The 72089-nt window shown below is 48.2% G+C and overlaps 1 protein-coding gene across 1 annotated transcript; it reads right to left on the reverse strand.

Annotated features, from left to right (window-relative positions):
* Positions 1–2044: 2044 nt before the first annotated feature.
* DKK3 (dickkopf WNT signaling pathway inhibitor 3) lies at positions 2045–52102 on the reverse strand. The gene is made up of 8 exons (XM_070383931.1): positions 51958–52102; positions 51104–51328; positions 44416–44553; positions 41531–41614; positions 7202–7294; positions 5732–5876; positions 4442–4598; positions 2045–3630 (listed from the first exon to the last, which is right to left on the reverse strand). Exons 2-8 carry the CDS (start codon positions 51314–51316, stop codon positions 3411–3413), a joined length of 1050 nt encoding a protein of 349 aa, XP_070240032.1. The 5' UTR covers positions 51317–51328; positions 51958–52102; the 3' UTR covers positions 2045–3410.
* Positions 52103–72089: the final 19987 nt, after the last annotated feature.

Here is a 72089-nt window from a genome sequence, read left to right on the forward strand (position 1 = left end):
TAAGACTGGGTGGGTGGACAAGCCAGCCACTCACCTGTGCAGAAGGTGGGGCTCAGACTCAGAGCTTGTACCAAACACCCAAACCCTTCATTTTCTAAACTTGCTTTCCCATTGCAGGTTGGAAAGCAGGTGGGTTGGGATTCATAAAGCTATATTTTGTTCGCCTTTTGCTTGTTGTTTTTTATTTCAAACAACATAGACTAACAGCAGTTTATCTGTCTTGTTTGTGGTTGACTTTAGGAGGAGTCCAGAAATAGCTGACGGCAGGACTGCATTCCTTCTCAACAAATTCAAGGACCCAGACATTTTTCATTCTGTGGTAAGCAGAATAACAGCCCCCCAGAGATACCCGTTTCCTAAACCCCAGACCCTGTGAATATTTAGATCTTCCTGCCTAACCTTTCCTGTTCCTTCTGCCCTCCTGAGAAACTGTCATCTTCGAAAGTCAGTTCCCATGCTGCTTCCCTTCCTGGGAAGGGGAGGCAGGGCGATGCCAGTACCAAACTCCACCTACCCTTTATACATTCCATTAGAATCGTGAGTAGAGATACACCAGCTACTTGAGTCAAGCCTCTCATGTTACATTTTTGTGGCTATGATGACATATATACCTGCATATAAGCTCCAGGAGACAGGAGCCTGGTTTTATCTCATGTACCACCGTCTCCCTGACACCTTACATAGGGCCTGACATTTAATAGGTACTCAGTAAGTTTTTGGATGAAGTAATTTTCAGCCTCTTCTCTAAATGATAAGTTTACCTCACCTCCCAGCCACTGTGCATTACTTGCAGTTACCCTTCTATACCATCCCTCCTCTTTGCCTCCCTCCATCTGTGGCCCAAAATGCCCTTTCCTATTACTTCTGCCCTCCTGAGCAACTATCATCTTCGAAAGCCAGTTCCTACCCTGGTTCTCCCAAGCCGTGTGCTCCTTCAGGCTCCTGTAACACTGCGGATGTCAGGTTTCAGGCCTTTCTGTCAATGCTACATTCAGTGTATCTCCCTCACTAGGCTGGGATACCTTCAGGGAAGGGACCCTGTCTGGATCAACTTGGTACCCCTGGGGCATATCACAGCACCTGGGCCTGAGTATCTGGTGACTAATAAGGATGCAGAGTGGTCCTGATGATTGTTGACACTAAAGAGAGAACAGCCGTATATCACATCTTTAAATTATCAGTATATCCTGGGCATACTGTACTAGATAATTGTTCTTGTTTGATGTCTCTTTCACTTCAGCTTTTTGAGTCTCCATTTCATCTGCTAAATGAAGAAAATACTCATGGGTTTAATGAAGATTGAGTTAATATGAGTATACTGTCTAATCTGGTGTCTATCACACATACATCACCCTGGCCTTCATATATAGTAGCTTTATTACTATGAATTATGGGCCCTGAAGAAGATCTGTGTTCGGTCCAGAATTGCAATTAAAGCAGCCTCCCCTCAAAAGAAGCATGTGCTGTGTTCTGTGCTTAGTCGTCCAGTCTTGTCTGACTCTGCGACCCAATGGAGAGAGGAGCCTGGCAGGCTGCAGTCCATGGGATTCTCCAGGCAAGAATACTGGAGTGGTTGGTGTTCCCTCCTCCAGGGGGTCTTCCCAACCCAGAGATTGAACCCAGGTCTCCCGCATTGCAGGTGGATTCTTTACCGTCTGAGTCACTAGGGAAGCCCAAGAATACTGGAGTGGGTAGCCTATCCCTTCTCCAGGGGATCTTCCCGACCTAGGAATTGAACCAAGGTCTCCTGAATTGCAGGCGGATTCTTTACCAGCTGAGCTACCAGGGAAGCCCCAAAAGGGGCTTACACATTCCATTTACTCTTCCAGAGACAGTGAAGCACTGATACTCTTGAGGACTAATTCCCATCCAAAAATGGTTAACATTTCTAAAATATTTTGATGCTTCAATTGCCAGGAAATTTTGCATTATGGAGGAGTTTTTTTTTTCCTTTTTGGACAATGCAGTTCATTTTTATTTTTTCTGGCTGAAAGGGTTTTCTATTTATGTAAAGTCAAAAAAAGAAGTCCAAGAGTTACAAAAGAGTAGTTTAAGTGATTTATGCTTGGTTTCTAAATGCAACATATGTGTTTATACATAATTTAAAACTCAAAGAAAGCATGCTTATACAATTGTGACTTTAACATTTAATAACTCTGGATGCATACATGATGGAAACAGTCCATGACACCTGAAAATATCATTTATGGAACAGCGTACAACTCAGTGCTCTCAGCTTGGATATTACAACCATATTTCATAGAGCCTTGCTTGGTTTGATTTTCTCCATGTGGCTGATAATGGTCTTCGGTTGTTGGTAAGTGATTTTACAAATTTCATTTATAATCCTGGCCCTACGATTACCTAAGTACTGTTTCTGGCAAGTTAACATATATTATGCTCCAGTCATGTGTACCTTCAAAGCTACTGATGTGACTGACTGCCACAGGGGACAGTGTTAGTACTTTCTGTCTCCACTAGAATGACAGCCACCCCCACAGCAAGGGGCATGCTGTATTTCTAACAGTAGAAGTTTAACCTTACGGGGATGTGTGAACTAGTTTGACTTTCGTTCCAGATATGCCTCAAAAAAAAGAAAAATCTTGTCCTCCTCATAAGGGGACTTTTGGCACATGGAGGCTGATGGGGAGCAGTAGGGAGAGCACTGGGCATGAGTCACACCTGGGCAATCTGCTCTGGTCTTCACTAGCTGTGTGACTCAGGCAAGCAAGATGACATGTCTGAGCCTCCGAGATCCTGACCAACAAGGAGACCAATACCCTCCTTCAGCAGGCTGTGGTGAAAGGACGTGGACTGCTGCCCTGGCACAGAGGTAGGAGCTGAGTAACACTGCCGAGAGGACAAATGCAGGCAACGCGGAAGACATCTCACCTGCAGCAGCTCAGGGCAGCGTGTGCCTGTGCCCACAGCGGGAACAGCATGACAGATTCACTGGTTGCATTTTCACAGGTTCACGTTTGCAAAGCAGGGCATCCTTCTCCACGTGTCTGAGAGTCAACATTCCCCTAAAACCCATCATGGGGAAATTCTGCATCCTCTTCCGTCCCCTCCCCGCCCCCAACAACACTCAAGGCAATGTCATACAAAACGAAACGTGCCATCTGCCAACCAGCAGAGGCGGAGCCGCCAATACTTTGGACCAGTTTAGCAGCCCTGTTCTGCTTCAGCCTCCCACACCCGTCTTCCCCAGGCACCAGAGCTGTGATTGATGCACAATGGGGCGGGGCGTGCTGGACAACGGTGCAGCCCCTCATGTTGTTTCAAGCCAGAAGGAAAATGTACTGGGAAGAGGCCACAGAAAAAGCCTGGTGAGCCCACACCTAGGGACACAGCTGGGGAAATAAATTAGCTACTTCTATTGCACATCTACCCACACAACAGGCCCGGGTCTAAATCTCCTCTCCCTCCAGCAGCTCAGAGGCGGCCCCGGGCTCCCCGAGAGCCATCTCCACTGACAGGCTCCTCTCCAGGTTCTCCAGCTCCCGGCGCACCTCCTCCATGAAGCCGCCATCTTCATACTCATCGGGGGCCTCTCTGGGCACCAGGCTCTCCCCGTCCTCATCACGGCCCCCGACGAAGGTGGGCTTGCACACATACACCAGGCTGTGGCTGTGGAGGGAGAAATGGGGAGCCCTCAAACTAAGGCCCCGCCCTCTGTGTGACCCCAGCCCAACTTCCCCTAACCCCTTGCCTTCGAACACGCTGATGGAGCGACACCTGTGAGCAGGTGTCCTCAAAGGGCAGCTCTCCCGTGTCTAGCGCAGGTCTGTCCTCCTGTGACTGACCCGCTGGGGCAACCCCAAGGACTCCAAGGTCTGACAGCTTACAGCCCGCTGCCCGCCCAGGCCCCCAGGCAGAAGCAGCCCCTGAGAGCTCACCCGCTGTGCCCGTGGGGAGCCCTGGGCCTCGTGGGCTGGGCCCAGAGTTCTATCTACCTGCCCAGCCACCCTGGATTCTGCTGGGAAAGAAGGCAGAGCAGTGGCCGCTGAGTGAGACGCACACTGAGAAACCAGCTTCCAGCAGGCCTGATGCCTCGCATCCCTCCGCGGCCTCTAACTGCTGGCCGCTCTCCTGGGCCCCCTCCTGCCTCTCTGGCTGCACCTTCTGTCTCCTCTGCCCTCTTCTTCTCTCGTCGTCGTCATGATGGGCCTGGGAGCCCTCCCCACCCAGTCTTTTTTTAAGGGCATCTACCCAGGAGGCTTCAGCTCCCCACCTGGATGAATCCAAATCTGTACCCTGGCCATACTCCTGAGCCCTCATTCTAGAGGTCGCCATTGGGCCCTCCATCTGGAAAACCCAAGGACACTTCAAACTAAACCTGTCTTAAATCCACATCTCCCCAACTTCTGCTCCTGGGTCCCCACTGGGTGGTACCTCCTCTGCTCTCAGCCCTTGACAGGAAGGACAGGTGGGACCTCACCTATGGGGCTGGCAGAGAAGGCCACTGGCACATGGGCACCGGTCCAAAGCTCCATCGGGCTCCAGCTCCCAGGTGATGAGGTCCAGAAGCCGGCTGGCAGGGTCGTGGCAGAGTTCACCCTCCACGGGCAGGGGTGTGCACACAGGGAACAACAGACCTAGAACCGGTGGAGAGTCACCTCTGCGTGCCCGGCACCAGGCAGGCACCAAGAGAAGGTCAGAGAAACGCGGTGCGGCCCCCCACCTTCCACTTCCTAAGTAGAGGTTAGGATTGAAGACATGGAGTGGTAGGAAACAAGAATAGCAGCATGGGCTCAGGAGGGAACAAGCTGAAAAGGCTTGAGCAGTTAGGACTGCCTGCAAGAGATGGGCTTGTGCTGGGTTTTGAGGCCAGAGGTCTGAAGAAATTAAGACTAGAAAAGGGCATTGAAGTATTTTTGGACAGGCAGGAATTACTGCAACAAAATACATATATATGTGTTCAAAGAAAAACAATCTGGAAGGATATAGGCAAGGTTTATCTGTACCTTCTAGTCTTCCTACATTGAAAATATATTTGTATAATTAAAATATGAGAAGTATATATATGTGTGTGTGTGTGTATATATATAAAGAAACAGAAATAGAAAAAAAAGGGGGGTGGGTACACAGCCAAGGCCTGAGGCTGAGCTGGTGAGAAAGGTTGAGGCAATGAGATTCCCAAAAGACCCGAGGAGTGAGTGGAGAGAAAAGGAGGTCAGGTAAGCTGGACCCAGTGAAGGCCTTGGAAGGCCAACAGAAGGGTCTAGCTGAAGTGACAGGACAGGAGCAACCACCGCTCCCAGAGGAATGCTACCAGCGAGCCATGTCCCTGAGGAACCCGCTGGGGCAGCGGGCACCGCTGGACGGGGGCGGTGGAGGGGCTGGGGGAGCGCTGAGCCCGCCTCCCCGGGGGCAGTGGAAGATGGGGCCACTGGCAGGAAAGTGGGTGGGCCTGGGGATGACGAGCAGGGGGGGGTCTGCCCTCATCCACACATCCGGGGGTGTCCCTCCCTCAGGCTCATGCGTCCTGAAAGAATTTAGTTTCTAGGCATCACGGCCCCCCACCTAAAAAAGAGACAGGGACACAGAGAGCCGGCCTTTGGCCCCAGGCAGAGGTCGTGGGGCTGGGACACATACCAATGAGTACTGGGGACCCTGCCCAGCAGGGGGTCCCTGAAAAGGTGTGATGGCGTGGACAGAGCCCCAGGAGGCCCGGTGTGTTGGCGCTTGGGAGAGGGCTTGTCCAGCGCCCAGAGGGGAGCCCGCGCACCTCTCTGGAAGGCACAGCACAGCCCTGGCTGGCAGTCCCTCTGGTTGTCACAGATGGTCCCGTTGCTGCCTGCGGTGGAGGTTTTGGTGCAGCGACCCCACACGCACAGCTGGTCTCCACAGCACTCGCTGTCTCGGGTGCAGAGCTGCAGAAGGAGGGAAGATATATAATCCAGCTGCTCACAGACCTGGGGGAGCCCAGCCTGTTCCTACTCCTGATCCTGGAGATAGCACAGGTCAGCTAACCCACCTCTTCCTCCCATTACAGACAGGAGGAAACAAAGCTCCTAGTTCTGGGGGCCTTTTAGGGATGCCGAGGGGGGCGGAGATGAGAGCTGGGCTGGTAGAGGGAAACATGGCATCTGCAGGAGTCCTACACAGGTCGAGATTTTACAAAGGGTGGTCACATCGTCTCGGTTCCCCCACAGACTTGGACCTCGCCTCCTTTTATTAGGTAGGAAGATGGCTTATGGCCCACAGACACAGGCAGCAGCGTGAATCTGACTGCCTGACTAAACTAAGGCCAAAGCCTGGGCAGCCCCGTGGATGGGCGGGCCCTGGGTGCCTCGGCCCTGGAGCCACACAGAGAGTGTGGCACCCAGCAGCCGCCCAAGCACAGGTAGGGCCAGGTGGGGCAGCAGGAAGCCCTCGACTTCCTAAACTTGTTATGAGGGAGGGAGGGAGGGTTAGTTGCCCGGTCATGTCTGACTCTTTGGGACCCTGTGGACTGTAGCTCACCAGGCTCTTCTATCTATGGGATTCTCCAGGCAAGAATACTAGAGTGGGTTGCCATGCCCTCCTCCAGGGGATCTTCCCAACTGAATCCACATCTCCTGTGTCTCCTGCATGGGCAGGTGGGTTCTTTACCACTAGCGCCACCTGGGAAGCCCTATCAGGCCGTGTGATTGCCTTAATAACAGAAAGGACAAGAAAGCCTATATATGGCCTGGTCCAAAGCATCTGTTGGGCAGAGGGAGTCTCTCTTCCTGGCTTCCTGCTTCTTGGTGGAACCTCCATCTAGAATATGCTCTGGCTTCTTTGTGGGCCCCCTTCTAACCCCTCAGAGCAGACTGGGAGGAAGACGTGGGGAGTGGGTTGCCCCTTCCCTGCCCAAGGGCTGCCCTGCTGTTGCTTGCTGGGATGGGTCTTCCCCAGGGAAGGGACGAGGTGGGGCCTCCTCCTCAGCCCTCTCTCCCCATCTCTGGTATCTATGAGGCAGGTGATGGGGCCAGAGATCACTAGGCAGGCAGAGTGGCAGCATGTCTGCAGACGGCTTCCTGATCACCCCAGGAGTCAGCCCTGCCGGGCACCATGGACTGGCTCTTTCAAGTGTAGACAGGCTGGGGCCCTTTAGGAGGCTTTCAGGAAGCCCAGCTGAGAACCGTGGGCTGCTGGCCTCCTCCCCCAGGTGCCCTTGCCTGGGCCCCCATGGCTCAGGTGCTGCTGCCCCGGGGTCTCTGGGCACACTCACTGTCTGCTGGTCCCGGCACGGCTGGCAGGAGTACTCGAAGCTGGAAAACTGGCAGTACCTGCTGGGCCCGCAGTCCTCGTCAATGATGCACTCCTAGGCGGGGAGGAGGGAGCAGCTTCGTCAGTGATGGGCAGACCAGCTGACCCATGCGCCCTGGAAGGGGCAAGCCCCAGTTTATCCCAGGCTCAGCCTGCGGGAATGGCCTCCAGGCTGGCGGGGCCCTCACCCACCCAGCACGCCCAGGCCGCTGCCCTGCAGGGTGCCGCGCCCAGCGCACAGAGTGGAGTCTGTGTACAGCCCTCCCCCTCACATACCCGCGGCGGGAGCACAAAGACTCTGGGCCATTCTTCAAGGCAGAGCAGATGGATTTAATAAGAAGAGCTAATGAGCTCCAGGCTCAGGCGGCTGCACAGGAGGGGCTGGGGTCCAGGCCCAGCAGACCCCAGCTGATAGTGAGGGAAAGGGCTGCAGAAGCTGTGCAGCGGGGTGGTGCAGGGGGCCCTCCTGGGGGTCCTGGTTTGGGGTCCAGGGCTGCCTGGCAAGGAGGTGCCAGTGTTGAAGGAGGAGGGTGTGTCTGGCACCCAGCCCTCCAGCCCAGGTGCCTTCTCAAGGCTGCCAGCCCTGCTTGGCAGGAGAGAGAGTGAAGAAAGGGAGAGAAGGCATCTCACCCCGAGGCCCAGAAGAGGGAGGAGGCCACGGGAGAGGCCGCTGTGGCCCGGTCACCTGTCACTGCAGGAGCATGGCTGCTTTAGCTCCAGACCTGCTGTCAGGCTCAGGCCTGGGGACTGGCAGCTTCCGAGGGAAAGAAGGGCAGAGGAGGTGAAAGGCCTCGGATCAACCACTGACAACCCCTCATGGTGGCATCCCCGGTGGGCTCCGTGTCCCTGACCTCCCTTCATGACTCTACCACCAGGCAGCAGGGAGGGGTTACTTGCCCCACGCTGCCAAGCTGGAAACTGAGGCTTGGAGGGCAAGGGGCCCCCCAGGACAGCACAGTATTCAGGGTAGGGGCTCCCCTCCACCACCAGCCCTTGGCTAAGGGGGCTTAGGGCTCCCGATGTGGCCATCTGAGACCCATGGAGAGAAACTCTACTGAGGCACGTGTTCTGGGGCCCCAGCAAACCTTATGAAATGTCGAGGGGAGGGAGGGACCTGCCTTCTTCTGCCTGGGCATGCGCCATGCTGAAAGCAAGCGTGGAGCCAGACCCAGAGAGGCCCAGATGAGCAGGCCCTGGCCTGAGTGCTCTTGAGCTGAGGTACCTAGGGCTAGTGGGTGTGGACAAGAGCCTGTGGACAGAGTCTTCTAAGGACTCCCCCAGGGCGAGAGCATAAATGCAAGCCTAGGGATCCGCAGGGAATCTATGGCCAGGCAGCCCAGGGGATGAAGCTCTGTTCCTGGGAGTGACAGGTGTGCACTGCAGGGCTGAGAAGGGCATTCAGTGCAGGGCAACTGTAGGTTTGGCTCCTGCACAGGACAGCTGTAGCCCTGGCCTGGCACTGACCCCCAGCCTGGCACACCCCAGAGCACAGGTCATGCTTCTGTTCACCAAGCAAGGCTCACCCAGCAGAAAGGACCATCAGTCCCACTGGACACCATCTCCCTGCAGTCGCTCTGAGGGATGATGAGCAGGAGGCCAGCCTGGGGACATGGGGCAAGTCACCCGCATGTGCCAGGCTCTGCGTCACCGGGGGCTCCAGCAGGGGCCAGGGCTCTGACACCTCTGAATAAGTGCAAAGTGATTTGAATCTCTTCTGTCACTTCTCAAAAAAGTGTAACCAAGCAGGACCCTCTGGGGCCTCCCTGGGACAGACCCCCATCCCCTGTCCTCTGTTTGCCTCTTGTTGGTAGAAAAACTTTAGCCTCTTCAGGCCTTCCCTGAGTTCCAAAGAACAAATTTAATCAGAGAAGTGAGAAAATGCAGAGCCATAGGAAAACACTCAAGCAAGACAAACTGGTAATGGTTTAGCGATTAAACAAAGTTTGGGACCTTTAGCTCCTCCTCCAGGACTACAGACAATATTCAGAGCCATAGCCTTCAGCTGCTTGACAGACACTAAAACCCCCACCAGGTGGAAGAAGTTACCCGTATGCCGACCACAAACACACAGACCCCAGAAGAGCTGGGACCAGAAGGTTGATGATGGTGACTCCTGATTACCTCGCCACCAACCAATCAGAAGACTGTCCACGAGCTGATCAAACACAGGTGCAACTCTCTCCCTCTTCTTGTCTTGAAAAACACTTTCCTGTGCTCTAGAGCAGGTTCTTATTAGTTATTTATTTTATATATAGTAATGTGCATTTGTCAATCCCAAACTAATAAGAACCTGCTGTAGAGCACGGGCAACTCCACTCAATACTCTGTAATGGCCCATATGGGAAAATAATTAAAAAAAAAAAGAGTGGCTGAATGTAAATATATAACGGATTCACTTTGCTCTACACCTGAAACTAACACAACATCATAAATCAACTATACTCCAATAAAAATTAAAAGCAAAAACCCTTCTCTGAAATCCATCAGGGAGGTCAAGTCTTTTGTGCTCTAGCCACTGGTACCCCCTGCTTGGCCTTACAACAAACGCTGCACTTTCCTCCACCACAACCTGGTGTCAGCAGATTGGCTTTACTGCATGTGGGCAAGCAGGCCCAAGTTTGGTTCAGTAACAGAAAGAGAGCACGCTGCCCATCACCTGCAGAACGACCTAAAACTGCTCTTCCCTGTGTCTCCCCAGAGTCCCACTCATCTTGGCTCCACCTCCCACCCACGGCTCCGCCCATGGCTTCCATCACCATGGCAAGCGCAGCAGCTCAGCAGGCAGGGTCTGCCTTTCAGAAGGAGTCACGCTTGTCCCTGGCTCCCAGCACAGCAACCTAAAAAGGTCAGCAGGCCACCACTGCTGTTCTTACTGGTGAGAAAACTGAGTCTCAGAGACGGTGGAAGAGCCTCCTGAATCAGGGGCTGAGCAGGGGGCAGGGCTCTCAGTCTGTGTGACCCCAGAGTCCATAAGTAAAGCACTCAGCCACCGTGCCTTCCTTGACACAGACTCAACTCAGCCAGTTCAACCAGAAGCATCTGACATATTTTCCAAAACAGAGTAGCAAGAACTTGGTGTGGGAGTGAGGGAGAGAAAAGCAGAGGGCCCACCGGCACCAAGGCTCTTCTCTGGACCGGGCTACATTTTGAAGCACTGAGATGCAATCGTGACTACGAGAAGGCCCTTGCCCTCAAAGATTTATCATTTATAATTGAATGATAAAGAAGGGTAAGAATAGAAAACTTACTACCAGAGAAACTAGTTTGTTTTCCTCACAAAGAAAAGATATTTGACCTCACCAATAACCAAGAAGACACCACTTAAAAGAGCAGGGTACCACGCTTTCGCTTAGAGCAGAAACAAAAAGGCTGATCCTGTTTGCAGGAGGCAGAATACCGGCACCCCTGCACAATGTCCACACCCTCCTCCCTGGGAGCTGTGGACAAGTCATGTTACACGGCAAGGGGATAAAGTCATGGGTGGAATGAAGCATGCTAATCAGCTGACCTGTTGTAAGGAAAGAAGCCCAGGTTTTGCAGGGGCATCCAGCGTAATGGTATGGGGCTTTCTGCATGGCAAGGAGCAGCAGAGTCAGTGTCAGAGCAAAGCCATGTGCAAAGACCCCACCCACCCAGCCATCTAGACCTCACTGGCACTGAACATGGATGTGCCATGGGCCACGGATCACTCTCTCTCTCTCTAGACCTTCCAGAAGGACCACAGCCCGGTCAACACTTTGATTTCAGTCCACCCTTGGACTTCTGACTTACAGAACCATAAGATAATAAATTCCTGCTGTTTTTAAACCACTAAATATATGATAGCTTATGATAGTGGATATGATAGCAAGGAGCTCAAACCAGTCAATCATAAAGGAAATGGTGAATATTCACTGAAGGACTGATGCTGAAGCTCCAATACTTTGGTCACCTGATGTGAAGAGCCAACTCATTGGAAAAGACTCTGATTCTGGGAAAGACTGAAGGCAGGAGGAGAAGGGGATGACAGAGGACAAGATAGTTGGATGGCACCAACTATCTTAACCAACGACTTAATGGACATGAGTTTGAGCAAACTCCAGGAGATGGGGAAGGACAGGCAGGCCTGGCATGCTGCAGTCCATGGGGTTGCAAAGAGTCAGACATGACTGAGCGATTGAACAACAACAAATACGACTGAAAAACAACAAATATACAATAAGTTGTGATAGAAGCGATAGGAAACTAGTATAATATCCGATGTGGGTAGGGATTTGAAAAACTGAGCATTGCCAGATGGTAATTTGCGGGTTATTAAAATTGAAGTAGATATGCTTTGCAGGCAAATTCATCTGCATCTATCAAAAATGTAAATGCATACAGATCCTTTGAGCGAGTATGTCCACTCTGGTGGCTATCCTCAGAAACACTCATCCATCCATATGTGCAATATCCGAGTACAGGGATGTTTCAGGCTACACTGGTATAATATTTGCAATCCAGAAATAACGGAAATGCTCAATAAGAGGGGACTGATTAAATTACTGTACAACCATTTCAAGGGAAAGTGGCACCAGGCAGGCACTAAAAAGGATGAGGGAGTTCTTTGCACTGTGATGTTTACAATCCATCAGTAAATAAAACAGACAAGTGTAAGCAGCATGTAATCCCACTTCTGTAAAGCAGAATAACTGTGTAGGACGCGTGTCTGGACCCAGCACAGTGCCTGGCACATGCGGGCACCCGATGGATGTATGTCGAGTGGATGGAACCCCTCGTACATTACCGGAGCAAACCGGCCTATAAAATGCTGACTGTCAGCAATGATTTGGGAAACCGAAGCAAGAAAACAAGCACATTCCATTAATTTGATTCCTCATTCTCCAATAATCCTATATGGAATTTTCACTGTATACTTTCTCTTCCAGATCTTTAATTAAAAAGATAATGAGCTGGGAATCTCCTGGTGGAAGAGTGGTTAGGACTTGGTGCTTCCAACCCCTTGCATCGTGGCAAAAAAAAAAAAAAAACCCAAATAAACCAGCTAAGACCCTTTCCTGTTCACAGCTCTCCATCAAGAAAAGAACAGGTTCATCCTCAGGAATATCTTCCTTTCCCTGAACTGACTCCTACGCAGAACAAAGCAATCCCTGCAAAGTCACAGCAAAGCAATTAATTTTTTTTCTACATATGGAAAATTTTTCAGCATGGAACTTTGCCAAACACTTCTGAAAAATCCAAATACACTAAAGAGATGGTTTCCTTTGCTGACATGTTTCTGCTACCTCCAGGGGCTCTGGCAGGTTAGTTCAGCATGACTGCCCCCCAAGAAAGCACAGTGCTCTGTTAATGGTCTGCCAGCTCGCTTGCTGTGGGTGTGTATTTCCAGCAGCCTCTAGAAATGCTCTTTGAGAACTGTGATCATACTGGAAACCTTGGAACTTCAAACTGTGAAGAACCCCTAAAGGCCACAAGAGCAGAAACAGAATTCTGGTTTTGCCACTTCATAGCTGTGACCTATCTCACGGCGCTGTGGTGCTGAGTTCGTGGTCTGTTAATGTAGCCATAGCAACAAAAGACAGGGCATCCTAACTCCATCGTAGCCATAGCAACAGAAGACTGGAGATCCTAATCCCCCCAGTGCCTGATTTCCCCAGGGATCCCCCTTGCCAGGGGACTTGCTGTCAGCAGAAAGGCAGGTCTAAACAACAGGGGCTGATGCCTCCACCAACAACTCCCTATCTTGACCCCTCCCAGCACTTGGGCATTTCACACCTAATCCTGACCAGTCTATCCACAGAGTGTAACTAAGAGTAGGCAGCTGCCTGGACCACTTGTAGCAGTGAAGCGTCTCAGGCAGAGTGGCCTCTTTTTGTAAGACCAGGCTCTCCATATGGTAGGCTGTAAGTTGGGGTCTCTCCTGAGGACCCCTTAGTGGTAGGGGGCAGGGTCCCACCTTCCTTGGTGTTAGAGACCCAGGAACAGGTCAGGTTCCCCTGCCTAAAACAGAATTGAGTTGGATGGGAGGGGAAGACATGGGCTGGTGTTCCCAGAGCCAGGCTTGATGTTGAGAAATCCAGGATTTTATTATTTTTAATAATTCTAATTTCTTTTACCAGTGCTCAATGGCTATGTTCATATTTGGGCAGTGGCTTTAAAGGCATCTCAGTACTCAGCTGGACATAGCGTGGCTGAAGAGGTGAGTTCTGAAATGAGAGGCCCGTGAGTGGGGAGAGAGGCTCAGCTGGGACCTAACAGGTGGTGGATGTTCTGGGTTCAGGGTACCTCTCAGGTCACTGGGTCTGCAAGAGAGGCTCCATGCTACACCCATGAGGTGAAATTAAAGATGCAGCATGAAGGGTCATCCAAGTACCACAGAGCAGGTGGGATGAGGTGCTGGGCCAAGGGGACAAGCTGAGCCCACACCAGCCGCCCACAGCACCCGAGCACCAGCCCCAGGCACCGTGGGGCCATTGCTGCCGCCACCCTGCACCACTTCTCCTGAATCCCCCCAGCATGGGCCTTAGAATCCACACTTCCCAGACGTGGAAACTGAGATTTAAGGTGAAGAATCTGCCCAGGGTCACCCAGCCTAGATGTGGCATTGTGAGATCAGACCAGTGGGTCTGACCTTAAAGACAGGATCTTTCCGTCTCCTCCTGGGAGGATCACCCTCCTTCTCTCCCTTCAGCACCGACCAGTCTCCTGATCCTCAGTCCCGGCTTAGCAGAGCCGGCCTGGGACAAGGCCTGGGCCCCACACATCGCCAGAGACAGGAGGGAGGAACTCAGGGCCAAGGCCACGGGCGTCTGGGCCTCACATGTCACAGAACCAGCTTCTTCGGCGGCGGCTCTGGTCCTGGCCACTCCCTGTCTGTCCCCGTTCCTCCCTCCCATCCTGGTGGGGAAGCCTGACAAACAGCCCAGAGGCCTGCCGTCAGGGCGGATGCCACTCGGGGAATCGGGGCTTTGTTGCTCTGAGGACGGAGCTATATTTAGAAGGCTCTGGCCAGAGGCCTACACAGCACTCAGCTCAGATGCCGGCGGGGAGGCCGGGAACATGCTGGAGATTTGGCAGGATGCTGGGCCAGGAAATGGCCCTGGGGCTTCAACACTATCATGAAATAGTGGAAAATGGCGGAGGAGCCATCCTGCATCTTTGAGTTTCCATTTCGGAGTTTACTCAGGGGAGGCAAAGGAGGAAAACAGCACAGGAACCCTGCGAGGCTCTCCTTGGCTTCTGTGTGGGTGAACGAAGGGGGCACAGCATCTCTGACCCTCCTGCCGCCGCACTTCGCTTCTCACGCTGGCCAGGGCATGCTGCCTGCAGTCCTCGGGAATCCAGACTCTCCTGCATCATGAGACCTGAAGGAGGAGGCCCCTGGGGACCCTGCAGGGCTGTCCACAGCCTCCTCTCAAGCCCAGGGCTCTGAGAAGTAGGGGAACAAGCCAGGGCACATGAAATGAGGGCTCAGGGGACCTCCACCAGCTGAAACTCTCTGGCCCTTGGAGCGTCTCCCACTCCAGCAGGGAATGTTCAGAGAGCACCTGCTGTGTGTCAGCACCTGCTGGGGCTTCCATGGCTCTCTCTGTCCCCACAGCCCCATGAGGTCACTTCATGTCCCCCAGCACGTGCCTGGAGAAGTGGAGTTGTCCTTCAGTTGAAAATACATAGATAAAGCGAAGGCCAGACTCCACTTCACAGGTGAGGAAACCGAGGCTCAGAGCCCAAACTCATCAACATAACTGGAAACTCTAAGATTTAAACTCTAATCCATCAGACCTCCAAGCTGAGACTCGCTCCTTCCATTGCACCCTGTTGCCTCTAAATGCACAGGTATGGATTGAATTATGCTCCCCCCAAATTCACACGCTGAAGTCCTGATCCCGAGTATCTGGACTTGGGATACCGCCTGTCCTGTCAGTAAACAAAGGATGCTGCAGCCGTCAAGCCATCACATGACAGCCGCCCCGAACCGTGAGCCCTGAGGGAACTCAGGATGGAGACAAACCAAAGGGGCTGCCCAGGGCCAAGCTCTCAGCCCCACCCCCAGCTGTGATCCCTGAGGGAACTCAGGATGGAGACAAACTGAAGGCGCTGCCCAGTGCCAAGCCCTCAGCCACACCCCCAGCTATGCTCCCCGAGGGAACTCGGGGTGGAGGAAGCAGGACATTAACTGCAGGTAGCTGAGGTGCACATCAAAGGAATGACTTCAGTGAACCCAGACTCTTTCATCTTCTCATACACAGAAAAGCACTAAATTCCTTAACATGAGATGTCTGGCTTTCTTTAATTAATATTCATCTTTTGATGTTCTGACTACCTGGTCTTTGTTACAAAAACTCCTATGCACCCTGGCTCCCCCTACTCCACCCTTGCCTCTTCAGAACAATCCCTCAGAATCATCTCAGGGTCCCATCTCCCAGGCTTGACGTCCTCAGAACGCTCACGGAATGACACGAAACTCTCACCCTGCAGGTTGTGCTTTTCAGCAGACACATCTCAGAATGTGACCGTATTTAGAAACAGGGTCAGTGCAGATATAATTACTTAAAATGAGGTGACTAGGGTGGGCCCTAGTCCGATATATCCAGTGTCTTAACGAAAGGGGGAAATTCGGGCACAGAGATAGACACTGGAGGAAGGCAGATATTGTGAAAAATGGAGAGAAGATGGCCATTGACAAACTGCTCCCTCCCGGCCCTCAGAGCACCCTCCTCAGCCAACACCTTGACTTCGGGCCTCCAGCCTCCTGAGCTGGGAGACCACACACTTCTGTTGAGTCATCTGGTCACCCAGCTTGTGGTTCTTTATTCTGGCAGCCCTAAGAATCTTACACCCACAGCCCCCAACATGCCTGTGGCCAAATCTCCTCTCTTCCAGACCTTCCAAACATGTCCAGCCTCTGTTGCTGAGCTTCCAATCTCCCTGGGTGAGGTGACGGAGGGGATGGGGTCGGGGGATACACTGCTTGTTCTGAAGGATTTTGACCCCAGCGACCAGAATAAGGCCTCCTGGCTGAGCCCCCATCAGCCAGGAAGTCCTGGCTGATTTGGATGGATGCTCTTCTCCTGGCCCGGGGTGTGGGGTACTGATACTGAGCCCTGAATGCTCATGGGATGCGAACACAGTACAGTCTGAGATAAACGAACATCCCCTCCAGCCACAGGGCTGTTCTCTGACCCCCAGCCCTCCTGAGCAGAGAGACAGGCCCACAGAGAAAAGCAGACCATGGTCACAAACTGTCCTGCTGTGCCCAGGATGGAGGTGCTTCTCAGGACATAGGCCCTGCGTTGCCAACACTGAGAAAGCCCTGGGCACCCCGGGAGCACACCCCTAGACCTCTCTGTCGCTGCACTCACCACACTCTGGTTACTCCGTGTCCTCCACCCCCTCAAGGCCACGTGGCACCTGTGTACCTGGGGGGGCATGACGGGGGGAGACGCAGGCTTTGGGGCCCAAGTCTGGATTTGAATATGGGTCCACGTACAAGCCGGGTGATCTTGGGCAAATTTCTGGGCCTCTGTTTCCTTAACTGGACAATGGAGAACCTCAAGAGGTTGCTGGACAGATGAAAAGAGATAAAACGGCACGTGCCTGGAAAAGCGTCTGGTCTTCAAGACTCAACCCACCAGGCTCAGCTCTGTTTACAAAGCTTAACTCATTGCAGGAGCTCAAAAGGTGACCATGGGAAGGCTTAAGTGAGCTTTGAGCTTAAGTTCGGGCCGGGGGATCTCATTCTACAGTGAATACCTTCCTATTGAAAAGATCCAGGATGTCAGGTGCGGCCAGGGCGCTCAACCCGTCACCGTGAGACAACCTTCCGCTTCACCCTGGAGGAGCCCTTGGCTACGGAGGAGATACAGGCGAGGAGGACAGGTGTACAGAACTACAAAGGGGCCAGGGATACAAGTGGGCATGCAAGGGGCTGGGAAATACACGGTTCAATTTCACCCTGGGTGCTAGGCATTGTCTTCCAAAGTGAGCAAGAGAAGCTCAATTTTACAGACGAAACCAAGGCAGTGAAGTCACTTGCAGAGGTCATGGGTAAGAAGTGGTAGGGAGGGCCACTCAAGCCCAGGAGTTCCACCGACCCCAACCCAGAGCTCTAGGGAGATAAGAGCAGACCCCAGGAGCCCAGGCAGAGAGGCAGGAGGGAGACGTGTGGGGCAGGAGGCCTCTGGGGGCGGCGGGGGCCGCCAGCTCTACCTCCAAGGGAAGGCAGGGTTCCCAAGTCTGGGCCCCTGGTGTAGGTGCCTGTATCGTGAGAAGTGATGCTGAGAGCCTGCAGCAGGCAGTCAGCATCACTTCTCACGATTCATTCTACAGGGTTTCCCGGTTCCCCAGCGTCCTTCTGCAACCAGAGCCAACTGCAGGAGCCTGTAAGACTCCTGTGCCATTTGTCTCCAGCACAGCGGGCCCCCAGCCTCTCCTGGATGCTGCCTTGGAGACTTTCAGCCAGCTCAGGGCAGGCAGAGGCCACAGACCTCACCCAGGGCTCTGGTCTGGCCCACAACACAAAGACCGCCCTGCCGAAAAGTACGGGCCAGAGCCAGGATCCAACGCCAGCTGTCACTGTCCTAAGCCCTGGCGTCTGCAAAGGCCTTGGGGCTCCTGGCACTGCTCTGCCAACCTCTCTTCCCCAACCACACAGCCCGTGAAAGAGGAAAACACGGCCCCACTGGGCTGGCAGGCCAGGTGCCGAGAGCCGCACGCTAAGGCCCTCCGTGCCCGCGTCACTCAGGACCTGGGCCCTGAGACCTCCCCTCCTCCTGCCCCAGCGCCCCCACCCTGGGCCCTCAGGGGAGACCTTCACACCCGCAGGTCTTCAGGATGGAAAGCAGGTATTCCAGACTGCAGCCAGGACAGGCCACAGAGTTGGCCAAGCCTACACTCCGGGAACTAACCAACACATTCTTTCAGCCTGAGCCACGTTTCCTCTGGAGAACTTACAACCATATCTAATTCCAAAAAAGCTTCTAATTCACCTGTCTGAGTTGTGTTTAACCAATGGAGTGCTGTCACCCACCACGGTTAGCAGCAGTCAACTGAACCTCTCACCCTCTCCCCAGCCACGTTTCTGAGGCTTTGAGTTTGCATGGCCTGAAAAAAAAAGACTCTGAATCAGTCCTGACCTTCACCCAAGGCACACGGGACACAGTTAGTGCAGAAGAAACCTGTGGCCCAACTCATCAGAAGCCTACTCATAATTGTTCTGAAAGCTGCTCCAGCAGACGGACCTGGAGAACGCTGAGGTCGGACTAATTCAATCAATGTCAAATCGGAGGAGACCGGCGGCCCTCCAGGCCCGGGGAGCAGCCAGACTGCATCTGTGATGGTGACATAATAACTAAGTGTGACAAGGGCAGAGGTGGATAAAAAACAGGTGTGTCCCCCTGTGACCTGAGACAGGGGGGCCCGGAGTCCCTTCACGGGGAGATCTCCACCCTGCCTGCACCAGGCAGACCTAGAAAGGTGGACTGCCCCTGGCTGAAATTTCCACTCACCCAGCAACCCTTAGATAACCCACCCAGCTCCCCAAGACCCTGACACCAGATGGGAGGACCCTGCCACTGGAAAGAGATGCTCCTCACCCCTGCAAACTAAAAACTGCACATCAGTGAGGTCCGAGCTCAGCAAGAGGGCCAAGGATGTCCAGTGTCTGGATCTGCAGGGCTCAAGCATCATGGACTCTGGATTATTCACCCAGGTGTGAGTTCCCACGAGAAGGTCTCTCTGAGGATACTCTATCTTGTAACTCACAGTCTCTCCACCTTCCCTGCCAACCATGACCCGAGTCCAATCTCTGCATGGCACACAGTTCCCAGCCTGCTTTCCAGTCCAGGTTCCTTATCTCCTCGAGGCCCAACTTTGACCCCTGCTTCTTGAATGCCCTCACCCCCCAACTCTGCCAATTCATCTTCAAGAAGCAGCACAGTGTCTCCTCTTCAGAGACCTTCCTGACCCTTCCCAGTGGGTAGTGAGGGCCTGTCTCCTGGGTGCCCCCCACTCCCAGCATCCACCCCAGTGAAAGTTGGGTGGAAAGAGGATGACGTTCAGGTTCCAAAGACCAGCAGGCATTTATAAGACTTGCTGAGCCTAATAGTGGAAAAGCCAAGATTCAAGACTCAAGCTGGGGGTGGGGGGTGGGTTCTAGTGTCTGTAATTGGCTTTTCTCTCTGAGGGATGACCCCGTCCAGCATCAGCCCTGGTGACCGGTGGCTGGCTGGTCTTTGGTGTCTCTAGGCAACCCAAGGTGGGTCATCATGACTCAAATTTCCAAAGCTCTTAAACGTTTCACTTGAATCACCAGCCTCGTCTCAGCAGAGCACTTCCAGCATCTTTGCACTGTTTCTTGAAATAGGTAGTTGGAACAATAGAAAGGGCAATCACCTCAACCATCCTGTCTACCCTCGAAGAGCACCTAGGCTCACTTTTAACAGATCGGGTGCGGTGAGGCTGTGTGACTTTCAGGGTTAGGTCACAGGCAATATAGCCTTTCCTTGGCTTGTCCCCTCTTCAGATGCTTGCCCTCTGAACCAAGGCTCTATGCTGGGGGGATGCCCTGGCTATGTACATGGAGAAGCCACAGCACCATGAATGTCCCAGGCAACAGCCAGAAGCATACATGTGAAGAGTATCTAGAAGATTCCAGCCTTAGCCACTAAGTCATCTGGCTTCAAGCCAGCGCTCTCAGACTATGGAACAGACATGAACCATCTCACCATACCTGTCCAAATTCCTAGCCCCTAATCCACAAGCATTCCATGGCATGGTTGTTTGACATCACTGAGGCTAGGGTAACCCGAGCAACCCTCTTGGGGGAGAAGATGGGCCCTCCTAGCCAGAGGGATCTGGGTGTCATAGGAGATCTCCCAGGAGCTGGCTGCAGGGAGTCATGATAGGAGTGTTTATAGGAAGGCACGTCCTGGTTCTTGTTTCCATAATCTTTTTTTTTTCTGCTGTGCTGGGTCTTTGCGTGGACTCTTTGTTGCGGCATGCAGGCTTCTCAAGTTGAGGTGTGCGTGCTCAGTAGTTTGGGTGCTTGAGCTTAGTTGCTGTGAGACAAGCGGGATCTCAGTTCCTTGCCTCGGGATGGAACCTGCATTAGAAGGTGGATTCTTACCCACTGGACCACAAGGGAAGTCCCTCCACGAGGTTCTCGGCGCTGGTCCACACAGCTGCCTCTGCTGTCCTCTCAGCCACCTCGGGGAAATCTCATCACCTTCCTCCCCCTCCTCTCCTGGTTCAGGGCTGAGATACTAATAGCCGGTGTGGCTCACATTCTCATGCGTAATCTGCATCTCCTTCTCTCCAGTTCTGCTGAGCCTCAGCCACTTTTTGCGATACTTGCAACCAGAATCAGATGTCCCCTCTGTGCTGGCATCTACCCCAGATGCTCCCATGTGGCTGCAGCAGGGGTGGGGTGTCCAATTAGGGCCTGTGGGGGCCACAGATCTGTGTCCCCAACCTCATACAATTCCTCATACATGCCCTAAGGAAATCACCTCATGCATGCATGCGTGCTAAGTCGCTTTAGTTGTGTCGGACTATTCTCGACCCCGTGGGCTGTAGCCCACCAGGTTCCTCTGTCCATGGGATTCTCTAGGCAAGAATACTGGAGTGGGTTGCCGTTCCCTCCTCCAGGGGATCCTTCTGACCCAGGGATTGAACCTGCATCTTTGGCATCTCTGGCACTGAGAGGTGGGGTTTTTTTCTTTCTGTGTCTTTACCACTAGCACCACCTGGAAAGTTCACTTTCAAACAAAGCAATTCTGAGGATGAAACTTAAATGACATCTACACTCACCTACCCCCAGCTAAGCCTGGTACAGCTCACACAAGTGGCTGTGTGATTCCTTCTTCATTCATTCAGGGGAAAGAATAATGTGGGAGATGAACCAGGAGTAGAGTGGGTTTCGGGGATAGTGTACCAGTGTCTGCTCAGGCTTTCCAAAAGGCATGCTAAGTAGGTTCTGAGAATGTTTTTACTGCTAAGTTACACTGGATTCTCCTTGCTGTCCAAGGGACTCTCAGGAGTCTTCTCCAGCACCACAGTTCAAAGACATCAATTCTTTGGTGAGGAGATTAAACCAGTCAATCGTAAAGGAAATCAACCCTGAATACTCACTGGAAAGACTGATGCTGAAGCTCCAGTATTTTGGCCACCTGTTGTGAACAGCTGACTCACTGGAAAAGTCCCTGATGCTGGGAAAGATTGAGGGCAGAAGGAGAAGAGGGCGTCAGAGGATAAGATGGCTGGAGGGCATCACTGATGCGATGGACATGAGTTTGAGCAAACTCCAGAAGATGGTGAGGGACAGGGAGACCTGCCATGCTGCAGTCCATGGGGTCACAAGGAGTCAGACATGGATTCTACTTAAGATCCTCCCCTCTCACTAGGGAAGGATGGAGTTTCTCCATATTTACTCAACTGCTTGCTTTTTTTACTCTTTTCACATGAGTCCATGAGCTGACTTGGCCCAACCCAGCCCCTTCAAATGGTTTTTCCTTTCCCTCAGGAAGAAAGTCATGAAAGTGTCACGTCCTAACAACACCCTTAGCCCTGGAGAGTGTGTCTACATAAGATCTCGTTTCTCAAGACTTTACCTTGATAGAACTGTAGTCTTTAGTACACTTTATGGCTTGCTAACCAAATTCAAGAAGTTTCTATATATTTTAAGAGGACACTGATATCCATTAGCAAATACTTGATGCCTGGATAATCATTTTTGGAAAATTATATTTTAGTGAAGAAAATGACCATACTTTGAGTCACTCAACTCCATAATAAAATAACATACATGATAAAAAAAAAAAAAAAAAGATCTAGTTTCTCAGAGGAGAGCATTCTGAGGCTCGGTTCTGAGACACACGTGCTGGAGAGAAGGGGGTTGCTGGAAACTAGCCCATCTTCCTTCTCTTCTTTGTTCATCTCAGCGGCTCGGGGCTGAGTCTGCAGGGCAGCAGGTCAAGTCTTCTCCAAGGAGGAACAGACTCCGGGAAGCAGAGGGAGCCCTCTCAACATGTTAAAAATCTCCAATGGGACATGTCCTGTGTCCTCAAGCTGAGTTGCTGGTGAAACAGGACTCAGAGGGAGACAGAGGTCAGGAGACACATTAGGAGGTGACTCAGGCCGCCAAGCCCCAGCCAGGGCCTTCCCAGAGGAAGACTCGCCTCCCAGGAGTCCTAAGCCATGGGGCTCTGCAGGCTTCCCCCCTGGGCTGCCTGGTGTCAAATGGCAGATCTGGGACCACTGCACGTTCCAGTCCTGAGGTTGGCCTGAACTCTGCACTTTCAACCCTGCACTTGCAAAGGCGGTGATCCAAATTTTTTCAAACTTCAGTTTCCAGTGAATGGTTCTATAGAGTCTTTAGGCTTCAAATCACCTGAATGGAGGCTGGCATTGCTGGGGTCTGGGGGTCAAGTCCCATCTACAGTGGGGATACAACTGACACATCTCCAGGGAATGCAACAAACAGATCTCCTTCAGTAACCTCCCCTCCACTGGGGAGGCCACATCTAAATCTGAACGACTAAGAGGCCGCAGCACAGGCACTTGCCACTATAAAAACAGGGAGGGAACTTAACATTTTTCATGCCATGGACTCTTATGGCAGCTTAACGAAGTCTATAGATTCTCAGAATTACGCACTAAGTGAATAAAGGAAAACACACAAGATGACAAAGGAAAATGACTGCACTGAAATGCCATTATCAACATATTTTGAGATAGAGTGTTTTATGGACTTCTTTACTAACACACTGAGCAGTAAGACTGACTGGCCAGTCTGACAATAACCTTAATTTCTAAGCAGCAATGAGCGTAAATGCTGTTTCAAGTCATCTGCAACAGAGGCAAGAGAGCACAAAAATACGCCTGACTGCTTCTGGGAACAAGGGTACTGCAAATGATACCGTGGTTAGCTGTCTACTTTCAAGACTGAAGGAAGTGCCACTTGAATATAAAAGCTGGTGAAAATCAAGTTCTTCCCATGATTAAGAAGGTGATTCTAATGCATATCCAAGGTTAAGAACTGCTGCTTTAGAGTCTCCCATCTAGCACCCTTTTTAAAAAATACATCTCAGGACTTCCCTGATGGTCCAGTGGTTAAGCCTCCAGGCTTCCACTGCAGGGAGTATGGGTTCAATCCTCAGTTGAGGAACTAAGACTCTACATGCCATGCGTTGCTGTTGTTCAGTTGCTCAGTCGAGTCTGACTCTTTGTGACCCCATGGACGACAGCACACCAGGCTTCCTAGTCCTTCACCATCTCCTGGAGTTTGCGCACACTCATGTCCATTGAGTCAGAGATGCCATCCAATCATCTCATCCTCTGTCGTCATCTTCTCCTGCCTTCAATCTTTCCCAGCATTGGGGTCTTTTCTAATGAGTCGGATGCCATGTGGTATGGCCAAAAAAAGAAAAACTCAAAGAGTTCCTTCAACTTTCTTTAGGAAAAAAAAAAAGGGAAAGATGAAGAAAATGTAAGTCAATAGGAAGCAAAAACAAACTTGGTTCCCCCACTCCATGCTGAAAAAGTCACTTTCCCAGCTGACTGCTAGGCTGCTGGGTGGGGAAGCAGACTGGCATCTACCCTGGGCCTCAAATGGGTTTCCAAACCCCTCGGTCCTGGCCCCTTTCCTGCCATCAGCAATTATGCTTTTCCTCCCCACAACACTTCCCACAAAGTTCACCACAGCGAGGACTTAAAAGGGGACTTGTGGAATAGTTAAACCTTCCAAGTCGAACCATTTGTGCTAACGAGCTTGGAAAAAGCTTTAATATGTTTCAGTCATGGAAAAACATATGCTCTGGTTCTGCTCACAAGTGGCCATGTCTTATTTTGCTTCATCTTCGTGCGATGGCAGGGGGCACAGAGAGCTACAGCTCCAGGGCGGAGGATGTGGGCCACAGACTAGGGAGAGTGGTCGAGGCACACCCAGACAGTCTGACATCGCGATGGCCCCAGGCTGCCGGCCAGGGAGCCCATACTGAGGAGGCCAGCTCCATCACCAGGCCTGCTCCAGCTCTCCAAGCCGAGACCCAGCCACAGGCTCTAAAAAGGACCCACTATATGGGCCTCCCTGGCGGCTCAGGCAGTGAAGAATCTGCCTGCAATGCAGGAGACCTGGATTCAATCCCTGGGTCAGGAAGATCCCCTGGAGCAGGGAATGGCTACCCACTTCAGTATTCTTGCCTGGAGTATTCCATGGACAGAGGAGCCTGGCGGGCTACAGTCCATGGGGTCACAAAGAGTCAGGCATGACAGAGCAACTAAGCATGCGTGCATACCCCTACATGGTGGGTCCTATAGCTTCCTCCTCAATTCTCCTTGCTGGGTAAATCATTCAGTGTCACTGGACTACAGTTACCTCTTTTGTAAAATGATGACAAAACCAAATCGATTATGTTGCTACAAAGATTGAGTGATAAGCATGTCCACATATCACGGCCTGGACCAGACCCTCAGTTACTGTTAGTGATCTCCCCTTCTGTAAAGCAGTATACTTAGAAGAAGGCTAGGCTCTGGAATAAGACAGACCTATTTCCAGATCCTAACTCTGCCACATACTGGCTGTACAAAGTTGGCAATTTGTTCTGTGCTTATCTTTCAAGCGGGGCTGGTACCCCGTTATAGGTGGGTTTGGTAAGAGTGAAGGAAAATCGCTTCTAGGAAATGGTCCATAGTACCTGGCACATAGTAGGTGCTCAGTGAACATTCGTTCTCTTCCTTTCTCTCGCCCTCTGAATCCCAGGAGAGCTGTCAGGGGGAGGGGAGCAGCTCTGCCCAGGCAGGCACCAGCCATGACTACTGGCCTTTGATCCAGCCTTTGCTGTGGGGTATGGATTCTTTCTGGGAAAAGAGGTCCAGCAGACATGATGGGGAAGAAAGGACCCCAGAGCAATGGGAGAAGCAGAAGTCTACTGAACTTGAAGAGCTGACCCAAAGGTCTGCTGCTTGCAGGGCCTGAGAGGGATGGAATCTGCCGGGCCCCACCCACCTGGAGCCACCAGGAACCCACTGGCCTGGGGAGCAGGCCTCCCCAGCCTGTGAGGCAAGATGTTTTCCACCCTGACCACTAATCACCAGGCAGTGGGCTCTCTCTGCCTTTTGTACCTGCTTCCTTTTCTGGGAGGCCATGAGTAATGAGACCATGGAAAAGTCAGACTCTGGCTGCACTTTCCACATCACATCATTGAAACGTGTCAACGGCCAGACTTCAGATACGGGCACCTGCCACCCACTTAAAATACTCCTCCTCGGTGGTTTAGAATGTTTCCCTTCAGGGGCATGGGTCTCACAGCTGACCAATGGCGAGAGCTAAAGGAAGCGGGTGAGAGACTCCACAGTTCCCTAACCCGACAGCCTCTCCTGGTGACCCCAAGGGAAAGACCCCCTGGGTTTACTGCCGTGCAGTAGTCCTTTGCAATTTTGCTTTCGCATTTTGAACATTTTGGGGGAAGAGGGGGTGTTCAATGACTCTGGATATAAATGACAAGAAAGCAGCTAGATGCTGAAGGCATCATGATAACCTCTTCAAAACCACCCCAAATTATGGCTGCAAACTTCCATGACTTGCCCTATCAGAAATATATCTCTTTATTGAAAAGGCCTAAGTTTCAGAGGAATAGGAACCCATTCTACCGTTCAACCGTCTACCATGGCTTTGGGAATTTAACTTCTCTAACTCCAGTGTCCTCACCTGTAAAATAACACCCACCTCTCAGTATTATAAAAATTGAAGAATAAATGATGTAAAAACACCTGGTATCCAGCCCAGAAAACACTAGATGCTCATTAATATAGATGAACACATGAAGGCAACAAACACAGAGAGGACCTTTTTTTTTCCCCAAGCAAATAAAAACTCATCTATATATTCATAGCTCTTTGCTGAATCTTATCTTCAAGGATGGCTACTTCTGTTCATAGTCCCCCACTTACTCCTTGGTCATATAACTTTCTTCTGTTAAATGTTTTCACTCAACTACTAAGCGCTGACCCCATGTTGATATAGAGGTGAACACGACAGACAAGGCCCTCTCAAGTTTCAGTCTTCTAGATGCTTCTCCTGGGCTACCACTTCATCAGCTTCTGATGTTGCTCCCTAAACCTAAGAAGACCCCTCCCCATTGGTCATCACCAACTTCTCAGCATTAGGCAGACCATCTCCTGGTTACTAATCTCAGATGTCACAAAAACGATGACACAGAGGCCTTGCTTCCTGAACAGGAAACTCCAGGTCCACAGTGTATTAAAAACCCAAACAAAGTGGATCAGTTCAGTTCAGTCACTCAGTTGTGTCTGACTGATTGTGACCCCATGGACTGCAGCACACCAGGCTTCCCTGTCCATCACCAACTCCCAGAGCTTGCTCAAACTCATGTCCATCGAGTCAGTGATGCCATCCAACAATCTCATCCTCTGTTGTCCCCTTCTCCTCCTGCCTTCAATCTTTCCCAGCATCAGGGTCTTTCTAATGAGTCGGCTCTTCGCATCAGGTGGCCAAAGTATTGGAGTTTCAGCTTCAACATCAGTCCTTCCAGTGAATATTCAGGACTGATTTCCTTTAGGATTGACTGGTTTGATCTCCTTGCAGTCCAAGGGACTCTCAAGAGTCTTCTCCAACACCACAGTTCAAAAGCATCAATTCTTCAATGCTCAGCCTTCTTTATGGTCCAACTCACATCCATACATGACCACTGGAAAAACTACAGCCTTGACAGATGGACCTTTGTTGGCAAAGTTATGTCTCTGCTTTTTAATATGCTGTTTAGGTTTGTCACAGACAACTGGATATGAGGTCCCAACTCCATCAGTTGCATGATTTGGAGAAAATTATGTGCCCCCTTCCAACCCCATCTCTGTTTTCTCATCTGAACAATGAGAGATTTGGTCCATAGCAGGAAAGGGAAATGGATTTCAAGAGTGCTTTTCCAGCTGGTTAATAGCTGCTTGAAGTGCCATGTTATCTCAGGTTCTGAAATTCTGGGCTCATTCGGAAATAACCACAATTGACTAGTGATGTCTGCCACGCGTGTGGCAGTGGGGAAGATGGCAGTGTATGTGCCCATGTTCTCAACTCTGGTCTACAGGAGCTCAAAGGACCCTGTAAATTCTGCCTTTTATACTTCTAAAACTCAGTGAAATCTCGCTTTACTTTATCTTTGACACAAGGCCTTTCTTCACGCACAATAACTTTTTCATCTGTCTGGTCTAGCACCTGAGAAAGTTTCTCAGTTACTGGGTTTCAAGGCACAGAAATCTTGCAACAAAATAAACACATGTACTAATTTATCACCACCATATTCGGTAAATCACTGCTTCTGGACCACAGAGGCCCGGAAACTAGGTCAGAAAGGAGAATCTACATTTTAGTTCAGTTCAGTCACTCAGTTGTGTCCAGTTCAGTCGCTCAGTTGTGTCCAACTCTTTGTGACCCCAAGGACTGCAGCACGCCAGCCTTCCCTGTCCATCACCAACTCCCAGAGTTTACTCAAACTCATGTCCATCAAGTTGGTGATGCCATCCAACCATCTCATCCTCTGTCATCCCCTTCCCTTCCAGCCTTCAATCTTTACCAGCATCAGAGTCTTTTCAAATGAGTCAGTTCTTTGCATCAGGTAATGTATTGGAGTTTCAACTTCAACATCAGTCCTTCCAATGAATATTCAGGACTAATCTCCTTTAGGATTGACTGGTTGGATCTCCTTACTGTCCAAGGGACTCTCAAGAGTCTTCTCCAACACCACAGTTCAAAAGCATCAATTCTTCAACACTCAACTTTCTTTACAGTCCAACTCTCACATCCATACATGACTACTGGAAAAACCACAGCTTTGACTAGATGAACTTTTATTGGCAAAGTAATGTCTCTGCTTTTTAATATGCTATCTAGGTTGGTCATAGCTTTTCTTCCAAGGAGCAAGCGTCATTTAATTTCAAGCAGTCACCATCTGCAGTGATTTTAGAGTCCAAAAATATAAAGTCTGTCACTGTTTTCATTGTTTCCCCATCTATTTGATATGAAGTGATGGGACCAGATGCCATGATCTTAGTTTTCTGAATGTGGAGTTTTAAACCAACTTTTTCACTCTCCTCTTTCACTTTCATCAAGAGGCTCTTTAGTTCTTCACTTTCTGCCATAAGGGTGGTGTCATCTGCATATCTGAGGTTATTGATATTTCTCCCGGCAATCTTGATTCCAGCTTGTGCTTCATCCAGCCCGGCATTTTGCATGATGTACTCTGTATATAAGTTAAATAAGCAATATACAGCCTTGATGTACCCCTTTCCTGATTTGGAACCAATCTGTTGTTCCTTGTCCAGTTCTAACTGTTGCTTCTTGACCTGCATACAGATTTCTCAGGAGGCAGGTCACATGGTCTGGTATTCCCATCTCTTAAAGAATTTTCCACAGTTTGTTGTGATCCACAGTCAAAGGTTTTGGCGTACAATAAAGCAGAAGTAGATGTTTTTCTGGATCTCTTTTGCTTTTTCAATGATCCAACAGATGTTGGCAATTTGATCTCTGGTTCCTCTACCTTTTCTAAATCCAGCTTGAACATCTGGAAGTTCATGGTTCATATACTGTTGAAGCCTGGCTTGGAGAATTTTGAGCATTACTTTGCTAGCATGTGAGACGAGTACAATTGTGCAGTAGTTTGAACAATCTTTGGCATTGCCTTTCTTTGGGATTGGAATGAAAACTGACCTTTTCCAGTCCTGTGGGCACTGCTGAGTTTTCCAAATTTGCTGGCATATTGAGTGCAGCACTTTCACAGCATCATCTTTTAGGATTTGAAATAGCTCATATGGAATTCCATCACCTCCACTAGCTTTGTTCGTAGTGATGCTTCCTAAGGCCCACTTGACTTCGCATTATTGGGCTTTTGTTGAGAGCCAGATTCTTTCCATGCCTTATCTCCTCTTTCTAAACACCCTTGTGGAAGTCACTAACTCCTCCTTTCACGGAGCAGGAATCAGTGCTCAGCACAGTGGGGGAGATTACCCAAGGAGCAGAGATTCCAACCCATGACACTTCAGACTCCAAATCCCACTGCTCTGTGCTCCCATAAAACATACCCAAATGTCTTATTTATTCTTTCTCTTCCAGGAGGTGGAGGTGAAAAATGAAACTGACAGAGGGTCTAGATAGAGCAATGAGATCTGGGCAAACATTTAGCTGACTCAATCCTCATCCATCATTTTTCCTACAGTCTGCTGGGGATGGGACCAAGAGAATATATTCCTGCCTGATTTGGGACAGCAGCTCAGCTCATCAGGTTTGGGGCATGACTGTGAATTTCCTGAGAGCATTAAATACCTACCTCTGCATCCCAAACCTGCATCCCAAGTCAGTTCCCTTCCTTGGGGTCTGCCTCTGATCCCAGATGCCCTGGCCTCTGGCCCTCCTCCCAGAAAGCCCTCCCAACCACCAGTGGGAGTTTTAGAAAACTGTGCACCACCACAAAACCCTCTCCATTTGAGCCCTGAGCCCCTACCTGAGCTCCCAGGAGTCTGCAGTGCCCTGACAGGAAAGCGGGAGTTCCCCAAAGCCTCTGGGATTCTTGTAGGAGACATTCTGGGGGATCTCACAAAGGAGGGTGTGGACAGGGCGTAGATTCCTAACCATCAGGAAAACCGCATCTTTGGATCCTAGAGATGAATTTCCAAAGATGCAGCCTGAGCCTGCCTACACCTAGCTGGTGAGTGAGCGGAGGTGGAAACGGTTTTCAGCAAGTAGGCGACAGGCTGGGGCTGTGAGTTAGTGCTTAGTTATATCTCTGCTTAGTGGTATCAGTTACCCCTGAGACTACGGCTGCCATACTACAGAGGCTGCTAGTGGGACCAGTGTCGGCAAAGCACTGTCTTGACCTAGGACAACAGAGCCCAGGGGTTTTTGTAAGCCCTTCAGCTTACACTGGGCGCATGAGTTCTCTAGTGTGTACAGTCATGGAAACCAAGAGGTAACACAACATCCTATCTCAGGCTCCACTGATGGCAATGTGCACGGGCATAGCTGCTATGGAAAATAGTATGAGAGTGCCTCAGAAAATTAAAAATAGAATTATAAGATCATCCAGCAATTCCACTCTGGGTAGACACACAAAAGAATTGAAATCAGGGACTCAGAGAGAGATGTGTACACCCACACTCATCGCATGATTCGCAAAGCCAAGAAACAGAAGCGACCTAAATGTCCACTGACGGATAAATGAAAGTATACACACAGAGAAATACTGTTCAGCCTTAAAAAGGAAGGAAATTCTGACACATGCTACAATATGAATGAACCTTGAGGACATAATGTTAAGGGAAATAAGCCAATCACAAGAGGACAAATAGAGTATGATCTCATTCATATGAAGTATCTAGAATAGTCAGATTCATAGAGACAGAAAATAGAGGAGTAGTTGCCAGGGGGAGGGAGGAGACGGGAGCTATTGTTTATTGGGCACAGCGTTTTAGTTCTGCAAGATGAAACGAGTTCTGGAGACAGGCTGCGTGGCAATGTACATGTTCTTATTACTGAAGTACATGCTTAAAAACGGTTGGGATGGTAGATCGTATGTTCTATATATTTTGTGTGTATGTGTGTTTAGTCGCATCTGACTCTTTGCAACCCCATAGATCGTAGCCTGCCAGGCTCCTCTGTCCATAGGGTTTCTCAAGCAAGAATACTGGAGTAGGCTGCCATTTCCTACTCCCGGGGATCTTTCTGACCCAGGGATCAAACCCATGTCTCTTGCATCTCCTGCAGTGGCAGGCTGGTTCTTAATCGCTGCGCCATCTGGGAAGCCCCTATATATATTTTACCACAATCAAAAAAATGTTTTATTAAGAACATGGATTTTAGAGGTTTGGCAATTAAGTAATTTGTTTTGTTTTTTTCTCTTAGTACTGGCTTTCTACTTAGCTCTGCTATTTATCTTTGCTGCACCTCAGTTACTTCATCTATACAATGGGGTCAAGAGGGTATGAGCCCTGCATGGTTGTCATGAGGATTATGTGAAGGGAAGCTGGTCAGATCTCAAGCAAGAGATCTTGAGCAAGAGCCTCATTAGCAGCAGGGCTTATGTTCATCATCATCTGTTACTAATATTGTCATTTTGATTGAGTCACTGAGCACTCAATCAATCACTTCATAGCACTGACCAGTTGATCTGAACTGTTACCAGGATTTACCCGGGAAAAGAGAAATAGGTGGCTTTGGAGAAGGGATGGTTAATCTGGTCACTTTCTGAGTCACACTGATCAAATGAGGCAATGTGGTCTTTGATGTTATTTTAAAAATAAAACAAAGTGGACTCACGAGCTCTGTGAGTTTTTCAGAACTATGCCAAAGATCAAGAAAGGGCAAAGCCACAGATCTTATAGTCAGACTGAAAAGGCCCCAGGCTAGTCTGGAAGGATCTCCAGGCCCTAATAGCCCGGGACAGCCAGCTACCTGCACAGGGACTTTTCCGCCCCTGACATGCTCAGGCTACTCAGAAGCCCCAGAAATCATCTTGTTCTGCAGCCGTCAGCCTAATGAGATTTCAAGTGCAATCACTGTCATTTATTTGGCCTGCCTATTGGCACCAAGCAAAAGCAGTGTGTTCTAAATAAAAGTTTCCAGATTCCAAGCACTGAAGCCAGACTTTTTGTAGGACACAGATGACTGGCCCTTGAGTTTCAGCAGGATTAATCAAAATCCTGTCCCCACCAATGCCTATGCCATCCAAACCACGGCTTCCTGGCTCTTTTGTCTGGGGATTGCATGGAACCTCCATACCCTATACAGACGCCTGGAATGTTCCTAACAGCATGAATTTCCAACTCCTTGGCTGGGCTCTCGAAGCCCTTTCTGATCTAATTCCTGCCTCCCCACAGGCTCATCTGTGGCTCCCGTGAGTACACCCCCAGCTCTGGCATTCTAAACTATGCAGTGTGCCTCAGACATGTTCTATTTCCACACGCCTCCCTGATCATGAACAAAGAATGCTTCTGCAAGGAATGCCCTTCCTCCCCACAACTGAGAACTCCTAGACACTGTTCAAAATACAGCTGAACTGCCACCTCTTTCAGGAAGCCTGCCAAGATGTGTAAAGAGGCTGAGACTTTACTTACAAGGCAGTAGGTGAGCTGGTCACAGTTTCATGGCTACAGCAGAGACAAGAGACTCCTGGGTCAGAGACAAAGGACTTCACTGCTGACAGCCCAGAAGCAGCATGAGCGTCATGTCTGTGACAGTTCCCCTCGCCCCCAGTCCCAGGAGGCAACGTGGAGGGGCCCAGGCAGATGTAGTGTGTGTAGAAGGTGTGCATCACAGCTGAGAAGTGTCACGCTTAGAGCACCAAATCTTATGTAATGGACTATACTATGGACAAGCATACCTGCCCTCTGCCAAGGAGGAGAGCCATTTGCTGTACAAACATCCTTGAAAAGATAGTCCAAAACCAAAGGGCAACTAGTGCTTCTGCTCATAAAACCTGCAGAAACTCCAGAGACCAGGAAGGAGTGTTTCCTAACAAAATCTACCTCATCTGACACTCACACAATGCTCCCACCATGCTCTGTCCTCCTCTGCCCACCTCTGCCTTAGGAAATACACATGAGTCCTTGTTGTAATGACCCATTTACTTTTTTGTGCCACTGCTATCCTGGGTCCTCTCTGCTGTCAGGGACCATCTCTTACATTTATTTGCCAGACACACATGAAGTGCTCAGTGAACATGCAAATAAATGGATGAATTGAATACCTAATACTTGGAATTCTGACAGCCACTGTTTGGAGGTAATCAAATAATGAGAAACACAGAGAGTTGACATTTACTGACTGCTTATTTGCACATTCTAGGCGCTGTATGGTTTTGTTATCTGGATTGTTTTGTTTTATCCTCATGAAGCACTATACGCAAGGTACTTTGATGAATCCACTGTACATATGAGGAATCTAAGGTTTGCAGCAGTTAAGGGGTCACCAGTCACACAGCAAACAGCAGTGGAGCTGTACTCTATACTGACTTTCCCTGGGCCCAAGCCTTACCCAACCCCCTGAAGTGCTCCTCCTCTCAGAAGGCACCTAAGCTTTGGTTTGGGGTGTTTGTGGAAGTGGCCAGAGAAGAAAGGCGGGAGAGCCTGTCTTTTTGCGTTTACAGCGGTGGGGGCAGTAGCCTGCACATCACTACCACCTACTCCCGGGTGTGTCTCACAGCCCGGCAGCCGTGGCCATGGACACGGAACACACAGACAGTCCCCGCTGGAACGTCACACCTTCCTAATCTGTCCCACACTGGGCCAGACGGTATCTGGTCTTGGGAGCAGCCTGGCATGCAAAACTGACCCTTCTTCCTGAGGAAGAGAAGGGGAGATGAGATAAATTTGCAGAGAACTCTATGTTGCCTACAACTTACAATTCTCAAACAGCGATTCCCCTTGACCTTACTAATAATCAAAGAAATGGAAGCAAAGAGAAGACACAGGTGGTCACCCACTACAACACCCGTTGCAGGCGAGGGGGAACTGGTGACGTTATTTCAGAAATCACTGCTGAGAGCCAAAACAGTACAACCGTCTGGAGGAAAATCTGGTAACATCTCTCAAAATCTTACATTGTACACACTTTGACACAGCAATTTAATTTCTAGGATTTACACAAAGACAAAAACTTGCAATATTGTTCAAAATAATAGGTAGATGTCTACGGCAAAACTGTAAATAGCTCACAAACTCTTTTTAAAAACATTCAAAACATATAGAATGCTATAGAGGGAAAGTCTCTGCAAAGTTAATTTCTCCCAGAGGTAACTACTAGTAATGATTTTATATACATTTTGCCAAGTGTTTTAATGTATACTTTTTTCTCTAAAAAATGAGATAAACTGTATCTATAAAATATGAGCTCCCGTGTGGCTCAGAGGTAAAGAACCCGCCTGCCAATGAAGGAGATGTGGGTTCGATCCCTGGTCAGATCTCCCGGAGAAGGAAAGGGCAACCCCCTCCAGTATTCCTGCCTGGGAAATCACTTCCATGGACAGAGGAGCCTACGGGCTACAGTCCAGGGGGTCGCAAAGAGTCAGACATGACTTAGCCACTGAGAATGCATGCACGTATATCAAATATATCTTAAATATACCGTCATATATGTAAAGCAATATATTGCTTTACAATTGCTTTTTCTTCACTTAATGTTTCACTGAAGACAACCTTTTATACCAACATATATGAAACCTGTGTGAAACTGGTTTATGAACTTCACAGTATTTTGATTTTGCATGTGGAATCACAAATTCCTTCTTGAAGGATATTTAGGTTGAGGAGAGTACAATTTAATATAGCCAGGTTATAGCTCAAAAAGAAATGCCTACTCCTTAAACACTCCTGACTTGGATCAACTTTATTTATTTGGGGACTGCTTATCCATTTTTCAGAATGATTCAGAGCTCTTCAGTTTTCCCTATAATTTTTTCCTACTGGATGAAGGCATAAGGGCCTTATGCTTGGTCAGAAATTACTAAGTCAGTACAAAATAGAAACCTAGACACACAAAAGGACCCAGGTGTCTGGTTGCAGGACTGTGGAACTGCACATTCACAAGAGACTACGCCATCACTTTTAGACCCACAAGCGTGTTGTTTTCCATAGAAACCAAGATGCATCCTGCCAACCCGGCCCCATCCGGGATCTTGTTAGCACCTGAACATCACTTATGCTTCTTCTCATTCATTAGGCCCATCTTTCCTTCTGTTTGTATCGCTAATACCCAAACAAGTCACTTATGACTCATAAGAACAAGAAGTGCAGGGTGAGTCAGGCTCAAAACAGGGAGCACAAGCCTCTAGCAAAATGCATGACTCAGAGGGTGAGGCATGGCTCTAGAGAACTTAGCCCCAGGCCACAAACAGCAGTGGGAAGAGGCCCATGGAGTCCTGAAACACAGCTTCAGCTTCCAGGGGAATTCCACTTTTGCAGTAGGTTCCTGGGACCCAGGGGAGAAGCCAGTTAGAACCCTGTGTTAATTACTTTTTGGTAATAATGAGCCTCACGCAAAGAGCTTTAAAAACCTCTCCTTAAAGACTCTCACCCAATGTTGTGAACCGAGGATGGTTAGCTTCATGGATAAAGAAAGAAACAGAACCACAGAGGACAAAGCGTGTGAGGGTTAGGATAGGTTTGAACCTAGGTGAGCCTCACACCTTGTTCAGACTTCACTCTGCCCCCAGACTGACAGATAGAGAAGGGCTTCTCCCGGGACTTGGCAATGCACCCAGCCCCCCAACATACACCCAAAAGAACTCTCCAGGAGGCTGAACCTCTGGGTACTGAACAAAGTTCTCCAAGGCAGAGATCCCGAACCTCCAGGATTTAATGCCTGAAGATCTGAGGTGACACTGATGTCATAATAATAGAAATAAAGTGCACAATAAATGCAATGCATTTAATCATTCCAAAACCATCCTCCCCCACCCTGGACCACGGAAAAAATTGTCTTCCATGAAACAGGTCCCTAGTGCCAAAAAGGTTGGGGACTACTGCAAGGAACCTGTGCCTTTCCGCTAATGCATTTCTGTTAAAATAAACCCCAATGACTGGTCAGCATGGTGCCCTCTGTAATTCCATGAAATCTATAAAGGCAACTTCAGCCTCAGACATCATGGCAGAGGGACCAGACAAAGCCAACCCCTCACCTGCAGTTACTCTGTGATAAATGAACGAGCTGGGGGCAAGGAAGAACTCAAGGTCTCCTGGGGAAAGACGCCATTCAACACACTTTCTCTGCCCACACTCTTGCTGAGTCTCTCTGGGCTTTGAAGTAACGGGATGTTTGCTGTTCAACAGGAAACAAACAAATCCTGAAGTCCAGCCACACTGACCATCTGTCTTCCCCCAGACTTGAACACAGATAACAAAGCATCTTCACAGCAGAGAAGACGACAATGAGTTCACACTGGTGGAGAAGTCCATCGCCATTTTCCACAGTCGGCCGTCTATCCTGATCATTCTCTTGGACAAGGAAACCATGGGATTACTCAAATCATTACTATCTGGACAAATCTGGTAGTGAAATTTGTCTACCTAGGCCCTCAGAAGTTTCAAGAAGTATCTTGGAGCTGGTTGTATGTGATTGAAACAGTGGGTTCAAATAAGGTATGTTCAGCTGGAGAAAATACCTTATTATGTAGGATATTTTATATCATACTCTAATGTGAAAACAAAAAAGACAACAGATGCACAATGTGCTGAGCTCTGTAGTTCTGAGGATGTCTTAATGAGAGTACATGTCCCTTCAAAGTGGTGCCTTGGGTAATTGGGCCAGATGCTTCACATTTGGGGACACGGTTATAAACAAAAGCCTTGTATGTGTGCATAATGGCTTATCTGCTCTCCGGCTTCCAACACACCGCTTCCCTCCTAACCCACTGCATGATAGCAGCACAGCCGTGGTCAGCCCACCCAGTGGCCCATCAAGGGAGACAGACGGAGGGCTCCGCACAAAAGCCTCACAGAAAGACGTCAGACCATATCACAGTCGCCCGTGCGCTCAGATGAAATAACAAGCCTCCGTGTCCCTTTCCCCTTTTGAGTGTGAAAGCAAAAACAGACCAATGCCTTGCACGTACTGTGCTAGGTTTTCTAGACGGCCATACAGCGTTACTGTCTGTGACTTTCCATGGGCCTGCTCGGGTTACCATATGTATGAATACACATCCCAGCATCTGAAGAAAGGAAAATATGGAGTGTTTGGTGGTTATGTTTAATTGAATTCATCTGGGAGCTTTAAATCCTGAGAATTCAGCCTCTATTTATAGTAGTTTAAGGTTTGAACAGCTTATGATTTTTTATCCTTTTGAGAGGCAAGCTTCCCTTTTCCAACCCAGAGAATGCTTCATCCGCACATAACGCGTTTTCCAGAGCCAACCGTAAAAACCATTAAATTGCCAAACTATGGAATGGGACAGTGGTGACGATGTTCGGCCGTTCTCATGCCTCTGGAGGCAATCTAATCTTTACGGCTTCCCACTCAGACACAAAGATTCGAATACAAGAATTCTGTGGGCATCTGAAACCAGACCTTGTTTCTCTGACTCTTGGCAAGACACTCGACAACAAGCGAGGCTCTGCGGTAACATACCCTTGCTCTTGCCACATGACCTCCCTTTCACAAGCGCCCTGTAAAGTCTCTAGTCTGTTCTCTCAAGACCCCAGGCGATTCAGCAGGCACCGGCCAGTCAAGCATCAGATGCCCCGGGTCACTCTCCTAGTCAATCAAATTGGAGTTTATTCTCATAGAAAAACTTGCTGAGTTAAGATCCCAAGGGCCTGTGCAGGAATCTGGAAAAACTCAGTGAGTCTCCACCTCCTGGGTTTCCTGGATGTGTCTCCTCCTGTCACCCTCCTGCATTCTCAGGACCATCACACACAGGGGTTCAGGTTATGCACCGCCCAGGGACCTGCAGGTCCTCTATCTCACAATCAACATGTGACCTGCCAAAGCAGCCCTGGGAATTCTGGGCCCCCCAGCTGAGCCCACAGCAGGGACACACAGGCTGTGCAGACTCCAGAAAACTGGCACACACTTGGAGGCTGCAGCACACAAGTGCAGGCAGCTGCCCCCTGACCCGTGTACACTCCTGGCATCTTGGAGATCTTGTCTCTCACTGACCTGCCAATCTCAGAGCTTGGTTCCCCCTGCCATAGTGCTCCAAGCCTGACAAAACTGCCTTACTTGGAGGGCAGAGCAGGGAGCTTGGGATGTATATCAGGGCCTCCAGCAGCTATAAAGATGCTCACAGCAGTGCTGCTGCCCTCTGGGCTCTGGGAGGCTTCCCAGAACAAAACTATGCAATCATACAATCATACACCTTTTTATCTTGAACACAAAAGCTTTTTTGTAATCCACATCCCTGAGAGTTGTGTTTCCCCTGTTCTCTCACAGAGACTTAAATCTGGAATACTCTAAAGCTTTTCCCTCTTGGTACCATCTCTTTGTCTTTTTTTTTTCCCCCTCCTATTCTCTTTCTTTCTCTTTCTTCTTCCACCTTCAAAAGCTGGCCTTTCCTCTCTCTTGACCTTAGTCAATCCTATCTTTCCTTCACAGGCTTCTGAGCTTTCAGAGTTGGGAGAGATGGTGAAAATCATTGCCTCATTAAAAGATGGGGGAAATGAGGTGACCTAGTTTATAAGTGACAAACTCATGCTTCCAGCCTGTGACACTGGGTCTCCTTCCATTTCACCACATGGCTTGCCCCCCACCAGCTCCCAGGTCCCTTGAATGGGGGGTCAGCACTATCATACACAGCTGGCTGGACTCCCCCTGCCTGTAGTAAATGTCTGACTACTGTGTCAAAAACAAACAAAAAGAACCCATCAAGTTAGCAGAAGGAAGAAAATAATAAAGACTAGAGAAGAAATAAAAGAGAAATTCTTTAAAAATAGGAAAAAATCAAAAAAATAAATAAATAAAAATAGGAAAAAATCAATAAAACCAAGAGCTAGTTCTTTGAAAGGGTAAATACAAATCAACAAAACTCTAGCGAAACCTGCCAAGATGAAAAGAGAACCCAAATAAACAAAATAAGAAGTGAAAGATGAGAAATCACAACCGATATTGCAGAAATATAAAGACCATAAGAAAATGCTATGAACAATTATATGCCAACAAATTGGACAACTGATAAGAAATAGACAAGTTATAGCCATCAGAACTGAATTGAAAAGAAATAGATAATTTGAACAGACTGAGCACTAGAAGTGAAATAGAACCTGTATTAAAAAAAAAAACAAAAAACACACACCTTCCTGCAAACAAAAGTGCAGGACCAGATGGCTTCACTGGGGAATTCTATCAAGCATACAGAGAGCTTACACTGATCCTTCTCAAACTCTTTCAAAAGACTGAAGAGATGAGAATAGCCCTAAAGTCATTTTACGAAGCTACCAACACCCTGACACCAAAATCGGACAAAGACAATACCAAAAAAGAAAATTACAGGCCACTATCTTTGATGAATATAGATGCAAAACTTCTCAACAAAATACTGGCAGACCAAATCCAAAAGCACAGAAAAAGATCTTACGTCATGATCAAGTCGGATTCATCCTAGAGTCATGAGGATGGCTCAACATCGCAAATCAATCTATGTGATGTGCCATATCAACAAAAGAAAAGACAAGAATCGCATGATCATCTCAACAGATGCATAAAAGTATTTGATAAAATTCAACATCCATTCGTAATTAAAAAACTCTTACCAAAGTGGGTATAGAAGGAACATATCTCAATATAATGAAAGCATGCCTACTGAAATTAATCTTCAACAAAGGAGACAAGAACATACAATGGGGAACAATGGAGGAAAGACAGTCTCTTCAGCAAGTGGTGTTGGGGCAGCTGGACAACTGCATGTAAATCAGTGAAGTCACAGCACACGCTCACATCATACATAAAAATAAACTCAAGATGGCTTAAAGACTTAGACGTAAGACATGACCATAAAATTCCTACAAGAGAATATAGGCAAAACATTCTCTGACATAAGCTGTACCAATATTTTCTTAGCTCAGTCTCCCAAGGCAATAGAAATAAAAGCAAAAATAAATAAATGGGATTTAAACTGTTAAATCCCATTACAAGCTTTTGCACAGCAAAGGAAACCATAAACAAAATGAAAAGACAACCTATGGACTGGGAGAAAATATTTGCAAACGATGTGATAAATAAAAGCTTACTTTTTAAAATTTACAAAAAGTTCACATAATTTAATAATAAAAAATAACTCAATCAAAAATGGCAGCAGACCTAACTAGACATTTCTCCAAAGAAGATATACAGATGGCCAAGAGGCACATGTTCAACATCACTAATTCTTAGAGAAATGCAAATCAAAGTTACAAGATACCACCCTCAGCCAAAAAAAGAATAAAATAATGCCATTTGCAGTAACATGGAGGCAACTAGGGATTATCATACTAAGGGAAGTCAGAAAGAGAAAGACAAACACCGTATGATATCACTTACATGTGGAATCTAAAATATGATACAAATGAACTCATTTATAAAACAGAAACAGATTCACAGTCATAGAAAGGAGAAAGGGGGTGGGGAGGGATAAATTAGGAGGCTGGGGTCAGTAAATACAAACTATTATATAAAAAGACAAACTACAAGGTCCTACTGTATAATACAAGGACCTATATTCAATATCCTGTAATACACCTTAATGGAAAATAATATGAAAAAGAATACATAGATATTTGCGTATAACTGAATCACTTAGCTATATACCAGAATCTAACACAATGCTGAAAATCAACTATACTTCAATAAAAATAAGTAAATTTGTTTTTTAAAAAAGAACCCATTTACTACCAACCACAGTAACACCACCTCCTTAGTGGTTATGGGTACACTGCTTCTCTTATGATAAGGCCACAAAGGGTCAGGTTATATCCCTGATCCCCTCGGAAGGCTGGGGATGCATTAGGCACCGCAGAGGGAGGAACGTGTGGTGGGAAGTTTGCATAAAGCTCCTGGGCACAGAGAGGCTGACCATCTCCAGCCCCACAGAGGAGGCGCTTCATACAACGGACTAAATCACACGGCAGCCACCCTGTCGGCTCCTCACCAGCCACCTCTTTGTGAAGACAAGGTGCAGCGGAGTCACCTCTGGTCTGGAAGTCTGGAGACCAGTGGCATCCTGGGTCACCCTCCAACCTGTGCCAGGCCTTCCTTCTATGAAATGACGCCCCTCTCATCGTTCAGAATCTATAATTCTCTAAGGAGCAGCCCACCTCTGGACTAAGCAACAGGTTACTGAGTAGCAAGTGCAAGCATAAGGGGCCCAAGCATGAAGGCTGGAGCAGAGGGACACCTTTCTCTTGGGCCACTGGGTTTCACTTGAAGTTTTCTTGCTCTCAAACTGCCAGACCAGGCCTGGGATCATAAAGGGTGTGGGTCTGGCCAGCGGCTTTAGGCAATTTTCAGGTTAGAGGCACCAGGTCTTGTTACCAGAAACCCCCAACCAATACACCCGACCCTTCAGTGTTCCCCTTTCAAGGCCGAGAGCAGCCGTGCAAATGACAACGGAATTTGCCATGTCCTGCCATTTCTGAAGCAAAGTACATGGAAGCAGAGACTGTTACTGGACTGCATCTGTCTGGCCATAAATGTAGGAATTGGGGAATACTAGGCAGATACCAGGCAGGAGAGGTGCACGGGAGCTCCCCGCTTTCTGCCCATGGTGTGAAGTCTGGGGCACCTTTGCCAGGCTCAGCAAGGGAACGTGTGCATCAGGATGAGAGTGCAAGGAAGACGGCAACTCACGTGGCTCCTTTTGCCTTCTTCATCTCCCATCGACGTAATGACTGTCTCTGAAAAGACCATCTGCCCGGTCCGGTTGTTTGTGATCTACAGGAGAACAGGGACAGTGAGTGTGAAATAGAGGGGATTCTGGACAAATCCCCCAAGTTGTTGGTTTTTTGTTTTGTTGTTTTCTATTTTCTGAAGCAGGAGCATCTGTCAAAGTAGACAGAATGCCCACTCCTCCCTATGTTTCTGAGCTCCACCAGCAGCATCAGATAGTGATTAAGAGACAGAGCAGAGTCTATAGCATGGGGCTGCCAAAGGGGAGGACCGAGGAAGTCTGTGTAAAGCACGCAGCACACAGCCTGTCACCTCGCAAACACTTAACACTAGCTATTTTTATCATTCTTGGGGCTTATTCATTTGAAGCTCCAAGTCAACTTTCTTTTCAACAACTACAGGCCTGGATAGTGAAGGAAGCAGGTTTTAGCTAGAGCAGCCCCTCCCTGATTCTGGGAAACTGTTTTGTTTCCTCAAGAAAGTGCTTAATTATGTGGCAGCCTTGATGCCAGGGGAACTTGGGGGAGAATGGATACATGTGTATGTATTGCTGAGTCCCTCTGCTGTCCACCTGAAACTATCACGACATTGTTAACTGGCTATACTCTAGTACAAATAAAAAGTTAAAAAAAAAAAAAAGTAAGTGCTTAAGTATGCTGAGAGGAGGCCTGGCCCTGTATTCCTTTAGCTACTGTCTGCCTGGCTTCTGTATCCAAGAGTGGGCACCTCAAAGCTGAGCCTTAGAAGCCTGATTGGAAGCCTGATTGAAACTCAGGCCACTCTCACCCCATCCAAGGCCATGTCTAACCCTCATGTTGGTGATAAAAGAACAGAGAGAACCTCAGGAGCTAGGGGATCAGTGTTCTTTGATCCCTGGCTCAGACACCAACAACCGTCTAGTATGCAACCTGGAACAAATCATTTCTGTTCTCTGATTCACAGTTTTCTCATTTCTAGGCCATCTTTAAAGTTCCTGCCAGCTCTAATATCACAGGCGTCCGCAGCCAAAACAAAGTGGAAACTCTTAGCCTAATGTGCAACAGTGGATCAAATTCCAGTTCTAATTCCAGTTCTGGAGCATAAGGATCACGTCTTCACCAACATACTTTAAATTTTTTTATGTAAATAATTCCTCTCTCCAGCAAAGAAATGATGTCTTCTTCCTTTTATACCAGATTTTCACAAGATTAATCAATGCTATATATTTTTAAAATTATACAGTCCTGTATGTAAAGATCCAGGGACTTCTCTGAGGTTTTATTACACTAAGGTGCATTTTTGTATCCCTAGGAAGAGAAATATGTACAACGTTTTCCAAACATGTTTCACCACTGAGCTCTTCTTTCATAAAGCATCAGGCAGGAAGGAGCTCCATGGAACCCACTCAAGAACTACTACACCATGCGGATGCCGTAACTTCACCATAAGAACAACAGTAATATTAACAGTAAGAACAATTTGCTGCTGCATAGCGCTTTACAGTTTACAACAACTCTCACACACTTTAAGTCATTTGGCCCCCACGACACCATAAGGTATTACAGATGCTGATTTTCCTATTTCATAAACATGGTTAGTGAGGGTCACAAAGTTGAAAATCATACTCGTTACTGGCAGGACACATACTTGGTTATTCTGATATTCACAAGGAGCAAATTCAAGGAGTAGCCAAACCTACTGGCTAATTATTGTCAGAAAGGATGACTGAATATTGGTTTTGGCAGGAATAAAATAATCACTTTTGGAGACAAAGACTGGAATTCTCCAGTCTTCAGATGAGCAATGCTAAAGGATTCTGTTTGGCAGGTGGCTCATTCATTGATGCGAGGGGTGTGCTCTGGAGCTGGGGCTGTGAGTACGCAGTGGGACTAGCGCCACACAAAGGCTACTTTATAGTCAAGGCAATGGCCCATGAGAACTGACCCTTTAATCCACTATGGCACAGAAATGCTATTGTGTCAGCTCAGTCATTACCTGCACACTTGAACAAAAGCAAGGCGCTTTTGTGAGAATCTTCATGGCCTTGTGCACAGGCCTTGAGATGAGATCAGAGGTCAATTTTACAGCCTCTAACAATGACCCAAACATCTGCACACCAGATTCTGTTTAAGAGAAAACAGGCCACATGATTTGATCTCAAAGTCCTACCAAAGTCACCCTGGAGACATCGCATGTTAGGGGCAAGTGAATGCCACCTTCCTTTGCAACGTTTTCTTTCTCAAATCAGATTGAGAACAAGCCTGCTCACTCCTCATGCAAGATTCTGGACCAAGAGACACTTAGACGTACGGCAGGTTGGAAAACAGGCCACTGTAAAATTGTGAATGGATAGCCAGCAAACATATGAATGTTTCATCTTGTAGCAATAGAGGTTTTCCATTCTGAAGACTTGAGTATATCACATCTGAGCTCCTCCTAAGGAGATGGTGAAGATCTATTCACCACAACATGAACTCTATTTCACCTCTCTACTGAATCACAGATAAAAACCTGTGAGATAAATTCCTCAAATTCAATACTGGGAACGTCTTTCTCTAAACACTTATTTGCTTCCTTTTTTCAAGTAATAAAAATCCCTGAACATTCCTTTGCAATTGGACTGGCAGGAAGACTAGAGTTAAATTTATTGCTTCAATGCAAAAGCAATTTATTCCCCTTTAAATAATCTCCCTCACTCCCTCTGGCTTTTAACCTGTATTTTACCATCTTTATGTGTATTTTTGACTTGTATATCAAATATGTAAACATCTGCACAGCAGACTCTCTTAAAGAGAACACAGGCCACACCTTAGTCCTCTGATGGGACTGGGCACTGAAGAAAGGAGGACGCGCCGGCCACGACTTACCTTGTGAATTTCTCGGTGGACATGGATGGTATTATTTCCCACCTTGGTTTCTGTGTTGGTCTCGTTGTGGTAGCTGGGAGGTAAGTGTGCTAGGGTCACTTCTGATGATGTTTTAGCAGCAGCCTCTTCGGCTTCCATCTAATTAAATCAATGAATTTAATGAGCAATATTGTTTTCTCCTGATACATACCAGAGTCCATTAGAAAAAAAACTACTCTTTTCCTCTTCTGCAGTAACAATGGTGCTGCTGATAAGTACCACTGAGGACTGAGTAGAACAAGACATTGTTCTAAATGTTTTCATATATTATCGTCTTACATCTCACAATCTCCCTGTGGGGTGGGTGTTAATGTCCCCATTTCACAAGTGGGGCAACTGAGGCTCAGGAAGACTAGGTTAGTTCTCAAGATTCCCAGGGAAGGGCAGAGTTGGGATTTCAGAATGCCCCCACTGAGCAATCTTGACCCCTGAGAGATGCTCTTGGCGCTGCTCCCATCTCCCCACGTCCTAATCAGGAGGTCACTCACATTCAATTCCCATACATGCCAGCAACCAACTCTGTTTCTCTTTGAGAGCATTCTCTGACTACAGAAGTGTGTTCAGTCTGCACAAGCACCAAGTGTTAGGTAGTGAACACCCCAGGGACAACCCTCAATCAGTGAAGAAGAGCCTATGAGGGTAAGTACCCCAGTGCCCTCTCCGTTCAGTGGGACAGTTTCTCTCTCTCCAAGGACCTCAGAAAGATGGAACCCTAGTTGTCCCTAGAAGTCACCTGCTCATCAGCACAGCCTTTGCTGCGTTTTTCCTTTTCCATCTCACTCTCCTACTTCCTCCTAGTGTTTCTGGGATCACATCACATTACACGCATGCTAATTCGCTTCAGTTGTGTGTGACTCTTTGCAACCCTACGAACTGTAGTCTGTCAGGCTCTTCTGATCATGGGGAGTCTCCAAGCAAGAATACTGCAGTGGGTTGCCACGCCCTCCTTCAGAGGATCTTCCTGACCCAGGGATCAAACCCGTGTCTCCTGTGGCTCCTGTACTGCAGGCAGATTCTTTACCGCTGAGCCACTGGGGAAGCCCTGCAAATAAATTATTTGCTCCCAAATCCTTGTTGCAGGGCTGACTGGGGTTGGGGAACCAACCTAGCCCCTTCCCCATGACTGGTAGGATCACAGTTATGAGTCCTCCCCCATCCACCCTCTGAGTACGAGAGAGACCCCTGTCGAGGTTCAGATGACTCATTCCGTGGTACACCCTTCTTCTGGCCCTTCTTACACAAGTGTTCTTTGCTGATGTCAGGTTTCTGAGGCCACTGTCCTCATATCATGAGCCTCCATGACATCTATACCAGACACATCAGCCAAATTGAATCTGTACCCACTTCCAGACCCAGACTTGATGAGTGGGCAGGTGACAACTGGACCAGCCACAGCTGATTGGACTTAAACAGAAGCCACATCATGGACTAGCTGAGCCAACCAGACACTCTCTCTAGGAATTTAAAATGAGAGACACAAAGAGAAGCTGTCACTGGTGGCTGGCAATTTTCCAACAGTGCAGTCTTGACTCTCGGCTATTTTTATTCCTTTAAATGAATCCTCAAAAAGGATTTTACTATTTTTTAAAAAATTACTGTTTTCTATTCCCTTATATACTACAAGAGGCCCATCTTTTCCAATCTTTCCCAACCAGGTTCGCTGAGCTGGATATACATGGGGAAAGAATTCCCACGTCTCAATGGAACACAGAGGCACTGCATCAGAAGTGTGAAGAACATCTAGTCAGCAGAAAGCCCAGAAAACCAAACAAGGACTTGGTCAGCTGCCACCGTGCCCTGTGTTTGACCCTGAGATAACTCCTGACATATCTGAAACCTGATCACTGCCTCCATGCCTGGGCATCAGCTATGTCTGAGCCATTGCACCAGTCCCTTCCATATCTCCTTGCGTATTCACAGCAACTCTATGAGGAAGTATTATTTGCCTCATTTGCAGATGAAGAAAATGAGGTTGACGAAACTGGAGGAATGTCTAAGGTCATCACATTCTTAGTAGGTGGCAAAACTTAGATTAGAACTCAGGTCGGTCCGACCCCAAATTACGTGTTTTTCCTAGTATAAGATTCTGCCTGTGCTTTTACTGGGGAGATAGGGCATCCTCACACAAGCTAGTTTGAGGATGATTATGAAAGTCTCTAGAGTCAGTCAGGTTCAAAGAAGAGAGGAAAAAGGCTTCCAGGTGGAGGCGAGCCATGATTGGGCTGGTCTCAAAGGACAGATATGAGCTGGATAGAGAGGAGCATAGCGGAGGCAAAACGGTGACAGCCTGGATGAGAACGGAGTGTCACGGGCTAGGGCAAGGGGTCCATGCTGGACCCCAAATGGATAAAATGATGGTGATGAAGCAGAGACAGACTTGACAGATGGATCCAGGGTATAGTTCTAAAGCAGATGGTGTTAGCCTAGTTCTCAACCAGAAGGGTACCTCAGAGTCATGCCCAATGCTTTAAAAAAATATCTACATATCTGGAGCTGCCAAATTAAAATTTCTGGAGAGGGCACCCCACAAAACAATGAGCTTTCCAGATGATTCTGAGATACTCCCTCCCCTGTATTCACCCCCAGGTAAGAACCTCTGCACCAAGCAGTGGGGAGCTGCAGTAAGTTCTGAAGACTGATGCGGCTGCTAAGTCACTTCAGTCGTGTCCAACTCTGTGTGACCCCATAGACGGCAGCCCACCAGGCTCCCCCGTCCCTGGGATTCTCCAGGCAAGAACACTGGAGTGGGTTGCCATTTCCTTCTCCAATGCATGAAAGTGAAAAGTGAAAGTGAAGTTGCTCAGTCGTGTCTGACTCTTCATGACCCCATGGACTGCAGCCTACCAGGCTCCTCCGTCCATGGGATTTTCCAGGCAAGAGTACTGGAGTGGGGTGTCATCAGCTTCTCCGGTTCTGAAAACTAACTGGGACATAATACAGAATCGAGAGAAGGAAAAGAATGGAGTCAGAGAACTAGCTAGAAGCAGGCTGAGAGTCAGAAGTTATATCTGGGGAGGGCCTTCTATTTGAAGGGGCCTCCAAATAAATCTAGAAGAACTCAGGCTTCTGAGAGCTCGCCACTAGATTTGGCAAGAAGTTGCCGCCAGCAGCATCCGAAGGCAACAAAGTAGAAAGTACCCAGATTCTGGAGTCAGGGAACATGGGGTTAAGTCCCAGCTCGGCCACAAAGCAGCCACGTGACCTTAGGCAAGATACCAAATACTGGGGTGGCTAATATGTAACACCTTACAGAAAGACCCAAATGATCTTTTTGGTCAACCCAATATCTCTAAACCTCAGCTTTCCTGTTTGTAAAATGATGATGATTCTACTTTATTGGACAAATGTAAGAATTAAAGCTCATGAAATCCGAGAACTTGATCCAGTATCTGCCATTCGGCAGAGGTATAATAAACAAAGCAGTTTTAGAAGCCAGTTTGCCAGGGGATGTCTGGGTAGGGGTGGAAAAGGCAGAAGTAGATAACATATGTTCAAAGGGTTTGCTAATAAAATAGAGGAGAAACGGATGAAGAAAGGAGACCTAAGACGAAGAAAAAGGCTTTTTAAATTTGTTTTAAGGGAGAGATCCTGGGCTGTTTAGTGATAGAAAAGAACAGCTGGGAAAGAAGAGGAGTCTGGGGATGCTAGAGGGACTAAATCCAGAAGGAGAAGAGAACATCAGCGCTTTTACAATTCCTATAGGAATCAGACTCCTCCAGTTTGGCTTACATATAATTGACAAGGTACCAAATTTAGAATTTGCTCTGGGCTGAGCAGATAGTCTTTATATAAAGCCATTTCCTCCTCAACCAGTGGCTATTCCAACAGAATGAGCTAAAGCTCTTTCATGGCACCACAAACTAGAAGTACAGCTTACAGTGGAAATTTCAGCCACAACTATTACTGCTGCTAGCAAGAGAAACCTAAGCCTGAAGCAACAGGACTTGTTTCATAGAGGAGGAATGTGAATATTATTTAACATGGCACTCACAATTGGTTAACTCTGTGTTTGTTAAAGGAACAGAGTAAGAAAAACTGGAGAGAGAAATTCAGGCTTGCTGTTGGCATTCTTCCTAGGAATAACGAGTTGATAAGAACATTCTATTGTAAAATATGCCCATTACAGACGTGGTAATGGAGGCGTGGGGAGTGGCTTTATCCTCAAAATATGTTTATCAGTAACAAACAGCCCAGACTGAACCATTTGAAGATTTGCTTCCTCTCAAGAATGATCCTATAACCAGAGTTAACTTTTTTCCCTTAGGAGAAACCAGCAGCTTGAAGTCAGCTGGAATATTTTAAATGTCAGGAAGTTACTTGAAAGCAGATTCATGATGCAACTATGTAAACAATTAACGCATCTGGACACACGTCCTTTTCTGTTCTTTACTGGGACAGTAAGAAAACAGCAATTATCCTGTGTTATAGATTTAAGGGGCTTTCTGGCAATCTCTTTTTAAAACTTAATACTAATAGCCCTAATCCACTGTGATTCTATTATATATCAGACACTAGTGGTTCTTCTGTTACCATTCACACTAGTGCTATTAATATGATGATAATGAGTGTGTTTGTCTGGGTGTTAAGTCGCTTCAGTCGTGTCCAACTCTGCCACCCTGCGTGCTGTAGCCCACACCAGGCTCCTCTGTCCATGGGATACTCCAGGCAAGAATACTGGAGTGGGTTGCCATACCCTTCTGCAGGGGATCTTCCTGAGCTAGGGATCGAACATGGGTCTCATGTCTCCTCCACTGGCAAGCAGGTTCTTTTCCATTAGTGCCAGTGAGAGCCATTATTTATTGAGAATCAGCAATTTCTCATAGTCCTTACAACAGCGACATGAGGGGGCAACTTATATTGCACCAATTTTACTTAACCCTATTTATTTTTTGGCTGCACTGCGTGCCTTATGGGATCTTAGTTCAGTCTTGAATAAAAATGGGGAGGTGACTTGATGAGTCTCAACAGGAAGCCGTGGGCAGGAGGGAAAGTCCTAGAACCCAGTGAAGGGAAGCAGATGACTTGCTCTGGAACCAAGGATGATGTGTTCAGTTTAATCAGTGAAGGTGCAGAGTTAAAATTCACTGGGGCCTGTCTGACACCCCTGCCCCTTTCATTGTTTCGTGTCAGGATTCTCTTGCTTTCACAGGAAACAAAGTCTATATCTGGAATCTAGCCTGTCCAGTGGATGTTCAGGTACAGCTACCCAGTCAACCACCTTCCAACCCAGTGTCTCCTTCACCAGTGTCCAGGGTCCACCAGGTAGACTGTTGTGGGAAAGAAGGGGAGTGATCCCCAGACTAAGCAGGTGTGGGAGGAAAAAGCCACCTCGCCTAGTAGACCAGAGCCAGCTTTGGAGGCTTTGCCCAAATGCACTGTGGAGAAACAGGGACATGGAGGCACCTGACCATCCAGCCTAGACATCTGATCTCTCACTGACTCCTTCCCTGGGATGGCTGGCTTCTCTCCAAAGACAGGCTGCAGCCAGAGTCAGGCCCAACAGGGGCCACGCCCACCCACCCCAGGCAGCAGGGCCACCTGGCTGGGAGAGCTGGACCATCTGCACCTCCTCTCCAGGCAACCCTGGCAATGCTTGCGTGCTGATCACAGAGGATGCCATCCACAGCGTTTGAATCTGGGAGGCGACGGAAGCAAGAAACAGGCAAAGTTTTCCCAAGATGTCTGGTATCTGATAACTAACAGCTGCTATATATGCACATCTATTATACTCCAGGTGCCACACATATCACAGATTTAATTCTCATGGAAAACTGAGGTAAAGGATGTTAAAGGATTTGGCCAATACCACCCTATGGTGAATGGCAGAGGAGGGCCCTGAGCCCAGGACTGACTCCACAGCACCCTTGGAAATGCAGTGGGGGGTGGCCTTTCACTTTGCCCCTGCTCCTCTCACCCACCACCCACTGACACTGATGGAGATACCGAGGTCCCTTCTTTGCCCCACATGGCATTAGGGGAAGCCCAGACAGATTACCAGCACAGCTCAGAGCTTTTTGTCCGCATATGGAGAAGGGGATGACAGAGGATGAGATGGTTGGATGGCATCACCCACTCGATGGACAGGAGTTTGAGCAAGCTCCAGAAGCTGGTGACCGGCAGGGGAGCCTGGCATGCTGCAGTCTATGGGGTTACAAACAGTCGGACATGACTGAGTGACTGAACTGAATGGCACCCTAATTGTCTCTCGGGAACATGGCACAAGCTCAAAGCCCAACAGACAAGCTAGGACTTGAGATACCTGGAGTCTCCTCTGCAAAATCACAGTGCTGGAATATCAGGGGCCTTGCAAGCATCCGCTTAAAACAGGATGAGGCCAACCGCACACCTGAAGTTAATTGTAAGGTGATGGCCAGCAGCCTACAAGCAGGTGGTGACCCCAGTTGTCCATGGGTGGGTCCAGCCGGTGTTTTTGGGTGGACAGCTTCAGATCCAGAGCTTTTGGCAGGAACCAGGTGGGATTTGGTATCACCCCTGCACTGCCTCCAGATAACTCGAAATCTGCTGCCGGCTGTGCCCAGCCCCTTAGCGGACCCGAGGACCCTGGCCAGCGGTTGGCGCACTGCTTCGCCAGCCCCCACTGTCACCCGCCTCGCGCTTCCCGGAGCGCAGGCCCTTCGGGCGCACCCACCTCCTCCACCGCGCTGCGCAGTTTGTACTGCGTGTCCTCCATCAGTTCCTCAACCTCGCGGAACATCTCGTTGAGAGTGGCCTCCTCCTGCGGGTAGCTGAGAGCCGGGCCGGGCTCGATCGAGGCAGAGGTGACCGTCGGAGCCGGCGCGGGGGCCGTGGGGACCGCCGCCGCCAGCAGCAGGTAGAGCAGGGTGCCCCCGAGCCGCCGCATCTCCGCCGCCGCCTGAGCGTCCCAGAATGCGGTCAGAGGCGCGCCGACCACCCGCTCGCCCGCGCCGCCGCCCCGCCCCGCCCCGCCGCCTCCGGCTCTCAGAGCCTGGCCCGCCCCCGGCGCCCCGCTTCCCCGCACCCATCCCCAGAAAGGAGGAAACTGAGTCTCCGGAGGACGCAGCATCCCCAGACGGGGAAGCCCACCCCCACCCACACTCCAGCCCCGCGCCCGGATCCTCTCCGTACCCCCACCCCCATACTCGAGCACGAGCCGCGCTCTGCTACGGCCCCCAGGGATAGCTCCCTCCTGCAAGCAACAGAACCCAGGCGCCCCTACGCTTACACCCATCTCCAGCCACCCCCCCCACCCGGCCCCAGGGCCCTCTCCCCTCCCTCCCCGCTCCCCCACCCCGCCTGGGTCCCGGGTTTGAGCCCTGTTACGTTCTCCACCAGGTCAGAGCGCAGCCGTGCTGCGGCGACCCTACTCTCCCGCCCCCTATTCGATCCCCCATCTTGAGTGGTCAGAGAACTCAACACCCCCACCCCTGGGGCTGGAACCAAATCCGACGCCCCGTCCTCCTCCACCCACCCCGGAGGGACCGAGCTGAGCCACCCTCTTCCCCGCCGCCGCCCTTCACCCACCCCAACTGGACTGCGCTGCGCTCTGGTTTGGACCTCAGGCCTTGCCCGGGTCTGCCTCGAGGCTGCGGAGCTGGAGCTGCTTGGTGGGCGGACCGCCGGCGCTAGGAGCTCGGCAGGGATGCGGCAGCGCTGGTACCCCGGCGAGCCCGCAGCGCTCGCCCCGCCCGTCCCCGCCCCTAGGGAGGGGCTGCGGCCCAGCCCGCCGCCATTGGCCGGCCCGGGCGCAGCGACCTCCCACCCGAGGCTGGCCTCTGCCACCGCGCCTGGCCCTGCAGGAAGCTGACCCCTTCTTCGCATCCCGTTGCCGCCCGGCATCCCAGGGCGGCATTGTCATCTCTGGCCCAGATTCTTGCCACAATTTCCATGAGGTGTTTTTTCTGTGTCCAACCCTCGCCACCTTGCCTTTTCCAGGTTATTCTGTACCTGGCAGGCTGGCACTCAAGGCCCATCACAAACTACTGGTCATAATCCCTCTGCCGTGGTTAACTCCTACTCCAGCCCAGAAAACCTACCTGTAGCTCCAGCAATAGGTCCTAGGTCCTGAGAACGTCAGCAAGCTCGTTAAAGGCGGCAGAGTGGTTAAGACCAGACTCTGCAGTCAGGCTCCCTGGTGTCAACCCCAGCTCTGCTCCTTAGGACTTTAAGGATCTCCAAGTTATCAGATTTGTGTCTCCCCAGTTAGCCTAAATGTAAAATGGAGCTTGGAGTATGATAATTTAAAAAAAAAAAAATGTTGCTTGCTATCTGGTTCTATAGGAGTGAAGTCACTAGCTCCTGAAGTTGCTGACCTTCAGCATACCGTGAAAGGGTTTCGGGGCAGAGATGGCGGCTGAGGCATTCTGTGCTCTGGGAAAATGGCAGAGCAGGCGTTCAGATAGTTAAGATATTTTCAGGAGGGAGATTTATGAACCTGAACTCTTGCATCATCTCATTCTTAGAAAAGCACTAAAACTATTAAGTAACACATGTGTTCCTCATGACTGGCAGCCACGTTTTATTGAGATGTGGCCTTGGTTGCACTTATCCCTTTTGCCAGAATCATGGATATGCTGACTTTCTCCCCTCCACCTTACCTCTTTGGAGCAGTTCCACAGAGCTTTCTGAGAGGCTGTCTCATGGGCTGTCATCCTCAATAGGTCCCCAAGGAAAATTGAAACTCACGGCTCTCCTGTTGTTTTTCTGAATTCGGTTGACTAGTAGTAAGGGTGCCTTGTAGGAAACGAGGATACCGCACACCGGGAAGTGGAGTATAAAGGTCAGCTACTGCAATGAGAACAGAACTTGGTCTATTCACAGTACTCTCCTTAGGGCCCTGAACAGAGAGCACTCACATAATTTTTGAAAAATACCTGTATTTTATTTGTCAAACTGCCTCCTGTTTTTTCCTGTTACCTTTTCTGTCTGGACAGCCTTCCCTTCTCCCCTCAGCCAGACTAACTCCATCCCATATTTCAAGACTCAGAGCCTCTTGTTACCTGGCCCAGCTCCATCTCATTTCTCCTCTAGGATCACCATACCCCACCTCCCCTCTGCCCATGTCCTTCCCCATGGAAGCCCTGACTTGCCATGATCTATAGGTCTGGTCACCGGCCCAGGACCTCCTAGGAGGCAGGGACCAATCTGCTCACCTTGTGTCACTGGGGCTTCAGTTATATTCCATACTTGGTCACCAAGAAATGGATGGACTGGTCATTCTATCAGCTACTATTGATATATCAATATAAAAGCATTTACACTACTGAGAACTTGCTACGTGCCAGCAACAACTATCAACTCATTTAATTCTCAGATAATCTCTGAGGTTGGTACTACTACTTTTATTCCATCTCACAAATAAGGAAATTTCCCTAAGGTCATGTAGCTCCTGCGTAATTGGTTGAACTGGGATGTGAACACAAGAATTGCCAAACTCCTCTCCTATAAACCTGGTCAGGAAGTATGAGAGGACTTGGGAGCATGAGATAAGCAAATTTCTGCAGGTGACCACTTAGAAAACACGTGTTTAGAGGAGAGAATTCAGGACATGCCGCCCCAAAATACGCCATTTTGGCACATTGACTATTTTGAATGGAAGGTGCTTGAGAAACAGCAGATGCACCTGCCCTTTTCTACCTAAAAATAGGCCATAAAATTTTTTGGGAGAGAGATGCCCTCCATGTACCAGGGAGAGAACATCCTTATCACCAGAGAGGAAGTCAATGCCAAAATGGATCTGTACAAACACATTTACTAAAATAACCCTTATCTTAGATTTGCCCCATATCGCTCCCAGTCACTTCCCCACAATTCACTGTCCCTAACCCAACGCCCTTGGCCTTGTCACTTCTTCACAAATCTATCATTTCTTTGACTAAAAGGTACATAAGCTTTCTGCTCTAGGTACCTTCTCAGGTCTTCATTTTCCTGTGAAGTCTCCCAGGTACATGTAAAATATTTCTGGAGTGGGCACGCAGCCTGTGCGGTCTTAGTTCACCGGCCAGGGATGGAAGCACCTAGTTCTAACCACTGGACCCCCAGGGAAATGCCTACATGTAAAATTTTAATAAAATGTGGATGTTTTTCTCCTGTTACTCTGTGTTTTGTCTGTTTAATTCTTAGGCCCAGCTGGGGACCCTAAGAGGGTAGGAGAGAAACTTTTCCCTCCCTACAAGGACCATGCCTCTTTGGCATGTTCATCCAGCTGAGTCCACAGCAGAGTATCATTCAGGAAGAAAGCATATGGGGGCCTTCTTGGCATCAGGCATGGGTGCACACCCCAAATCTGTAGTGAGGGATGGGACCCAGAGAAGTCAGACCCTCTGCCCAGAGTCAGATAGCAAGTGAGAGTTCAGTCTGGAACTAGACTCCGAGTGTGACTGACTGAAAAGCTGGCACTCTTAACTTTCCTTCTCATGATTGTCTTTGCACATGTCTTCAAATCACTATATATCACCAAGATGTGGCTTCTAGCCATGTTCTCTTCAATTTCTGGGCCTTTGGATCAAGCCCTGCTAAGAATCCAGGGAAAGCCCATTCACCCCCAGTATCCCCTGCTCTGCAGCCCCGGCTCAGCTATTCCTCAGCTTTCTCGGGGCAGCTCACCCTGTAAAAGAGCCTGGAATGCAATCTCCCCCACCTTGCCTCTCCAGGCACATACACTGGAAGAAATGAAAGCAGAATGGAGACACTGTGGGGCCAAGACACGGCTTGCTGTGGTGCAGATTTACAGAGCCAACTGTGGAGTCCTGCCCCGAGGCCACTGCAGTGGCGCCCAGAACCAAGGGCACCTCCAGAACTGACTGAGACCCTTTGTAGCCATTGCCAAAAGCCCTGCTTGATCATCACCAACAAGCTTCCTGACCTCACATCAGGCCAAAAATGCCCACCCCAGTACCTACCCTATAGCACCCTATTCAATCACCTAATGCCAACCTTCCAGCAGGAATTTTCTTTGTCTTAAGGCTATAAAGATTAGCTACTTGCCCATGAAAAGTGTCGGCTGTCCCTTGAGCCAGGCTGCTATTCTAACAGTGCCCCGTGGACTCTCCCTGACCTGTCAAGAGGTGTTGGCCTGCTGTGCTTCTGGTGCCCACATTATCTCTGCTCTTTATTCTAAAAACTCACTCCTTTCTGCAATACTCTGTGTTTGGAAATTCTTTTCCAAACCTCGCTCGGACTGCCTCGACACAAATCATGGTCTTCTATTCCTCCAAGTTGCTGACTTAAGAGACTAGAATTTTCTCCAAGTAAGGCTTGTCTTCTACCTTATGTCTTTTGCCTGAATTCTAGAGTTCTTGACTTTTGGACTCAACTTTTAAAAAAAAAAGAAAAATTTGACCTGCCCCCAAGTGACAGGTGAAGGACTACGCGTCCCCTCATATGAGGTCTAAATTTTGTACCCTGAAATGTAGGAATGTATCAATAGTGTCATTATTAAGTGAAAGCAGCAAAAGAGATAAAGATAAAAGGGAAAAAGGAAAGGAAAGGTAAGAAAATCTACACTCCTCAGATGTAAGTGCTCCCCGGGCCCAGCCTGGTGATGTAATCTTACCACCAGCCTGAGGCAGGAAAACTCGTGGGGCGCGGGGGTGGGTGGGGGGTGAGGGGGGTGGGAGTGTGCGTGTGTGGAGTGGGGGGTGGGGGTGGGGGGGTGGAGGGGGTGGAGGGTCGGGGCAGGCAGGTGGCCACAGAGATGGGCCCCAACCAGACCTACACGTCTTGGCTCCAAGAAGCTCAGGGACAGGAGTGGGGGGAGCCCTCTGGGATTGGGGTCTGACTTGAGAAAAGGTCCCAGTCTGGATGTTCATTGTGAACAGACAGGCCCAGGGGCACACAGAGCAGCCAGAGCCTTCCAGATTGATCATCTTTAGGGTAATGAACTTGCTAAGACACCACAGTTTCTTTTACATCCCTGCTGTAAGTAAGCTCTATATCCATCAGGGACATTGTTTTCTTTCTTTTAGGGTGTTGGAAGCACTTCAGAATTATCATTCAAAATTTTTCTAAGTCCTCACATTTTCTCTCCTGGGGTCTCATTTTGTGATTGAAGAAGTAGAAGCAGAGAGGTTGTCACCTGCTGGAAATTACATACCAAATCGGCACCCACACAACAATTTCAAGTGTAGCTATCTCAGACGTCTGCTCACGGCCATGTGCTTGAAAACACTTCTCAGTGTCTTTAGCAGAAGGATGGGTGAACAGGTTTCTACAAACAACAGAGAAGAAAATGGCAACCCACTGCAGTATTCTTGCCTGGAGAATCCCATGGACAGAAGAGCCTGGCAGGCTACAGTCCATGGAGACACAAAAGAGTCAGGCAGGACTTAGCTGCTAAACAAGAGTTAAAAGTATGGACTAATATTTCTAGGCAACAATGTGGTTACATTTTGAAAGACAAATGTGGCAATTTTCAAAATGAGACCACAGAATGCCTTTTGTGCTTATTTTTAAATCTCAAAACAATTATCTACTGTTTTTGAGGCTACAAATAAGGGGAAAATAACAGAAATGGGCAGGCTGCCTCTGAGGTGGAAGTTAGGGGAGGAGGTGGGGAACATCTTCAGTCACATTTCTAACATTTTATTTCTTTAAGAAAGAGAATGTGGCAACCTGGAGTTCTGAAGCAGAAGTGTCCAAAGACAAATGACTATAGTTGATGAACAACATGTAGGTATATGGGTGTGTCTGTATATATTTTCTGTATATTTCTGAATATTTAATATACAAACTATATTTAAAATAGTTTGTGAATACATTGGTGACTCAGTGTTAAAGAGCCCATCTGCCAATGCAGAAGACATGAGAGATGTGAGTTGGATCCCTGAGTCAAGAAGATCCCCTGGAGGAGGGCATGGCAGCCCACTCCAGTATTCTTGCCTGGAGAATCCCATGGACAGAGGAGCCCGGCTGGCTACAGTCCATGGGGGTCATAAAGAGTTGAACACAACTGAAGTGACTTAGCATGTGAATAAACTGAAATAACCAAAAACTTAAAAGGCAAGCACCCCTACCCCGGGCCCCCACCTCTATCCTGCACCCCTCCAAAACAAAACAAAGCAATACAACCTCTTAGAGCCAAACAGACTTCTTAGATCTGTTCCTGGCAGGAATGCTCTCTTCCTCAAGGCCCAGCCATGGCCCTACTGCTATGAGGTGAGAGGGGAGGAGGGGAGGGTCCAACAGGCCCATAGAAGAGGCCTTTCTCTTCATAAAAGGCCCTTTTGTCTGTTCCAATGCTTGGAAGCTTTCCTTCTGTAGTGGATGCAAGGGTAGGGGGAGCTGGACTCACGTAATGACCCTGGGGACTGGATGGGGCTTATCTGTCAAACCCTCCCTCAACTCACTGCCACCACCAAGATAGGGCAGAGTTTGCAAACAAGGAAACCTCAGACTTCCGCAACTTAGAGGCACACATTCTGGATAGGTGACTATCGTACTCTGATTTTTAAAACTTCAACCATTTAGAATAATTAATTAAACCAAGGAAGGATTTATTCCATATTTCCCTTTTCTTTCCCTTCCATCTTATTAATAGATAGACTACACTGAACATAATTTGGAAACAAATGTGAAGGGTTGGCTCAGAGATCAGGTATCTGCATGACTCTTTAGCATTTAGTAGCTGTTTGCTGGAATGCAGGCCCCGTGAGATTGTCCAGGATACTGGGCTCTGCAACCACCTCCTGTCCTGTCCAGCAGCCAGTATGTAGGGAGTGTGCACTCAATAAGGAAATCCTGAATGAATGTGGGACTGTTAGGGACTGGGGTCCCCACCCACAAGGAGTCTAGAGTGTATAAAGAAACAGAGAAGTAAGCAGATACTATCAGGGCAGTAAGACAGAGGAAAAGACAAGAGAACTTGATTCTTTTCAGAACATCCATAGAGGTAAGAGGAGTCCACCATGGTCCAATTATCTCTAGGGAAGTGGGCAATCCTGTGGTATCTGCATGGATGACCCACCTCTCTCACCCTTTTGATTGGATCAGGATGGATACCTGTCTGAAACCCACCTGTTTTCCACCTGAATTTTAAGGCTGGAGGCACCATTGTTCAGCTGCTTGAGGATAAAAGCCAACACAGTAAAAAATCAGAGAGAGAGATTGAAGGAGAGACACATTTACAGAAATGAGAGTCTATGAGTGTGAGAAAGGGGGTGATGGGGAGAGAGGGGCAACCTCACCCCATGATGTCATTCTGGTTCTTGGTTCTAATTTTTCATGAGTTTGAAACCCAGCTGCTCTTAGACTCTGAGATGTTTGGGGATTCTCATGTATTTCCCTTTTTGTTCCAGCTGGGTTTCATAACTTTCTTTTATTGGCTACCAAGCTGCCCTAAATGTCTAGGGTGGGGCTGCCTATATTTTAACAAGACGATCTGCATCAAGGAAGTTTGCATTAGAGGAGGTCCATGACCAAGAAATAGAGGGCCACCAGGTTCAGCAGAACAGGGAATGGTCAGCCAGGGGTCTCCTCCTCTTTGCTAGCCACTCTGACCCACGGTGCCAGTCACCAATTTTATCAAGGCTTCCCAGTTCCTGTCTGTAAGTTATGATTGTTATGAAGAAATTGGTGCCAAGATTTTTCTGAATGGAAACACCATCTGGCTTTGGAAAGAGTGTTCATGTGGACTCAAGGTTTCCATGAGTAACAGCTACTGAATATCCAAAACATATGTTTACTGTGCCAAGTTTCCGTGGGTCAGTGAAGAAAAGAGACCCAGAGGGCCATATTGCTGGCCGTCGCCCTCGGACTGAGATACTGGAAGGGTGAGCCCCAAGCCTGGTTGTCTTGCTTTGCTATTTAGCAGGTGGATTCATGTGCTCTGTATATTCTTGCATGTGAATCTGAAGAGAAGGACGACAAAGGACCAAGAGAATTTTGGTGGAGCCAGTGACAAAAGAGAAAGAGCAAAGAATTGATCTTATCAGGCAACCATAGAGGAAGATTATAGATGTGTTTCTACCCAGTTCTTTGCATTGCTTTGGGTCAGAATGGTGTGCTTATTTCTTCCCTGGAGCAGTTTTCAGTGCTGGCTCCATAATAGAATTACCTGGGAAGTTTGCTAAACAATTTTTTTGGGCTCCCAAATCACTGGAGATGGTGACTGCAGCCATGAAATTAAAAGACGTTTACTCCTTGGAAGGAAAGTTATGACCAACCTAAATAGCATATTCAGAAGCAGAAACATTAGTTTGCCAATAAAGATCCATCTAGTCAAGGCTATGGTTTTTCCAGTGGTCATGTATGGATGTGAGAGTTGGACTGTGAAGAAAGCTGAGCACCGAAGAATTGATGCTTTTGAACTGTGGTGTTGGAGAAGACTCTTGAGAGTCTCTTGGACTGCAAGGATATCCAACCAGTCCATTCTAAAGGAGATCAGTCCTGGATGTTCATTGGAAGGATTGATGTTGAAGCTGAAACTCCAGTACTTTGACCATCTGATGTAAAGAACTGACTCATTTGAAAAGACCCTGATGCTGGGAAGGACTGGGGGCAGGAGGAGAAGGGGACAACAGAGGATGAGATGGCTGGATGGCATCACTGACTCAATGGACATGAGTTTGGGTAAACTCTGGGAGTTGGTGATAGACAGGGAGGCCTGGCATGCTGTGATTCATGGGGTTGCAAAGAGTCATACATGACTGAGCGACTGAACTGAACTGAACAGATGCCTGAGTGTCCTTTGGAGATACTGATTCAGTACTTAAGAGAGAGGGTCCTTCAGGGTACGATCTGGAATGGTCCTCACTGAGAATTCATTTTTCATCAAGTCTCACCAAAGATCTCCCCTCTCATGCCATCAGCCTGTCCCCTGACCTGTGCAATAGCCAGCAGCACTTGCTCCCCCTGGATGTGACTGGAAGCTGCTGGAAAGATGGCTGGACTTGGAGCTGGATAGTGCTGAATTTAGGTTTGGGCTTTTACCCTAACTGCCATGATGTGAATATCCCAGGACTCTCTAGCTTATGGGCACATCATGCCCAAACCACAGGGCTTTTAGCCCACCCCTGCTGTCACTGAGATAATCTGGGAAGTCCCCAGGAGATCTGTGCATGCGTCTGTGATTCAGTTCTGGTTTCCAGTCACCTCCGCTATCACCATCTTCAAAATTGTGCGCCACCTTGAAGATAATGAGTCAAAACTTAATAGGTGAAGACCTCAACAATGTAGCATGGAGTTTCCAGTAGGTAGCTGCTGTTGGTTTTTGCTACATTAAGATCTTTGCTGGGCAGCAGTAGAAAGGAATGAACTACTTACACACACAACACAAATGCATCTCAATGCATTATGCTAAGTGAAAAAGAAGCCAGACTCAAAAGGCTATATACACTGATTCCATTTATGTGATGTTCTAGAAAACGCAAAGCTACAGGGACTACCAACAAGGCTGGGGTGGAGGGAGGTGTTGACTGTAAAGGATCACAGGGACCTTCAGGGGATTCTATACTTGGATGGTGATGGTAGCAGACACACAAAGTTAGTATCCTTTTGTCAAAACTCGTAGAACTGCCCACTAAAATCTCTGAATTTAATATATGCAAATTATACCTAAGCTAAAAGAAAATGGGGGGAGGGAAATATGCAATTAACTTGCCCAAGGTCCAAGCCAGGAATTCAAATAGGTGCGTGGAAGCCCTGGATCCAGACTTTGAACCGCTCAGCAGTGTGTGCTCAGGAACCCTGGGCAGCTCAAGAGGGAGGCACACCTCTCAGGAAACACTGTCCCCGGTCAGGAACATCAGTCAAAGAAGTTCCAGGTGGGGGCACCATAGTATGGGGAAAAGTGTTCCAGTCATGGTTTTGCTACCTTCTAGATTTATTATTATTTTCGATACGAATTCTTTTTTAAAATAAGTATTTATTTAGGCTGTGCTATGTCTTTGTTGCTGCGCACAGGCTTTTTCTAGTTGCAGCAAGATGGAGCGACTCTGTAGTTGCGGTGTGAGGGCTTCTCACTGCGGTGGTTTCTCGTGTTATGGAGCATTGGCTCTAGGCACGCAGGCTTCAGTAGTTGTGGAGCGTGGCCTTAGCTGCACTGAGACATGTGGTATCTTCCCAAACTAGGGATCAAACCCTGTCCCCTGCATTGGCAGGCAGATTCTTAGCCACTGGACACCCAGAGAAGTCCCCTTGTAGATTTATAATCTTGGATAACTCATTCTCTTTCTAAACCCAAGTTTTCTCATCTTTAAACTACTTTCTCCTTTGCTAGAAGCACTGCTGTGTCATTGTAAAGAGGAGCCCGGGAGCAACCCCAACTCTGTGTTACTTTCCAGCCAGGTGACTGGGACAAGCCTCTCTGAGACTCTGAGCCCCACTTTTTGCATCTGCAAAAAGGCAGGCACTGCATTGACCTCATGGGACTGATGAGAGCCTTACAAGAAGCAGCTCCTTAAGGCACTCAGCAAAGCGCCTAGCACTTAGCAGGCATCAGTGAGTATGAACTATTAAGATATGATCACTTCCACGTTGTTGCCAGGTCCGGCCAACAAAGCTCTTGCAAAGTGAGCTGGGAACAGAGCTCCCTTTGTGTGCCCTCAGCCGGGGCCCTGGGGAAGCCTGAGTGAGGGGAGTGTCCACGGCAATTTTGCTCAGACCGCGAAGGGTTGTGGAGGGTCTTGTGCAGACAGCTCTTCTCTGTTTATGCAGGCAAACCTTTTGTCTGCCTTGGTGCACAGTGCCGCCAACATGGCTGGGTCAGAAGAAGTTCACATAATAAACACGCTCTGTACTCAGAACACGCTCCCATCCATGCTTAAGTCCTGCAGCTGAGGCGCCTACAGTTTAAACTCTTTTTCTTTTCTCACTCATGGTCTGCATACCCCTTCCTGCAATATGATTTCCATCCAGTCCCCTGATGACATGTGAGCAAGTGTCGAAATCCTAAGTCCCATTGTTAACAAGGGAAAGACTTTCTATGATTGGAGCAAAATTGTCTTCTCATTTTTATCCCTCTGTCATGGTCACTCTTGACTCCTTCTTGATCTAAAGCAAATGCTTGGAGTGGGTCTATTTGCTTAATGTCTCTGCAAGGCAACAGCCCCATGCCAGAATGATTGGACTATTTTGGAAATTCACCCTGCTGGCCCTGATGCTGACCATTGCTCTGAACAGCACCTATCATCTTTTTGGCTAGTGTCCTTAAACCTTAGCAAGCATCAGAATTGCCTGGAGGCAGTGGCAGTGGGTCTTAGACTCCTGGATGAGGCCCTGGGCTTTGTGTCTCTAACAATTTTCTAGGTGATCTTAATACTATCTGTCTGGAGACCAAACCTTTAGAATGTCTATTCATAATTGTTGGAGGAGATGCTAAGCTTCGCCAGAGATCAGAAGATGGTGGCAGAGTTGCTGGTAGCACTCCAGCCCAGGTCAAAGAGAGAGCACAACTGTAGATAAAGTCAAAAGAGAAACTGAAGTGCTTTCCAAATTTTTCATTCTATTTTCTTCCAACAGCTATCAGCAAACGTTCTTGATGGGGTTCAAATTAAGAGCCAGGAAAGGAGAAATTGGTGAAAGATTTGCTCAAAGAAATGGACCATTGAAACCCAGAGGGACAAAGAATGATACTTATAGAACACAACTGATAACTAAGGAGCCAAGCTGAAAAGAAGAGTGTTGAGTGTCACAGCCAAGGCAAGGTGAGGTCAGAAACAGGGAGACAACAGAATGTGGACACATTAGAAGCAGAATAGGATGCAGCATTTGGCACAGGTCATGGCAGGCAGTGCAGGCTCAAGTCTGCAAGGGTACGTGGGGCTGGGGAGTGGTCTGAGTTCATGAACTGATGGCTATATAAATCCTGGTGTAGATGGCTTATTGTTTATGCGGCCAGACAGGACAGAACAATTCTCTTAAAACTTAGCTGCTAGATGGCCAGAAACCTTATGCTTTAAGAATCGTATTTGGTAAAACTACAATGGGATACTGTTCTTACCTATTAAAAAAAATGAGGTAGCTCTATCTTTTCCCATTCATTCATCCATATTATTATCCACATGCTAACCTCTGCTCTACGAGATGGAGAAGACCCTGAGGTTGGGAAAGATTGAAGATAAAAGGAGAAGGGAGTGGCAGAGGATGAGATGGTTAGATAGCATCACTGACTCAATGGACATGAGTTTGAGCAAACTCCAGGAGATGGTGAAGGACAGAGGAGCCTGCAGTCCATGGGGTCGCAAAGAGTTGGACATGACTGAGCAACCGAATAACAATGAAAGGAACTGGGAATAAAGATGGACAACACAGCAAAGTATCTGTCTTTGTTGAGTTTTCATCCCAGATGATAGAGAGAGACCTTCAAACCTACACACACATGCATATACACACAGAATATTTTATATTTTAGGAGGTGATAAAATAAAGCCAAGGACTGAGAAGGATGAGGAGAGTTGCTATTTTAGACGTGCTATGCATACACCTCTGATAAGGTAATATTTGAGCAGACACAAAGAAAGTGAGGAATGGTATCTGATAAAGTTCTAGCATGTGGAATAGGGAAAGAACTCTGGAAACGTGAAAGCAAAAAGACAACCCCACTTATTAATGGACAAAGGACTTGAGTAGACATTTCTGCAAAGAAGATAAACAGGTAACAAACACATGAAAAGACACTCAACAGCTTACACCTTACACCTAGAATCATTAGTCCCTGGAGAAATGCTAATCAAAGTGACTTCATACCCATCAGAATGGCTATAATAAAAGAATCAGAAATAACAAGTATTGGTGGAGAGGTTGGAGCCCTCAAGAATTGCTGATAAGTCTGTAAAATGGCTTAGCCACTGTGGAAAACAGTTTGGTGGCTTCTCAAAGGGTCAAATATAGAATTATCATATGACCTAGCAACTCCAATCTTAGAATTGAAAACAGGGCCTCAGCACATATATGTTCATAGCAGAAAAGCAGAAGCAGCCCAAAGTCATCGATGAATGGATAAACAAATTGTGGTGTATTTACACAATGGAATAGTATCAGCCTGAAAAAGGGGTGAAATACTGATGCATGCTGCAACGTGGGTGAACCTTCAAAACATTATGCTAACTGAAAGAAGTTAAACACCAAAGCTCACGTATTATATGATTCTACTTATATGGATATCCAGAATAGATAAATCCATCCACAAATCTGTTCAAGACAGAATGCAGGCTCTGGTTACCAGGGGCTGGAAGAAGAGGTGAATGGGCATAAACTGCTTGATGGGTAAGGACTTGGAGTGATGGGAATTCTTTGGAACTAATAGAAGCTGTGGTTGCACAGCATTGAGTGCACTAAATGGCACAGAACTGTGCACTTTAAAATGGTTGACTTGGACTTTTCCTGGTGGTACAGTGGATAAGAACCTGCCTAACAATGCAGGGGACATGAGTTTGATCCCTGATTCAGGAAGATTCCACATGCTGCGGAGCAACAAAGTCCGTGTGCCACAACTATTGAGCCTGTGCCCTGGAGCCCAGGAGCCACAACTACTGAGCCCACGTGCTGCAATTACTGAAGCCCTTGGGCCTAGAGCCTGTGCTCCGCCAACAAGAGAAGCCACCTCAGTGAGAGACCTGTGCACTGCAGACCTACCTCTACTCTCTGCAGCTAGAGAAAGCCCTCACACAGAACGAAAACCCAGGGCAAACAAAAAGAAATGAAATAAATTTTTTAAAAAGTGTATGACTGGATGAAGGGAGATGGGTTATTTTAATAAAATGGCAATTTAAAATAAAGTAGTTGACTTAATGTCTTGTGAATTTCACCTCAGTTCAGTCCAGTCGCTCAGTTGTGTCTGTCTCTTTGCCACCCCATGGACTGCAGCACTCCAGGCCTCCCTGTCCCTCACCAACTCCCAGAGTTTACTCAAACTCATGTCTATTGAGTCAGTGATGTCATCCAACCATCTCATCCTCTGTCATCCCCTTCTCCTCCTGCCTTCAATCTTTTCCAGCATCAGGATCTTTTCCAATGAGCTGGTTCTTCACATCAGATGGCCAAAGTATTGGAGTTTCAGCTTTAGCATCAGTCCTTCCAATAAATATTCAGGACTGATTTCCTTTAGGATGGACTGGTTGGATCTTCTTGCAGTCCAAGGGACTCTCAAGAGTCTTCTCTAACACCACAGTTCAAAAGCATCAATTCTTTGGCGCTCAGCTTTCTTTATAGTCCAACTCTCACATCCATACATGACTACTGGAAAAACCATAGCTTTGACTAGATGGATCTTTGTTGGCAAAGTAATGTCTCTGCTTTTAATACGCTGTCTATGTTGGTCATAACTTTTCTTCCAAGGAGCAAACGTCTTTTAATTTCATGGCTTCAGTCACCATCTGCAATTTCACCTCAATCCATTATTAAGGGGAAGAAAGTATAGACCAGCATGATCCCCCAGATAAGCTGCTAGGTCAAAAAAGGAAAGTACAAAACAGTATGTGTATGATATTGTCTGTCTGTCAGCATGAAATAGCCACTATTAACCTTTCTGTACCTGAAAGGTTTCTGCACAATTTCTGTACAATTTGCAAATTGTCCATGTACTACTTATGCAAAAAATGAAAAGTAAATTAATGAACTGCTTTTAAACACAGTGCTGACCTCAGAGTCAGACCAGGTTTGAAATCTCAACTCGAATAGGCATCAACTGGTAACTTTGTGTCACTCTCAGTCACAGTTTTCACTTCTGTTATGGAGGCACAATAACTGTACCTACTGTCTGGGGGGCTATCAGCTACATTAGTGAGATCATGAGGGAAAGGACCCAGTGCTTGGGATGCTGTGAACGCTGAATGAATGGTGGGAGTGTTTCCTACTCAGAGCACTTCTGATATTGACTATGTGGGCTTTTCCCACACCAACCACCAGTTTCACAACCCTTAGACACCAACTGGGTGTCTTAAAGCTCAGTTCAATCCTGATGCTATTCATTCAAGGTTAGTGCAGACTCTCATCTTAAAAGCTCAATCCCACAAGACTGTCCCCACTTCTGATACCAGTCACAAGTCCCAAGTTGTCACCTATACTTCTGACTGACTAGCTGTAAAATAGAGGTTCCCATGCCTCCCTCCTTCAGATTTGATAATTTGCCAGAAATGCTCACAGATCTCAGAAAAGCGTTTTCCTGGCTATTCCTGGTTTATTATAAAGGATACAACACAGGAACACCCAAATGGGAGAGATGCATATGGCAAGGAATGTAGGAAGGGGTGTGGAGCAGCTTTGCTCCATCTAGGCGTGCCTCACACCCAGCACCTTGAGGTGCTCACCTATATGGAAGCTCTCTGAACTTTGTCTTTTAAGGGTTTTACTGGAGGCTGCATCATGGAGGCATGATTGATTGACTCAATGGTCACTGGTGATTAACTCAATCTGAACTTCTCCCTTCCCCGAAAATCAGGAAGTTGAGGTGAAAGTTCCAACCCTTTACTCAAGCCGGTCTTTCCGGTGACCTCTCTCATCCTGAAGCTACCTAGGGTCCTCCAGCTTCCAGTCATCTCCGAAGCATACAAAAGACACTCTCAGCACTCCAGAGATTCTGAGAGATTTTTGGAGCTGTATGTCAGGAACTGGGGGCAAAGACCAAATATATTTCTCCCACAGGATATTAAGCAGATCCTTACAGAAGAAAAAACAAAAAAGAGCAAGAAATACACGATTTAGATCCTGCTCCCCAAATCTAAGCATGCTTTCTCACTTTGGCTAGGTGCTCTGGTGGAAGAGCCCAAGAAGTTTAACATGCCAAGGAGGGAAGGTCATGCATCAGACACACGGCAGTGATGCGCTCTGAGGCTGGGCGAGGTGGCCACGGATGGTGTTCTGAGGTGCTAGGGCACATTGGAATAAAAGCAAACCGTGGCCAGGTGGACACAAAATCACTTCAAAGAGGGATCAAGAAAGCCAGCTGGCATTGCTCTAAAGTCAACTTCTTTGTGGCCCAACCAGGCTATACTCCTGAAGCCCAAGGTGGGTGCCTGGGCACCCCTTGAGGTGCAGCCTGCGACTTCTGGACACAGGTCCATCCTCTGCCTCCTGCCCCCAGTAGTCCGGCGCCCAGAGTGAGATGCTTCCGCAGCCACCTGGCCTTTCCCCTGGGCTGCTGAATCAGTTTCCCGGGAGTCACCTGAAAGAAAGTTGCGCTTACGCAGCAGCTCAGGAGGGGAGTGGTGAGGGTCAGGAAGGACACAGTCAGTGCAGGCTTGGGCCCCTCGGTGGCTCCCGAGAGAGCAGGTACAGAGCAGGTACATAGCTCCTCCTCGCCCACTGGTCTGTCAGGCTCTTACTTCAAATACAAACGGCCGTTCCATTTTAAATTCCTATTGAGGTGCTTGGCTCTTGTCTCTTGGTGTATGTCCTGGTGGCTCAGATGGTAAAGAATCTGCCTGCAGTGCAGGAGACCTGGGTTTGATCCCTGAGTTGGGAAGATCCCCTAGAGCAAGGAATGGCCTCCCACTCCAGAATTCTTGCCTGGAGAATTCCATGGACAGAGGAGCCTGGAGGCTACAGTCTATATGATCACAAAGAGCTGGACATGACTGAGCGACTAATACTTGAAATTTTGTCATTCTCACTGGGCCATGAGCACCTTGGGGGCAGGTGCCTCTTTTTATCATCATTCAGTCCATTGTACAGGAGGGCAACGCTTCCCCATGGGCAGTGTCATCTCTGCAGGGCAAGAATTGGTTCTTGGGGGGAGAAAAATTCTTATGCTTATATATAAAGCACAGAAGTATATACACTATGTAAACAGATATACGGTGTGTGTGTGGTACTAAAATTTTATGGGTGGAGTCAGTTAGAAAACATTGCCTAAGAAGGCTTGTAAGGGAGAGACATGTGTATGTATGGCTGAGTCCCTTCGCTGATCACCTGAAAGTATCATAATATTGTTAACTGGCTATACCCGAATACAAAATAAAAAGTTAAAAAAAGTCTGAGAGTCCCTGGAGCAAGAAGTCAGAATGTCCACTTCTCAAGATGGAGCTCTTAATTCCTTCCCCTTGTCCTGTTGTGAGGATTAAATGCGGTAATGGGAGGTGCAGCACACAGCAGACACACAACACACGTAAGATCTATCGCACCGTGGCGGCCGCCCGAGAGTGCCACTCTCCCAGAACCTGGTCTTTCTCAGTCTCTTTGGCTGCCTCTATCAGCTGCCTACCTGTGCACCTGCCCATTGGCTGCTGCGAGCACAGGTGAAGATGCTTGTCATTTGGGCTTAGCAGGCCCCTGCAATAGACAGGGGAGGCAGGTCCATGCAGAGCTAAGAAGTGCAGCCCTGGGCCCCTCTGCACCACTGACTCCATGGACACAGCGCAGTCCCTTTGCAGGGCTATCTCTCCCCCTGCTGCCTGGCTATCCTTTCTATTTGTCCAGCTCCACAGAAGGCAGGAGAAAAAAATCTCTGACCAGAGCACTCTCAAAAGGGCTCCTGTGATCAAAAAGACAGATAATAACAAGTGTTGAAGAGGATGGGGCTCTCACACACAGCTAGTGGGAGTATATATAACACGGTGCAGGCACTGGGAAAATGTCCCAGTTTCTCAAATGGTTCAACATAGTGTTAGCATATTGTCCAGCAATTCCACTCCTAGGTATGTACGTACCCAAGAGAAATGAAAACACGTGTCCCCACAAAAACTTGTACATGAATGTTCATGGTAGTATTAGTCATAACAGGACAAATGCAGAAACAACCCAAATGTGCATCGACCTTTGAATAGAGAAATAACGTGTAGTCTATCCATAGGTAGATGTGCTCAGTCGTGGGTGACTCTTCAACCCCATGGACTGCAGCCTGCCAGGCTCCTCTGTCTATGGGGATTTTGGATTTTACCAGCAAGAATACTGGAGTGGGTTGCCATTTCCGCCTCCAGGGGATCTTGCCCACCCAGTGGTTGAACCCTATATCTCCTACATTGGCAGGTGGATTCTTGACCACTGCGCCACCTGGGAAGCCCCAGTATATATCCATACAATGGAATGCTGTTTGGCAATGAAAAGAAATAGAGTCTTGAGACCCGTTACAGCATGGCTAAATATGACACTAAGTGATTATTCCGTGTTTGTCTTATCCCATCTGTCTGAAGGAAGTGCTCCAATGATTTGCCTTCCTCATCCCTGTTTCTCTACTTACCGAGCACTTGTTTGTGGGCAGATTAGGGTTTAGGAAATTGTTACTAGATTGAATTACTAGTATTGCTTCCCCTGTCCCCACCTATACTATGAGTCAGCACTTGTTCAAGATGACAAAGCTAGTTTCCTTTAAATGTTTCCACTCTGAATCTAAGTCCTGATATATTAGACTATTAAGTATGTTACCTGAATTTCATACACCTTGGGACCTAATTCATTGTTATCCTTAGCAGGTGGGTAGAAGACATTAGCTGAATGTACAATTTGGACAACAGAAATGCTGCAGGAGCCCAGCACCATTTGAAGCCTGCCTTTCCCCAGGGGGTTACTGTTCAGAGTGAAAACAGTAACAGAGTTACTGTTCAGTGTGTTCAGGAGAAAAAGACCACAAATCCTTGTGTGCTGTGAGCTTTCCTCCTCTCAAGACGTCTGCCCAGGGTTTCTGTCTGTGTGGATTGGGAAATGATATTAACATTTGCAGAATCCTAATTACTTGTCTCAGGAGCCCAGTGGATCTATTTGTATGCCTATATTGCATTTATTTATTCATTCAGTGACTAGTTAGAGACTTACCAGTTATGATGCCTGGCTCTGAATACATGAAAGTGAAGAAGTCAGGGTCCTATGTCTAAGGAACAGAGACTTGTTTTCACCTTTTCTTTTCATCAGTTGAGAACCAATATTTAACAGCCTCTCCACCCACCTTTTTTTTTTTAATAGCATTTTCTCCTTTATTATTTTTAAAAAGTGTTTCCCACTAAGCCTAGAATAGACTCAGCTCTAGACTATTTTGTAAGCTTGTTGCAAGAGTCCTGAGGGCTAGTTTTTTACTTATTGTTTTTTTATTTGACACACACTCTGTACTTCAGGGCAAGCCAGGGGGCAGCCTTTCCGGGCCTTGGTCCGTTCCCAGATCTGTGGGGTATCCTCTTAATGTTCCCCAGCTCTCAGGGATAGTGTGAGGGCCGTGCTGAACCCTGGATGCTGAAAGGGCTTGCAGCAAGCAGAGATGGATGGGCGTGTCATGCATAACACTCATTCTGCGCTGCCTGAGCCATCATCACAGTTTGAAGAGAATCTGGGCAGAAGTCAAAGAGAAACTTTTTAATTCCCATTGGAAACACCTGTCTTTTGAGACATGGATTTTGAAAGCAGCTGCGTGATCGTAAGTCATCTCTCCTTCCTGAGTCTCAGTTTCCATGAAGTAAGGCTGTGGGACTAGAGGGACAGGTTTCAAACAAGGCTCCAGAAAAACACTCACTGGGAAGAGACTCTTCTATCCCCACAACCGCAGACATAATTTTTAAAAATTCCCCCTCATTTTACATATTTGGCTTTTATGTAGGTTTTCTGTTCTTTATTTTTTTTAATAAAAAAATCCTGGAGCTAACACAAAAAGGAAAATAAACCGTACTGCTAACTAATCTGTAAAGAATATCCTCTGGCTCTGGCCGTCCTTCACACACACACGTGGACCCATGTGCTACTGCTCAGCACGTGTGCATGCCTCTTGCGTTAGCTGTGCGGCCGGGCCTCTGGGTACTGAATTCCTTTGTAGAGGAGAACCGGCATTGATCGGCGGTCTGCACTCCACTCAGAGATGACCATTTTCCATAGCAGCATTCCTGAGTCTGAATAACCTTTGGCAGCTAAAGGCCGAGAAAGAAATTCAGCAACTGGTCCAGGGGGAAGCATCTTTTTCCAAATGCTGGCAATGCGTTTTAGTTGCAATGACGGGGTTGCGGGGGAGTCTGTGGGGACAGCGCCACCTTGTGGTTCCTGTGGTCATTTTCTGGAGCAAGGACTGGCAGCTGCTAAAGCCTGGATCCTGGACGAATGCACTCCTGGAACTGGGGATTTTGAATTTACTGGGAAGGGTCTTTCTGGAAACACAGCCTGGGTCGAGTGCAGGTCCCGTTCAGGCATCAGGCCCAGGGGCCTGACTCTGAAGCCCTTCTCTGGAAGCCACTGCACTGCTGAGGCCTGTGAAGGTCATGGGGCAGATGTGCAATTTCTGGGGAGCAGTACGCTGTTCCTGGTGGGACAGTGTCTGGATCAGGAAGATAAGGGCAAAGCCTGAGAGGCTATGGGACAGTTGACAGGGCTGAGGCCAAGTTGGGAAGATGGTCCCCCAGGAAGTACATAGAGGGAGGGTAGGAGGTGGCAACAGAATGGGAAAGACTAGAGATCTCTTCAAGAAAATTAAAGATACCAAGGGAACATTTCATGCAAAGATGGGCTCGATAAAGGACAGAAATGGTATGGACCTAACAGAAGCAAAAGATATTAAGAAGAGGTGGCAAGAATACACAGAAGAACTGTACAAAAAAGATCTTCATGACACAGATAATCACAATGGTGAGATCACTCACCTAGAGCCAGACATCCTGGAATGTGAAAGTCAAGTGGGCCTTAGAAAGCATCACTACGAACAAAGCTAGTGGAGGTGATGGAATTCCAGTGGAGCTATTTCAAATCCTGAAAGATGATGCTGTGAAAGTGCTACACTCAATATGCCAGCAAATTTGGAAAACTCAGCAATGGCC

This window comes from Bos mutus, chromosome 15, assembly GCF_027580195.1.
Source record: "Bos mutus isolate GX-2022 chromosome 15, NWIPB_WYAK_1.1, whole genome shotgun sequence".
Lineage (NCBI taxonomy): Eukaryota > Metazoa > Chordata > Mammalia > Artiodactyla > Bovidae > Bos > Bos mutus.

Excerpts from the sequence above, each read along its gene's own strand:
- DKK3 (XM_070383931.1), bottom strand. The coding sequence starts at position 51,316 with ATGCGGCGGCTCGGGGGCACCCTGCTCTACCTGCTGCTGGCGGCGGCG. Across the intron at positions 44,554-51,103 it reads TGCGCAGCGCGGTGGAGGAG|ATGGAAGCCGAAGAGGCTGC; the intron begins GTGGGTGCGCCC and ends TGATTTAATTAG. Across the intron at positions 3,631-4,441 it reads CTTCTCTGCCAGCCCCATAG|CCACAGCCTGGTGTATGTGT; the intron begins GTGAGGTCCCAC and ends CTCCCTCCACAG.